This window comes from Sabethes cyaneus, chromosome 2 (genome assembly GCF_943734655.1).
Source record: "Sabethes cyaneus chromosome 2, idSabCyanKW18_F2, whole genome shotgun sequence".
NCBI lineage: Eukaryota > Metazoa > Arthropoda > Insecta > Diptera > Culicidae > Sabethes > Sabethes cyaneus.
In genome coordinates, this window is record NC_071354.1 from 51936769 (window position 1) to 52008857 (window position 72089).

Consider the following 72089-nt stretch of genomic DNA (forward strand, 5'->3'; position numbering starts at 1 on the left):
TTACTTGTTTTATTTCATATTTCTTCATTTCTATTCCGTTCTTCCTCTTTTTCACTTTTTGCCCCATTCTACTCTTTTTGAACCTCGTGTTCCCTTTTTTCTCCCGTATTCTGTTTATTTTTTCTCTTTTCACGATTCTCTCACGTGTGACAGAGCATAATTTTCTGACTTTTTTGGAGTTTTCCACCGTCACTTATTTTTTCTGTTTTACTTGTCTTTGACTCTGTCGCGATCCAATGTAAATCATTTTTTATTAAAAGTGTAGGAAGATGATGATGAGGAAGAATACTAGACTGGATGATATTCCGAAACTTCGATGTGGGGCCGAAACTATATTGCGTAGCTCAATTACTGGGTGGAACTCTAGCCCACACTCTCTCGGTTTGCACCCAAGTGTTTTGACAATTAAACTATCAGTACACGATATCCTACATTAGATAATCTCACATCTAGTTTCGATCATCGCAGTCTAGCACACTTCCTTACCAAACGATCCTTCACCATCACTAAAGGCCATTACAAATATTTTATACAGTTTTTGTCCTTCCGGTGTTGAAGCACTGAAGGGGGGGGGGGGAGGGGGGTTCGAAAATAACAAAGAGATTTTTTAATCGAGTAAAAAAATATGGGTGTTAAGCATTTTTACTTAAGGTTCAAACGAGAAAACCAAAACTATTCTTGCTTTTAATTTCTACGCTATTATTTTCCACGCAAAAATCTACGAAAAATAAACAAAAAGGAAAGAAAAAATTTTTGGTCGATTTTCGAAAATTCCATTTCTGTTTCGTGTTAGAAGTGTTAACTCAACTCGTACACCTTGGCCCTCCGATTTTTCAAGCCAATGTGCAAGGGGGGGAGAGGGTGACAAACACTTTAAAAATAATTTGCAATGGCCTAACTTAAAATTTAAAATGAATATGAGGTGGAAATTGGATTTAAAACTGGATTTGAAATCGGACTTGAAGTTTTACTTGAAAGTATTTAAAATCGGACATGAAATTGGACTTGAAATTCTACTGGAAGTTGAACTGGAAATCAAAGTTGAAATCAAGCTTGGCAATGGACATGGAATTAGGCTTGAAACTGAACTTAAAATAGGAATTGAAATTGTATATAAGTTAAATTTGAATTTATTTGAATTGCACTTGAATTGAATTGAATTTGAACTTTATGCTAAGCTGAAATTGGGAAATTCAAATTCAAGAATTTCAATTCCATGAATGGCATTTTGCACTAGTGAAGCACTTGGTAGAATAAGTTTTCCACGGTCCGGTTTGTTATAAAAATGCTAGCTGTGGAAAAAGAAATCAAAAAGCTCACAGTTAAAATTTGGTTCACACAGAAAAGAAACATCGCGTATAACAGCAACAGTGAGTTTGCACTAAACTCGTCCCTCACTGTGCCATTGTTTTCCGTACTGTATGGCAAACAACGCCGTCTTGTTGAAACCACCTATCGGCCAGATCCAATTGTTGTAATTAGGGTAAGAAAGTTCGTAATTATCGACCGATTATAGCGAGCTACATGGACAATTCGACCTACATGGGCTGTTAATGTAGCTGCTCTCTCTCTCTCTCTCTCTCTCTCTCTCTCTCTCTCTCTCTCTCTCTCTCTCTCTCTCTCTCTTTCTCTGTTGACGTATTCATTCAACCCGAAATTAGTATTGAACACTAAGCGGATCTCCTTCAACTTGACTTAAAATTCACATTATCTATACTGGACCGAGCTGTATTTTGTACTGTTTTAGGTCAAGATTTTTGCGAAAAATCTTCTATGTAGCCGTGTAACACATTTGCAATTTTCTAATCGACAATTCGCAATTTTCGTCAGCACGACGCACATAGGAGTATTTGCCCCAAAAAGCTGGCCAAAATTCTAAATTGCTTCTTTCCAGTCGATATTGATAAAACATGATCAGAAATTAAATATTTCCCAACTCTCCATATGAAGTTAAAGAAATTGCCAACTAATCCCCTGTAAAGTTCAATTCGTATCTTTCTCTTATATTTATAAAAAACCGATTAAGAACATAACCATTTATTAGGTGTTGGGATGTGTGTCAGTATGTATGTGAGCTAGTACAGGTGTATGTGTGATGTAAAAGTGTATGTATGTATGTAAATGTGTAGGTGTGTACGTATACGTATAGAAGCATCACATTCTAGTCTTCTGTTTCATAGTCGCTGCATTTCTCATATTCTTCAGTTTGAAATTGATTTGCCTCCAACATCTTCAACGTTTCGGTCGAAAAAGGTTTGCTTTTTTTTTCTTGGTATCGGCCTTGAGCTACTAAGCAATGGATCCGAATTAAGCAGAAGTCTATTCAAAACATCTCTATTCCATTGTATTCTTGAAAATTTCCTACCAAAGTTTTACAGTATATTGTTTTTTATTAAGAATAATTTAAACATACATACTATGAGAATAAAAGGAATTTAAAATTAACTAAGCCCATCATGTACTTTCTCGAATCACTCTAGAAGTCGATGGCAAACCCAATAGAAGTCAAATCATATACCTTAATGACCAGAGCCGAATAACTTCCGTTAACCTCCGCGAAAGTGGTCAGTTTACTGACCATCGGACGATAGTCATTAATACGGTACATGTACGGTAACCATAATGAGGGTTCTCCGTAACATTGAATAACATCTTTTTCTCTATAAATGACTTTGAACGAGTGTGTGAAATGATTCAAGGCGAGACAAACGCAGACTGTGACTGTTGCCGGCGACCTGCAAATATACCTTTCTTACCCCGTTCGAAAGGTGCCGGTCTTACTCCCAAGGCACGTTTTTTAAGAAGACGATTTTTATACATTTATTAATCATATTTCTACTTAAATCTCACTTATGAAAAACAATGCTAGCTAGAATATATAAAATCTTAAAATTTAGTTTGAAACTTCTTCTGAGAAATAAAGCTTAAAACCTAGGGGAACAAGGGGTAAGAAGGCCCGGCGGGGTAAGAGGGACCACATCGATTTCGTCAAGAAATCCTTAAATTTTCTACAAATACCCCAGTATGTTTTGTTTATTAGCCTATCTAAACACTTTCGAGACAACCTGTGGCACTCGGCCGTATCCAACGTCAAAACTAGGATCAAAATAAACTTTTCGTTCGGAGTGTCTTCATGCGATATAATTTCAGCAGCAACAAATTTTAGGTTTTTCAGCAAAAAAAGCTAAGTATTTTGACGTTTCTCTTACCACTGACTTTAATTGGGCAATTCTTGTTCTGCGTGTGGCGGAAAAAGTATATAAAATAGTACGGATTGAGAGATAAAAGCAAAATAATGTAAATTGTTAGCTAGGGGTAAGACGGGCCATTTTTCACGGGGTAAAAGGGCCATACGTCATAGTGCTCATAATTACCTAAAGTTCTTCTGTTTAGTGTCTTAATAGATTTTAAAAATATTGAATGAAAAAACCAACCTTTTTCCTGTTAAATTGGACTAACTATTTTATTATTCTGGCAGATACGCATTTCGTTTACGACTTGCAGGCTTCATCAGTGTCTTTTTCGAAATAGAGTACACCTGTAATAAAAATTATCCCTGAATCTGAGATCATCCTGTCTAACACAGAGCCTCTCACGTCAAAAGAAGCCAACAGGTGCCATTCGAATAACACAATCAATGTCAATTTGGATCTAACGGAATCAAAATTCGATGATTCCAATTCACTTAACGTTGCCTTCTTTACCTTCACCTAAAGTTAATGGTATTCGAAGAGTAAACGTCCTGCTGACAAATCAACAAAAATAACGCCAAGAAAAGAGTAAATAAAAGCCAGTGGAGTAAAATAACGTCTACTCTTATTTTCTAAATTGAACTAGTAGTAAAGTTCCTACTTTTAGCAGGTGTCTAAATTAAACTATACCTTCTTTTAGCATGTACCTAAACACCCCTTAAGAACTTGTTCTTACTTAGTTAATAATATTGAAATTGTGTTTAAAACTCAAAGAAACCTTCAAATCTGCCACAATCCGCCTTACTCCGCCATGGTCCGTCTTACCCCTTTGGTGGTCCTTCTTACCCCGCCTGGTTGTGAACGAGTAATTATTAGACGTTTCGAAAATTGATGAAAAATCACGGAAAAATAAACTAATTAATTCTTTATATAATTTTTAATGGTAGATAAATGAATGCTTTTCCATGTGTGGAACAAGAAAATGTGAATTTTCGTACACATTTTATGCTAGCAATTTATTCGCTTAGGGGGGCCGTCTTACCCCGTCTTCCCCTACTCGCGAAAAGTTACAACGGGCTGCGCATCAGCGACACTCGCATTTATTTTGTTTATTATTTTGATATTTTACGATTTATAGTAAGCTCGATCTGTTTTAAAACATCTGAAATAATAAATACAAATATGTTGAGTCTTTAATAACACAATTGATTAATGCATTCTAGTAAAACTCTATGCGTGCTTGTCTTATCCCCTGTGCCGGTCTTACCCGCACGACTCCTACCTTAAAATAATTAAATGTCTAAAAAACGACAAAGCGGAGCCATGCGGAAGATTTTTCGATTCCACTATATTCTGTGATGTTTGACCTATCTGATGGTGATTGAAATTTTGCCGGGACATGCTCGGAAGGTTACCAAAACATTGATTAAAGTATTAAGATCTTACCACTATTTTTGGGGCAATTTTCGTAATCACTATTCGTATCGAAGACATTCATTAATTTTATGCAATTATACATGAAAACTATTGAATAACATCCTTCTTTGCTGATAAATACTTACCCATGGTGAATAGACACTATTTCACTCGGATTTTTAGGTTTTTGCACCAACGAGCGGAAGAACGCATTTTAAAAGTGAAAAAATTTACTGCCGAATGGCGTTCTAAATAGGCAGCTTGCTGAGCGAAGAAAAGCATAAATTCAGTTCAAAATCATACTAACGTGACTAGTAGACTATGCTGAGATTACAGATACTACATATAAATAAAAATCATGCATTTCATATTTCGGACTTATGGCCAACTTTTTGGGCCAAATACTCCTATGTGCGACGTGATATTCTCCTCTGCACCTACCCAAGTACTAACACGAGTCGGTATTTTGATATCCATTAAAGCAAAATTCGTATGAAATTTGTTGAATGGTTTGCTCTCTAGGCCGATTTATGACGACCGTAAAATGATCTAAATTTGCCAAACCCATTTTCGCAGATTATACGGAGCAAGATTATTTGCTCGAATACATGTCATATGTGCTTATAATAGCCTATGTTAAACGGTAATAATGCTTAATATGTACTGCCCTTTATTACGTTCGAAAAGCAATGACTATGCGAGAGGACTTTTCATTTGTTGTTATCTCCTACTCAAGCTCACATCTGACTAGGAGTAGGTATTAGCGAGTTCCCCATAAATTGCCATCACACAAACTATGTACTAAACAAGCCCGATGTCAGTACTATTCAGAGCAGGAATTTTGATTATATCTAAAGCCAAAGTTTTAATGTGTGCCTAATGGAGAAAATTTCGCCATTTAAGTGTCCGTCACACCACACCATGCCAGCAGTTTCACCGACGTACTATTAGCTCTACATACAATTTAACAAAACCGGGTTAAGTTAAATAGAATACCGTAGATAACTGTTAGTAAGTGATGAAAATATAGCAAAAATCGTAATAGACATGGGAAATAACATGTCAAGCTGGGCAAACGCAAAACTTTGTTCATCACTAATAAAACACCGGTATTTTCTCAGCTCATAACAAACTTATAAATAAAATGTACAACATTCGTGTCTTCGTCTATTGACCTCAATAAAAAATCCTAGGTAGCTAGGTAGGTACACCCCTCTAAGCAAAACCCATTATCATTTCTGTGATAATCGCAGCAAATGGATGTCGAGCAAGCACGGGAGGCAAAAAAACTTTCGAACAAGTTTTTCAGCATAATGCAAAAGTTATTCCAGTTTTATTGTCGAACCCAACAACCTAACTCGGTCAGCTTTTACCTGCTAGGTTGGCAGATGGTATGCATCATGAATTGCGTGGGGAAAACTAAGAAAGATGCGCTAGGTATATGTACAGAGAGGGTGGTGCGTATGTGCGGTAGCAATAGCCTCTCCTAATGGAGCTTTTTTGCATTCAACAACGCTTCAGTTGTTTTTTGCGAGAAGCTTTTGCATATTGTAAAACACCAAATAATATTTCCTGTTTCGTGAAATATCCATCACTCACCGAATAGCAGACAAGCAAAAACTGGCACATATTTAAATATGGCCATTGTACGACGAGCAGATTTTCCCGCCCATGGGATTCAGCTTAGCCAGTGCCAGACTTCCATTAGCTTTTATGGCGCGAACAGACTGACTGAAGCTGGACTGGCTGGAGCACGTCAGGACAAAGATTTCCCTCTTGCACGGGAAGAAATTCGTTCAGCATGCCGCCGCCGCCGCCGTTGTCCGTGTGTACCGAAAAAGCTGATGATAGCGCAAATTAATACAGCTTCTGGCTTCAGCAGGACCGTGCCTGCCGGTGGCTAGGAACCTGCCACATTGCGAACCGAACTGCCATCTGCCTCCTGTGCAAGAAAATTTGTTCCGCTCTGAATATTTTGATTGCTTAGCATATTTCCAGCGTGTTCAGAGCGAGGTTGTTCAATCGCAATGGTTAACCGATTGAAGAATGTTTTCTTCTTATACGACAGCTATTGTAGAGTGTTTCGAATATTGATGAAAAATTTATAGGGGAAAATATGATTTCGGTTACTCTACTAGCACGAAATACTGATAAACCGTGCACGGATAAGAAGAAATAAATGCTGAATGCGTATTTTTCACTGACTCATTGTCACGAAAAATGGAAAACAGGACTCTATAACACGTTCCGTGTTTGTTAGATCTCAAAGTGGGATGAGAATGAGTGCACTACAAAAGTTAAAAGTTTATTCGAATGAAATAAATAAAATATCACTATGATTCGGTAAAATATCCATCCAATAAATTTCTTTCGGAATCCGTTTGCTTAAACGAGCCATTGTTTCCCAAAGCATCAAAGAACCGAGAATTTTCATCACCAGCATCAATTGTAGCGGTACAAGAACGAACTAAACGCGAATCGATGCTGGATTGATTAAATACATTCCCGAGTCAATACCGTATCCAATTTCTTCCATTTTATGCCTACACTTAGAGCTTCATCTCCAGGCCAAACACTGCTGGAAAAGTTGTCCCTTCTATAGGAAAGGAAACCTTCATTCGACATTCCTTCCTGACAGACTGTTGTTAGATTTCATGCTTCGAGTCGAACGTATCGACTGAATCTGATAATCAGCAGATTTCCTAGGAAAAATGGAACATCAATTGTGTTTGATTAGATTCGATCCCGTTCCCACATGTGATGAAATTGAATCCATCCCAGCAGCGCCAGCGCTGCGCAACTGTAGTTGTTAATAGACGAATTTGAATAAACGACGGCAGCCTAGCTGCCGAAAGACCGTTTACTGGCGGGGACTTTTTCTGATTGAAATAGAATCGTCGGCAGCCTATTCCGGAAAGAATTTTCCTTTGTTCGTTTCCTGTCGGTTCGCATTTTGCAGAATTTCTTTCCTTCTATTTTTGTAAGGTTAAACTTGTTTTGAAGGTTGTATTTCTAGTGCTTAGGAGACATGCTGGTTTGATTAAAACCAAAAACATCAACTAGGTTTCTGTCCCTACTACAACATTTATCAAGAAGTAAATGGTGCAAAACAAAACCGATACTAAAACATTGTGTCACTTGTGGCCAATAACCGAAGAGAGTCCACAAAGTTGTGGATGCCATGCATTTCCAGCAGTAGCATCCGTGCAAACGAGTTTCATTGGTGGGTTAAAATAAAAATATCACGTTTCGCATCAACGCAATTGAAAAAAAAAATGCAATTCGTATGCAGTGATAATTATTATTGCCTTGGAAAATTATCATTTTTAATTATTTAATTGAATTATGATACCTCCGATAGCCTATGTCGTTTGTAAGCTTATTATGAGTTATAAGTATAGAGGAAACAGTTTAGCAGGTATCGTAGCTAGGGGAACATATTCAATTCAAGCTGTGCGGCATAACGCTGGTAAGCCGTGCTTACCAGTTACTATTCCATATCCTATTATGCCGGCTGTCACCGGTAGCACAAGCTTTTCAGAGTATCAAATTTTGACTATTGAACAGATCTTGTCAAAAATGCAGTAGCAAAACGTGCCCACACATCACATCTTTATTGACTTCAAAGCAGCATACGATACAGTCAATCGAGACTAACTATGGCAGATAATGCACGATTTTCCGGACAAACTGACATGCACGCGACTGATTAGACCTACATTCGATCGAGTGATATGTTTCGTGCGCATTTCGGAGTACACTCCGAGACCGGACGATGGTGATTCAATCTCGTAACAGCTACACACCTGACAGCACACAAACCTGACATGTGTAAGGACTTGAGAGAGAATCTAATCACATACGAAAGCGAGGTGGTCGTCAGGTGAAAGCAGTTCTTCTATAATCACCTCAATGGCGAAGTTTCACAAGGAAGCGAAACGGAAGATAATCTAGGAGCAGTGATGGTAAAAACTCAAAATCTCAAAACTCATCAAAAATCAAAATCAACAATGAATCATGTTAACTTGATCCTATGCAGAAAAACTCACGCGTGAGTTTTCTGTTTCCATGGCAAGAAGCACAAAACTCACACATATTTCTTCCGGCTTGATCACATTCTGCTTTGCTTCAACTGCACATATACATACAAGTTCGTTGTTGAACATCATAGGAATTCTCTCGTGCGATATGTAACTGTGAGTGAGCGTGAGAGAATGAATCTCTAAATAAATCGCAAAATTAAACTAAAACACACATTTAAATTACATATTTATCTAATTCTTATTAGGCTTCTTACTTTCCAGTTAACCGTTATGTGTGCAACAGGGTACCCGGGTACCTTTTCAGTTTTAAAATAGTTATAACTCATTCAATTTAAAACATACGTCATTGAAATTTTGCGACATCGTAAAACTCGTTGATCTTAAGTAATTGAGGGTTTTTTGGTGCATATCCATAAAGGGGATTAGCAATGAGAGGCACTTGAATTTTTTTATTACGTAGGAGGGCGACAAGGGTACCCGGGTACCCATGATTTGCTATGTTCATAACTTTGGCTATCTTGAACCGATTTGGATGAAACCAGTGGCATTTGATTCGTACATATATCTAGTTTTGATTAAATAAAGCATTTGGCCATCAAATGACATGTAGTTCCCGGGAATCGGTAATTCCGGAGCAATGTCCGGTAAAACGTGGGAAGCCGCTTGTTTTGAAGGAATATCAGCTTTCAGCAAACCTATTAGCTTTGAACTTGACATTGTGGACCCTTTTTTCATCTTATTATATAAATTGGTGACTTTAAATCGCATTGGCCATTCCAGAATTGGGTTCCTGCAGGGTTACAGATGGCCAGTTGAGTGCCTAACCCAATATTAGGATTGGTTTAGCGGATCTTTTAGATGTTTTGAACTGATATGGCCAGTTTAGTACTGATTAATAATTTTGGAACTGGTTCCAAATGTATAACGGTTGGTTCTACGTTTTGAACTGTTCTGATAATGCTAAGCATTATCTTGAATCCTGCGATATCATCTGGGATCCCGTAGAAACCCTTTTCGAAATAACCAATCAAAATACATCGAAATGTTAAAAATATCACCTACCAAACTAATTCCAAGAACTTTGATACCCATATTGTTAGGTTTTACCTCCAATCCTAGACTGGCCACCCATGACCCCACAGGAACCAACTCCGGAATGGCCAACCTGATTCATCTCGTTATATGAAATAGTTCATTGTATGAATTTTTAGAGTTTTTATGCCCGCTTGATTGATTTTCCTGCAATACAATCAGTTCTCTACCTCACAGCGGACACTCTGTCGGAATTCCGGAATTTTGAGCCCCGTATGTCTTTTAATGGCCAAATGACCAAATAATTCAAAACTAGATAAATTAACGAATCAAATGACACTTATTTTATCAATATCGGTTTAAAATTGTTGATGTTATGACAATATCAATACCCTTGTCGCCCTGCTAAAGGTGTTTTTTTTGTCGCACACATAACGGTTAAGAAAATGTCGATTCCCGCGAAGGAAAAATGTAAATTCCACCAATATATTTGCCATCTTAATTCATGAATGTGTGCGGCATCTTTCGCTGCTGTTGTTTTCTCTGACGGTAGATTCTCTTTCGCTCTCTGGTTCGTTGTATGAAATGCCAGCTGTGGAAGAATAAAGTAAAATGCTCACAGCTGAATTTGGATCACATCGCTGTATAATAGCGAAATCGCGTATAATAGCGAGAGAAATCCATATGTGAGTTAGATGCTTGTTATCAAGGTTGAATTTTCTTGTACTTGAAATCTCATTGAGTTTTTTGCTGTTATGAATTTTTCAACACCGTCTAGGAGTGCCCAAGGAAAATAATAATGTTTGTTTTATGTTTTATGTGCGCTGGGAACTGGGGACGACTAGCGGTGGACTGTAAACACCGAAGGTTTGGCAACGGAATTGGCAATCAAGAGAAAAACTTCACTCTTCAAATTAAGTTCTCAAAAGACCTGGTGGTATTTGCCTTTATTCCGCTCCAAGGAAGTATGATGGAAATGAAAACGCCTGTGATTTTCTTTACACCTTTTCTCCACTGCTGCTATTTACTTTTATTTGATCTTCGCTCTACAATGTTCGAAATTAGACTGACTTTGCTCTCGGTTAAAACCAGCTAACTGGCACCTTTATATCATTTGCTTTGCGTTGACGTGAGCTAACATCAGGCGGACTCAGGAGTCGTGAGCCCCACTGATAGCTGAAGAGCTAACTTGTGTGAAGAGTGACGAATATATGATTTCTAGTTTACGCTAACGCTAACATGTTGGCATCGAAAACATGGCTGCCTGCCTGCTACTTGGTTAAAACGCTCGTATTTATATTAATTGCGTGGCCTCGAGCAACTTCGAGAAGGCTCAGCTATATTTACTGGTGGATGTTTCTAGGATGTTCGATGGCATACGTTGCTAGCGTAGAAGGCAGCGTTGAGATGTTGCTCGAACGTTCTGGAAGGCTTACTGTTGGAAGCGCTCGTCGCGTACAATGCTCCAGCAGCTGATTTCCAATAAGTCAAACGAGAAATCGGGTTACTGAAGACCAACAAAGCCACTCGCAACGACCGCCTACGGGCAGAACTTTATAAACAGGGCCGAGAATTTTTTTTACCGAACACCGCAATTTTTTGACGAAATTAGAACTGCTGAACGTTCGGTAAAAATTTCGGTTATGGATATCAACGTTTTTAGACCTTCAGTAACGTTTGGCATCACTGAAATTTTTACCGAACATTCAGCAGTTCTAATTTCGTCAAAAAATTGCGGTGTTCGGTAAAAAATAAATTTTAGTGTGTGTGCAGATCGTGATGCAGAGTTGGTGCTCTCGGAATTTTTTGACACTTAGCGTCAACAAATGCAATGTGATTGATAACCTTTCATTGCAGGCAGAAACTGATCGTATTTGCTTATTCAATTGCTGAACACTGGCTTGAGTGGGTTTACTAAATTAGAGATTTAAATAGGAGTTACAGGAGGAGTTGACTGCGAACTGACCTTCAAACCTCACTACAAGTATATTCTGACGAAAGCTAACAGGCAACTTGGCTTTATATTTAAAATCTCCGCAGACCCGCTGTGCTTAGGGGCATTGTGTTGCTCGCTAGTCCGATCCAGAGAGAGTTATAGTGCCCATAAATGGAAGACAGTCACATCTGCAAAAAACGTGCACCTACGAAAAACGCTGTTGAAGCCATAACAATTTTTCTTTAATATTGAACCGATTTTGGAAACAAATCGTCCAAATCGTCATAAAATCACTTGAATGTACATAACAGTATACTTTTACAAGCGATTTGTACAAAAGTGACCTAAAATTTGTTTCAAAACTGCTGAAGTTACTGATATGCATTTATTTATGCTTGAATAAGCAAGAATAAACGCATAATAGGGATGGGAAAACTATCATTAACTACTGATAGTTATCAGTAAGCAATAATATCACTAAGTATCAGTAAGGCTTCGCTATTATTGATATTTACTGATATAGTAACTTTGTCCCGTTAGAAAAATTAGTTAGAATAAACTTATTGGTCGGTAGTTGCGTACGATAAACGTAGATGACACAATATATCGTAGTCAACGTCAGTAGCCTAAACCCGGGGTAGCTCGTGCTGATTCAAGCAGTCACCTCCATTTAACTCGAACTTTGGCCACTCGTCGCCAATTTTCCAGTCGTCTCAAAAGTCACAAATCACTTTCGACGTGATCGTGCCATCTTGCACATTGAGCCCCCTGTTCCTGGTGCCAGCGAGGTTGTTGGATACAACTGTTTCCGTCGCACTATCGTCCGGCATTCTTACGACGTGTCTGGCCCATCAACTTTCGCCAAATGTACGATGGGATTCTCTCCAAACAATGCCTGAATCTCCGTCTCCACCACTCTTCGCTTTCAGTTTGTACTCCGCCAAATATCCGCAGTACCCTTTCGTTCGGACACCGCAAGGGCGCGTATATTCTCCATGAGCGACCTTATGAGTCCATAAAGAACTACTGACCTAATAAAACATTTGTGCATTATCAGCTTCGTACGGTAGCGTATGTTTCTTGATAGTAGCGTATAGCGAAGGGCAAAGCAGGCTCGATTTCCTGCTTGAATGCGCCGCTGGGTTTCCATACTAATGTTGTCCGCGGTCACCAGCCATCCAAAATACACGAAACCATCTACCACTTCTGGTTTGTAGCCGTCAAGGGTTACCATCCGTGAGAGGCACGCGTTTGGTTCCTTGGAGCCTCGTTCTTTCATGTATGTAATCTTTGACGTATTTATTATTAATCTGATCTTCCTAGACTACTGCTTTCAACCTGGCGTAGGTTGCCTCCACCATCGCAAGGTTCCTAGCCATGATATCAGTCATCTTGTCACCTTATCTCAACCTTCGCTGCGTCTCGAAGGGTGTGTACCCGAGATGCGCACAAAACACACTACTCGATCGAATAGCTTTGATCAGTAGCGTCAGTTTATCTGGGAAACCGTGTTCATCCAATAAGTGCAATTGCTGGTCATGATCGACTGGTTCGTGTGATGCGTAGGCACGATGTGCTCCCTATCTGCAGGGTGGTAAAAATCTGGTCCGTAGTTGCGCGAGCCTCCATAAAGCCCGCTTGGTAAATTACAAAGTAAATTTACAATGAAGAACGCAGTTATAATATTACAATTTCCTATTTTTTTGCTTCAATGCCCTGATGAGTGAAATTACTGATATTTACTGATAGTTATCAGTAACGTACTGGAATTACTGATAGTTATCAGTAACGATTTTTAATGATAGCTCCCATCCCTGCATTACAGTCACAGCATGCCTTGATCCTTGCGTTGTCGGTGACTCGGTAGTATTTTCAAGACCACGTTTCGTTGTTGTTTTGATAATTCACGTGCTCGTTCAATTCAATTGTTCAAAATGTCCTTTTTGACTCAAATCTCTTCCTGGCCTTTTCCCCTTATTGTAATTTGTTATCTTGAGTTTATAGTGAAGTCGCATGATGGGGGTTGTTTGACTCAGAAGCTGGTCGCTTTCCTGTATGTCCGGAACACTCCCAGAACGTGTCCGAGTATGACCAATGTGATCCTGGACACTATATGTGACAACAAATGAACTATTTCAAACTAGTTTTGCAATTTTGAGTACCGACTTAGAAATGTCACATGTTGTATTTTAGTTAAATTCAGAAACTGATCCCCGTAAAGGTATCTGGAACATTCTGTTTAAATGTGGCCAATGACGTCTTGAACACTTTTTATACAAAAAATTTTTATACAATTTTTATAAAATTGTAATTTTTATACAATAAATACCTAATAATAATAAATCGAAGTCACTAAATAAGCAAACTGATTCAATTTTTTTTAAAACGAACAGTAGCTCTCGATAGCATTAACCACGAAATCGCCATAACCAAATTGTGAAAGCTAAGATTCGGCGGAAGAGTTATCAGTTGGTTACATTCGTAACTCATTGGTCATCGGCTGGTAGTGGCAGTTTTTCTGATAAATTTTCTGCTCTATTTGGTATTCCCCAAGGCAGCCACCTAGGACCGTTGATATTTGTTTTCTATATCAATGAAGTGATTTTTAAACTAAAAGTTCCCCGTTTGCCCTTCGCCGAGAATTTGAAAATCTTCTATCAAATCAGCTCTATCGTTGGTGCCCGTGTGCTTTAGCAATAGTTGGAAACTTGGTAAATGAACAAACCGTATGAAAGTTAACTCGAGCAAATGCACTGTCATCACTTTGTCAAGAAAACAGTAACCTATCGCTTTCGACTACAAGCTCTATTGTCGCTACTCGCATATCATTCCCATTTTCTAAGGAGTTTCCTATAAAAATGGAACTGTTATGCGAATAGCGGCAGTCTACTACTTGATAGAAAACTATCGTTCCAGTAATATTTTCACATGTAATCGGGCAGACTTCTAGAAATCTAGGCTCGACGCCTTCCATAGAGGGATCGTTTTCGGTTACTCTGTTGCGAAAGCCGTTTCCAATTCATAAATTTGGATATTTTACTTGTCCGTCGCAAAGTTGCCCATGCTATTCTCATATTTATTGCTAGAACAGAACACCTTTATTGCTAGAACAGAATGTTCAGCATAGATCAACACTATTCTACTACAAGTACAACTAAGAACTCTGCGATGTTAGAGATTTCTACAGCTTTCCGCAAGCGAACGAATCATGACATGTACAATAGTACCGTTGGGTTTCACCGAATAAAGTTGCAGAACGGTTTGATTTTAATTTATCCATAGAAGTAAATTGATGTAGTTTTAAGATAATTCTAATCAATTCAAAAATTATTAGGGCATAGTACCAGCCTGTTGATAGTATAAATAGATACATTTTTGATCGGAATACAGTGATGACATGAATATACATTAGTATACAATATGATTACAATGTTCTTAATCTTTTTAAAAATGATGCCTGGAATCATTTATTAAAGAGAAAGGCTTTTTTCTAACATCGTTGGTTTGCCAATAATGGTACGGTTCCTACGGTGGAGGAATCGTGACCCACATCGGAGATAATTCCTTTAACATTTAATTACCGTAACGAAAATTTGTACAAACTGGCTTTTTATGTTTGCATGAGAGCAAGGACTGATCTTATATCTACGACTTAAATTTTGTACATTCATAGATGGATGATACCGAAAACCGATAGAATACAATACCTATTTCAGTGGCATGCAGTATTAAGTTTTAGTCTGAAAATTTTAGCAAATCTGGCAGAATGTTTCTACTAATTTTTACAAAGATTTTCTCTATTCCAACTTACCGCTGAAATAAGGAATGTTCATTTCAAGCAAACCATATAACTCAGGTGCATATTAAAGGGCGCATGTTATTCAAGTACCACCACTAAGGGTACACTCTGTCTGTCCACGATAGATGGAAGAAATCCACTAGTATTTTTCTACTGATATATAAGTATCGAATGATTGGGATTTTGGCCGTTCAGTGATTAAATTATAGTAGACGTTCTAATTGTCTTTTACGCTAACGTTTCGATCCGGATTTGGATCTTCATCAGGGCTTCTACGAACGGGTACTTTTATTAGCAGTTGTTGTCTGATTTATAATTAGTTTGGTACTTACAAAGTGTTGATCGTTTTTGTCTGAATTCTTTTAGCCTACAGTGTTGTCTGGTTTTGGATTTTGGTACAATTTGTTTTACTATATAATGTTTGAGTTAATCAGAATTTAGTAACGATTTCTAATTGTGTATACAATATTGTTTAGACTTACTGGTAACTGTCATTTGTTTGCGTTATATTAATTACTATTTTAACCGGTCGTGAATTGTTCTTCCTATATTGGGCACGATACTTTTACTATTGGCTTGATTTTAATTGTGCTACTTTTTATTGGTTTGTATTCGTGATGTTTGTTTGTGTTTGTGCCTGGTCCTGCGTTTCTGTGTTAGTGTTTGCCTGTGTGGTTGTTTTTCTACTATTTTGTTTTAGTGTCTTTAGTATTCCCGTATAACATATGTTGATTCCATCTGTGTCGGTGCGTTTGTTGATGTTGTTCGTAGTCATTATATGACATACTTCCAGTATCGGTAGTCGTGTTGGTTTGTTGCTGTGATCCAGAATTGATGCTTGTTCTAAGTTGAATCGGTGGTTTGTGTTGATGCATGTAGCCAGACAAAGGATAAGCACATATATGCACATCATTCAACAAAAAAGTAACCAACATTTTTCAGCAACTTTTCTTGGCACCTCACAGCAAAAACCCACTGAATTTTTCCGCTACAACGCCCCTGTATCATCACATGAACTGAAACGCTTGAAAGAGGATAGCCACCAGGGAGGGCAGTGCGGTGTGAAATAATGACCCCATTGTGCATTCTGCCTGTGGCAATTTTGTAGAATGTATGTGCGTCTGCATTTCATTTTAGGCTCGATAATGCTTCGATAACACAATGCCTTGACGATATATAATACGATAATAATTGGCTTTTCAATCTCGAAATCCATACCTGAGGGTTGAAAAAAAAATCACCCGGGACTGGAAATATTAATTAAAAAATTTGCCTACGGGAATAGCCTACGGGTTGGAACAAAATGATGGCTCAAGCCAACTGACCACAGTTGGTTTTGTTTTGTACCGGCTTAAGAAGATATTGCTTATGAAAATGGTTTCTTAGTTATTGAACTCAACTTTCGTTGAGCTTCGTCGTGTTAGAGTTATTTTTATACTGAGTAAATATTGATTGATTAAACAACGTCAATCGGATTTGGAACGCGATTGACTAATACGCTGAAGCATTTCCCCTAAGCTCAAGTAAATTCGAAATATATCTGAGCAGCTTATCAGTTATTCCCTAACTTCTTTTGATTGCACCCTACAAGTATGAAGTTGTAAAACTAGCATCCGAAGAACGAAAGTAAATTCATAAAAATTCATCTATGATTTAGACATAACCAAGTTATGATTTTGTTACAAACTATTGTATCAAATTTAATACGAAATTCTTGTGGAATTCAGATCAATTTTTAATAATGCGTGCTACTCGGGACGGTATCAGCCGTGTTATTCGGCTGGCAAGATAAGATGGCTATTCAACCAATTAGGGTATAGTACACCGAATCATACTTGAGCAATGTTCTTGTTTGACAAACCTCGAACATAAGGTGTACGCACATAAATATTAGAAGCAGAAGTTCAGTCTGGGTACTATTTACACTAAGATGTAGTAGCTACATACATCACGAGACCCGCTTTCAGATGGCCGTTCACAAGCTCCAAACAATACACAAACCGCCAAAGGTAGCAATCTCCCACCGTTCGATGATCGCCGTTTGTCTGCTTGTCGCCGGTGGCCTTTGAGATGGGCGTCCCGTGACCACGTTATCTGACATTGTATCGCACCGCGCTGCGTGCCGCCTCGCCGCTGTGCACTCGTACGGGGAACACTTTGAATGAGGCAATTCTTCGTACGAGCGGTAGGTACGTAAATGTCCCCATGATAAGCCCCATTTATCACTGCCAAGTGCCATTTAAAACTGAAAAAAAAGATGATGAAAATGATAAAGCATCACTTGGAGGAGCAGCTGACGAGTGTAATTACTTTGCGAGGTACCCGTTCAGTTTGCTTCGGTAACTCGCAACGGTAGGAGAATACTTGAACTCTAGACGGCTCGATACTTGATAGAATTAGAATTAGTGGGTGAAGTGCCGTAATACCGATTTTTCACCATGGGGGCCATGTTTAGAAGCGAGCAGATGGACCTGGTCCAACTGCTCATCCAACCGGAAGCAGCCTATCCTTCGTTGGCGGAGCTTGGTGAACTTGGAGTTGCTCAGTTCCGTGATGTACGGTCAATTTTCTGACACTTTCTGAAAGGACAACTTTTAAAAATGTACCCTTACTTACAGCTCAACGCGGACGTAAATGTGTTCCAACGAAAATATACCAGCGAAATCCGGCGCTGCGAGGAGATGGAACGGAAGATCATCTACATCCGGAAGGAGCTTAGCAAAGACGAAATCCCCATGCCGGATCTGTCGGAGAATGTTCCAAGAACTCCCAATTCACGGGAAATTATCGATCTGGAGGCAGCTCTGGAGAAAACCGAAAACGAAATCATTGAGCTGTCCGAGAACAGCAACGCTTTGCTGCAGAACATCATGGAGCTCACCGAATTGAAAAGTGTTTTGGAAAAGACACAAGTAAAATGAAAAAAAACGTAGAAGCAATCGTTTGAGTTTTTCAATGATAAATCCACTTTTCACAGGGTTTCTTCACGGAAAAATCCGCCGCTCAAAACCTGGAAGGCACCGGTGGAGATCCGTACAACGAAAACAAACCGCTAGGCTTCGTGGCCGGAGTTATCCCACGTGAGCGCATTATTGGCTTCGAACGAATGCTGTGGCGCGTATCACGTGGTAACGTCTTTCTACGTCAGGCACCGATTGATAAGCCGCTGACGGATCCACGCTCGGTAAGTATAAACTGAGGTGACTAGTGAGGGGAAGTGATGAATGTGAAGCAATTTTGTGTCTTGTGATGCATTTACGTAATGCAATTTATTGAAATGATACCTAACAAAATATTTTGCATTCTTTCATATTGGTATTACGCAAATGAAGGTCATAATAACTTGTTTCGTCGAACTATGTTATAGATACTTCAATCAAAGCTGAAAGAACTATTTTTTATTTTTGTTTCGAAATCTCTAGTGTTTTATGAAAAGCAATTTATTTCTATCGACATATTATTCCAATTTAGTGCAAAAATCTTGACATAAACTTACACATATTAGTTTTAGGCTATTTAGTCTAGTCTGTAAAAATCGTTATCGATCATGAATTATATGATCAATGAAACTTTTTGATATCATAATTATCGTTAACAATTAAATGAAGAGGGACAGGGTTTTCATTATATTCTGAACCAATCCTTTCTTAAAAAAATTAAAGCAGTGCTAACTTATTATTTTACTGAAGGAAGTTCAAACCCAAACTCATTGAAAATTATACTATACTATACTACTAAAAATCATAATCAAAAGATGCGACTTTTTTTACAAAATGAAAAGGGACATGTAATTTCGAAGACATCACCCTTCAACAATTCTATCAATTTACTCTTAGCATTCTTCTGATTATTCTTAGGCCTCGCTTAAACTTGAGTCCTTAGCATTGATAGCGTTTTTAAATCGTTTGTAAATTGTTTGAGTAACGCCACAAATCCATTCTACATAATTGTTGGAAAACAACAACAAAACTGATTTTCTCAAAATTTTGAACTGATTCTAATACTGTTTTTATATGAAGTTCTATAGCAACATCAAGAATGTTCTGTGTAGACTTATATTTTCATCAAAATTGTGATTCGAGTTCAAGCTTTAATGCCCAATAGCTCTTCGGTGTGCTGGAGGCCGACCAAATAAAATAAATCAAGCTGTAATGCTTTGAAGTTGATGAACAATTTAAAAAAAATGGCGTTTCTAACAAACGATTCATTTAGTTTATTCGCATCTATATAGAATTTTATTTTATTTACTTATTGATTTGGACTATTTAACCATCTAAGCAACAGTGTTTCCAGTTATTCGGATAATAATCATTACCACCTGCAGCTCGCATGAACTATGAGATGGCCCACCAAGAGGCTTCATAAAATTAATATAGAATTCTACGTAAAGAAAGAGACCTATGGAACTTCACAATGAAATCATGAACTGAACATTTTAACGCGAACTAATTGGAAAAGGATTAGTTCTACAATAATTTGTCTAACGTCACGCATAAGTATTTCAATTAGTTCGCGTTAATTCGTGAGTTCTAGAAAATAATTTTTAATTATTTTTCAAAATTTTTTTTTTTGTCCCGCATGCTAAGCGGACTTTGTAATCTTGTAACTACGGAAATGTCCCTTACCGGGTATATCTCATAGAAAATTATGCAAAACTATGACATAGTTCATACATTTTTTTGGATCAACCAGATCCGTTTCACATGTTTGTCGAGCTCTTGAAAATTAAAGCAACTTGAATTTTTTTCAAATCCAATAGATTTTGGTGAGCGCGAAATTTAAGTCTCTCTTTCACACTATCTCCTTGTATTTCTCTTCTCTCCTTCTCTCTACTCTACACCGAGTAATCTTTTGTTTCCTTTCACACTTTTTTCTTATTCTCTATCCTCTTTCACTACTATACTACTCAGTCCGTCTTTCCCTTTATTTCCCTCGTTTCTCACTCACATCCCAATATCTGCAACTTTTATATTTTTTTCTTTTTTCTCTTTATATTTTTTTTCTTAACGCGTTCCTATCTGTATTGCTATTTTTCACTCCAGCTTGTTTTTCTTTTCTGTTAACCAGTCATTCGTCCTCTTTTTCTATCCTTTCTTGCTTATCTATTGCTTTAGGTTTTTCAGTCTTTTTTCGCCTATCTTTGCATTAACTTTCTCTTTACTTTCCTATTTGCTTCTCTATTTCTCTTTAACTTTCTTCTCTTTTTTTCCTACCGCCCTTGGTTAGCTCCGGGGTCAGCATGGTATGGCCAGTTGTCGTATGTTCGAGTCTCGACTGGGCGGTACCGCTACAGAGTTAAAAGGATCTTTGCACTAGCTCCGTAATTTTTCTGTACTTTAATAACCGGCTGCGAAGTCTGTCAATAAAGAGGGGTCAAGTTCTGAAGATCGTTTATACCCATGGCTATGCTTTACTCTTTTGTTCTGTTTTTTTACTTAACTCGCACTCCTTTTCTCTCATTCTCAATTCTCTTCTTATACCTTATTTCTTTCCTCTCTTCTTTCCTTTTGTCTCCATCATTATCTCCATTCCTCTCTTTTATCTTTCTTTCATAATTATTTTCTCTTTTCCCTTATTCTTTATCTTCACTCTTTCTTCTTTCTATTTCTTAACTTATCTCTCTCGGATCTTTTTGCCATCTTTCTATCCCATCGTGTTTCCATCTGCTGTTTCTTTCTCTCTCTTTTTATTGTTTTTTTGTTGCTCTCCTTTCTCGTTCTCTTTTCTTCTAATTTTCCTTCCTTGCTTGTCTTCTTCTCTTTTATTTTCGCCTCCTTTTCCTTTTCTGGCATCGTCCAGTCAACGCTGCTGGTCTTACAAGCAAAAGTCAGTAGGATCATTGCATTAGCCCCTGTACTCTAATAACCGGCTGCGGAACCTGTCGATATAGAAGGGTCAAAGCTTAAAGTCGTTTAGACCCAAGGCTCGGCTTTGCTTTGGTACTTTTCCTATTCGTCATGTTCTTCCCTCTCTTCCTATCTTGCTTCTCTTTCCCATTTTACTTTCTTAGCTTTTTCTAAAATCACAGTAAATTCTTCTCCTCTTCGCGTTGAAGATTTCCAAATTTTTCAAACAAATTTGAGTCAAAGATCGGACTCTTCGGAGAACATAAAACTATAAAATTTCATAATACGCACAAGTCTGTTTTATACAGATACATGACGCGTAAAAAAACTGCGTTGATAGTCGTAAAAGTAAACCGTGTTATTTCAAAACTCGACGTAAAAGAAAAATTCACCGCCCTGGTGACAATTCTAAAACCGCTTAGTTTTATTTGAAATTTATAAAGGTTTTATTGCGGTGTTGATCATAACCTCTGGTTTTTTCATGGAGTTGCGTAATATCGAGATGATACAATTCAAAACCTACTTATAGCTAGCCATACAACCATAATAAAACTCTTAATAAAGCAAATTTATTGTGATTGCCTTTATTACCACGTTAAAACTGGTCGTCAGCAGGTTCAAGCAGAACTCATAGAACTCATTTATGTAATTGGGAATGAAAACCACTAAAAGAAAGTAATAAAACTTAAATTGCTGCTTGAGCGAAAAAACAACTATATAAAATTCATAAATCAACGTAAACGTCGTCGTAAAAATAATACGTATTGCTTCAAAAACAGTAAAAATAAACCATATGCAAACGACTTGAGTGTATTTACCTTTTAGCTCAAACCTTTATGGCAATTTCCCGAAAAAGGGAGCCTATGTAACATTTTTGTTGTATACATATGGATGAACATCGACAGACTGCAGCGCTGAATGTGCTGGAAATGTGCCACATTATCACGACCGATCATACGGTAAACAAACGTAGTGATGTTGAAAACTTAAGCTCAACGTATGCAGCAGTGTTACAAAGTGTAAAGCAGAGTAAGAATAAAAACAAAACATCGGGAAATGTCAGATGATTGATGACAGCGAAAGTGACAGCTACTAGTAGACATAACTGAGCACAACGAAAACTTGCACACAATAAAAATTGTGCTCAAGCTTGCATGTAAACTCTTTTATTACAGCAATCCTTTTGTTTTTTCGTTAGTTTTTTCAAAAAGTGCTACGAGTTCGAAGTTTTAGTTTTGAAGTGTGTTTGAAAATTATATTGTAATAGTTTAATGCTTGTAAAATTTGTTCCTAGTTGCTAATATTGTTTCTCTTTTTAAATATTGTTAGGCTAATATGTACATGCGATGATATAGTGACCGTGCAATGATGAACCACTTGACAAAGAAATGGTCCATTCTCGGTAAAAAAGTTTATATTAATTTTGTAAGAACAAATTGAAAAATGTTTTTTTGATTATTTTGATTATTTTAGAGCCTTGATAAAGAATACATATTTTTCGAAACGTTGGTAGAAGAGAAAAACACCGTTTTTTCTGCTTATTTACTGTGACTGCGAAGCCGAAAAAGTTTCCATTAAGTGAATCACCAGTCGGTAAAAGATTGTAGTATACATATTAGCTTATTAAATTATTGTACTGCTAATTCCCGTAGAACAAGGGCTTGATAAGCTATTATACAACAAAAATGTGACTTGAGAAAGAACAGCGGATAAGAAAAAATAACAAAAGAAATGTAATAGAAGAAAAAGAAAAGGGGAAGGAGAGAAGAGAAAAGAGAAAAGAATAAGAGAAGAGGGAGAAAAAAGAGTAATAAGAGGAAAGTGAGGGAGACGAGAGAGAAGAGAGAAAAAATAGAGCAAAGGAGAGAGAAATGATGGAGAAGTCAGTAAAGAGAGAGGAAAGCTAAAGTAAGATAGAGAAATAGATAGGTTATGAAAAGTACAAGTAAGTAGAGCAATATGTAGGCAAAGAAAATATAGAGAGAAAGCAGGAAAAACATCAGTAAGAGAGACAGCCGAAAAATGTTGGAAAAGAAAGAAGAGATTAGCGAACAAAACAAAGTTAGGGAGAAGAAGAATGAAAATGATACACAATGGAATAAGCGACTAATCAAGAGAAGATAACGATTAAATTAAGAGAAAGGAAAAAGTGAGAGTAAGAGATCTGAAGCGAGGAGATAAATGAATGAGGAAAAAAAATAAAGAAAGGTAAACAAGGGCGCAGAAGAAAAGGCAGAAAAAAGAGAAAGAATGGAGATAAGGATAGGAAGATAGATTGAGAGGAACGAGATCAGTTCAAAGAATCTGACTGATCAATTAGACCCTGCTCATAAATAAGTGAAATAAAAAATTTCTGCCTACTTTCCTGAACTGATCAATGTTGCCCCGTTTTATGGTACCGTTTTTTGGTTTGGAATGTTTCAGTATAATAAAATGCATAGCCTTGGGCTTAAATGTCTTTCTAAGACTTGACACTTCTTTATCGGCTGTTAAAGTATAGAACAATTACGGGGCTAGTGCAACGATCCTACTGACTCTATCTAGCAGCACCGCCTAGCCGAGATTCGAACATACCACGACTGGCATGTTAGACCAACATCCTACCTCGAAGGTCGAAGTTAACTGGGTGATTTTTAGTATAATAAATATATTTAACATATTACATATTAAAACAAGGTAGAATCAATTCTTAAAAAGCCTGTGGCTTCATCTACACCAGTGGAAATTAGTGTGGCATAACTAAAGCGAGATCACAAACTTTGAAGAGTTGGTAAATCAATGTTAATTTATTGTGCCTTGCAGCAATTTGACGAGTCCTACCGTCCTACGCAAAGTTATATTTTAATAATAATTATCCTGTATTTACCAATACATTGAAGATATGCTTATCAAACAAGGAGAGGTACGGAGGTGAGGCAATAACTAAAAACTCATAGTTCAATTACAAACGTTTGTGGGACACGCAGACAATAATCACGCTAATAATTTTGCGTGGAAGTCTAAAACGGTGGAATCTCCGTAATAACAATAGTGAATAACACATTTTACTTAGTCAAGTCAAAAGAATTCGATCAGATGTTTTTTTACAAAACTCATATCTAATTTATGCTACTTACTCATTGCAGGGTGATGAGGTGTACAAAATTGTTTTTGTCGCTTTCTTCCAAGGTGAACAGCTGAAGAGCCGTGTCAAGAAGGTCTGCAGCGGGTATGTGAAACATCACCTACAACGGTTGTTAATAGGAAATTCAAAATTCCCTCTAACTATTATTACAGCTACCATGCATCGCTTTATCCCTGCCCGAACGATTACTCCGAACGTTCGGAAATGCTGCAAGGCGTGCGCACTCGCATCGAGGACTTGAACATGGTCATCAACCAGACCAAGGACCAGCGCCAACGCGTGCTGCTAAGCGTTGCCAAAGAGGTTCCGAAGTGGGAAATCATCGCCAAAAAGATTAAGGCCATCTATCATACGTTGAACATGTTCAATGTGGATGTTTCGAAGAAATGTCTATTCGGTGAGGCCTGGGTTCCGACGGCCAATCTGCAGGATGTGAAGAATGCTTTGATCAAGGGTTCATCGGCTGTAGGCAGCACCGTTCCATCGTTTTTGAACGTCATTTCCACAACGGAAAATCCACCAACATTTAATCGCACCAACAAGTTCACCCAAGGATTCCAGAATTTGATCGAATCGTACGGAATTGCTTCCTATCGTGAGTGCAATCCAGGCTTGTACACCATCATCACGTTCCCGTTCCTGTTCGCCATTATGTTTGGTGATTTGGGACACGGAGTTATACTTTTCTTGCTTGGTCTATGGATGGTCGTCTATGAAACCAGCCTAAGCAAAAACAAGGACGAAATCTGGCAGTTATTCTTCGGTGGTCGTTATATTATCCTACTGATGGGATGCTTCTCGATGTACACCGGCTTTGTTTATAACGACATATTCTCCAAAACTATGAACATATTTGGATCTTCGTGGACAATTCACTACAACACTTCAACTGTTATGACAAACAAGGAGTTACAGTTGGATCCTCGTGAATTCTATTCGGAAACTATCTACTGGTACGGATTGGATCCAACGTGGATGCTTGCATCGAACAAAATCATCTTCCTAAACTCGTTCAAGATGAAATTGTCAATCATTTTCGGTGTAGTTCACATGATCTTTGGCGTTTGTATGAGTGTAGTTAACCACATACACTTCCGTAAGCCAATCAACATCCTGCTGGAGTTCCTGCCGCAATTGCTTTTCCTCATTCTGCTCTTCTTGTACATGTGCTTCATGATGTTTTTCAAATGGGTTCAATACACCGCAGTGACCGAAGAAGATCCACTAAAGCCGGGTTGTGCCCCATCCGTGCTGATTATGTTTATTAACATGATGCTCTTCAAGGAACAGGAACCGTTACCTGGCTGCAAAGAATTCATGTTCGATGGTCAGGATACCATTCAAATGGTTTTCATCTTTATATCGTTACTGTGCATTCCTTGGCTGTTGTTGGCTAAACCGTTTTACATTATGGCTACAAGAAAAAAGCATGCCGACGGGAATCATGTGGCTGCCTCCAAGCACGGTGGCCACGATGATGAGCCGATGAGCGAAATCTTCATCCACCAGGCAATTCACACAATAGAGTACATTCTCAGCACCATCTCGCACACTGCATCCTACCTGCGTCTGTGGGCTCTATCGCTGGCTCATGCCCGTAAGTTGAGAATCATTACGGTAAACAGCTTGCCATATTCAAACTTTTTCCCCTTATTGCAGAGCTCTCGGAAGTTTTGTACACAATGGTGTTCCACATTGGACTCAAATCCGATAGTTACACCGGTGCCATCATGATTTGGGTGGTGTTTTGGCCGTGGGCTGTGCTTACCATCGGTATCCTCGTCGGCATGGAAGGTCTGTCGGCCTTCCTGCACACGCTGCGTCTTCACTGGTGATGATTTTGTTGATGGTTTAAAGCGGTAAATTGGTTTTCACTAACAAGCATCATTTGCATTTTCAGGGTGGAGTTCATGTCCAAATTTTACGAAGGCTTGGGATATCCGTTCCAGCCGTTCTCCTTCAAGGCGATGCTGGAAGCAGAGGCAGAGGAAAAATAGTGAATTGCTTTAGCACGGAAAGTGTAAGAATCAGTCGTTTTGCAAAGAATGTTACGAACGTGTAGTAATCATTAGTAAATAATCTGTTGTCTTAGTTCAATTTAGTACTGCATTGTTTTCGCTTCAAAAACACTATAGTTTAAAAATATTGAAAATGAAATAATTTCAAATAGAATTCAAATTACAAACAAACTATTGAACTGTAAAGTTTTGAATCAAAGAATTAGGTACAACGAATCAAATTAATTCGACAATAGCGAAAACCTTATCAGTATCGTATATCAAAATATATTAAATTTGTACTAAAGAATAATAGAATGAAATGTAAATTTGTCAATCTAATTAGAAAGAAACATTTTGACATCAGGATGCAACGGTGCTTCGACATAAGGATTCACGACTAAATGCACACTTTGCGACAGATCCTCCATGACTCCCAGGAATGCAACTTGCGGACTCATCATTCGTTTATAGACTTCTAGGCGGCGTATGATTCAGTTAAGCAAAATGAGCTGTGGTGAATCAAAATCAAGCGTCAGAATAGCGGGTGAGATATAGGATGTGAGTTTATGACGTAGATGGTTTGAAGCAAGGTACTGTTCAACATAGCATTGCCATTGGACAGTGCTAGTCAAAGGGTAAAGCAGCAAAGAAGCCTTTAATCTTTGAGCTGTGAAAGAGGCCTACACGTATCTTAAGGAAACTGCGTGGATAGGCCGTAACATCCACTGTGCCAAAATGAAATATGTGCTAGCCGGTAGAAAGTGTGGTAGCTCTTCGGGTATTGGAATTGCGGTGATGGTATATGGACATACTTTTAAAGTGGTCGAAGAATGTATCTATCTTGGTACGTTAGTGATATGTGACAACGTTGCCATGATGTACATGGTGAGTAGTAATAGTTGTCAGTAAAGTAAATGGTCACAAAATTAAGACTACTTACTTACTTTACTTTAGCAGCCGAGAGCAAGAGCCGGGGTGGCTCTTGCCGTATCAAGCCAATTCGTTGTGCATCTCGTCACACGCAAGTCGGCTTCAACGTGGTCGAGCCATCTAGCACATTGAGGCCCTCGATTCCAGGTGCCGGTGAAGTTCTTCTTGAAGAGGACGGATTTCACTGCACAGTCGTCCGGCATCCTTGCGACGTGGCCGACCCACCGTAATCTCCCAACTTTCGCCAGGTGTACGATAGGAATCTCTCCAAGCAGTGCCTGTAGCTCGTGATTCATACGCCTCCGCCACTCTTCGCTTTCCGTTTGTACTCCGTCAAAAATATTCCGCAACACCTTTTGTTCAAATACGGCTAGTGCACGCATGTCTTTCGTAAGCAAAGTTACTGTCCCAAGTCTCAAGAGGACTACTGATTAGCGTTTTGTACATCGTCAGCTTTGTGCGGTGGTGTATATCCTTTGATCGAAGCGTCTTGCGGAGGGAATAGTAGGCTCGGTTTCCGGCTTGAATGCGTCGTTGGATCTCCTTACTCGTATTATTGTCGGCGACGACCAGAGATCCCAAATATACGAACTCAGCAACCACTTCCAGTTCTTCCAGCCTCTTCGTACCATATATTTGGTTTTCGATGCATTGATTTGTAACCCTATCCTCCTAGCCTCCATTTTTAGTCTGGCGTAGTTTGCCTCCGCCGTCCCAAGGTTTCTAGTAATGATGTCGAGGTCGTCTGTGAAGGCTAGGAGTTGACTTCTATTGCTGAAATTCATTTCTCTCGTTTCGATTCTCACTCGTTAGATCACACCGTCAATAGCGATATTGAATAACATACAGGACAGTCCATCCTCTTGCCGCAACCCTAGGCGCGATTCGAAAGGACTCGAGAGTGTCCCCGAAACGCGGACGTAGCACATCTCTCGCTCCAGAGTAGCTTTGTCAGTAGCTACGTCAGTTTGTCCGGAAAACCGTACTCGTGCATTATCTGCCATAGCTGTTCTCGTTCAACGGTATCGTATGCTGCCCTGAAATCCACGAAAATATGATGCGTGAGCACGTTGTACTCTCGACATTTGTGGAGGATTTGTCGGAGTGTAAAAATTTGATCCGCAGTAACACGGGCTTCCATTACGCCCGCCTGATACAGCACTACGGATTCTCTTGCTATTTGGGATAGATGACGCAACAAAATCTGGGAGAGCACGTTGTAGGCGGCGTTTACCAACGTGATGCCGCGGTAATTGCAGCAATCTAGCCGGTCGCCCTTTTTGTAGATGGGACAGACTACCTTCCATCCACTTCTCCAGTAGTTTCTGCTCCTCCCAAATCCTAGAAATTATTCAATGAAGTGCCGTTGCTAGCGGTTCTTGGCCATTTTTGTAAGGTTTTGCCGGGAGTCGGTCTTTTTCGATGTCTCTATTATTCTTCAGCTGACGAATTTCTCGCCGGATCTCTTCAATATCGGGAGCCAGCACGCTGTCGTCGTTTGTAGGCACTCCGAGGTTAACTTCCATTGCGTCTCTATACGCCTTCTGGCGTTTTTTCCTCTTCAGGATCGTGGTCAACTCATTCCGCGCTCGAAGATACTTGGCCAAATTCTCTCTCGTGGATATGCTTCGAAAGTTGGCTTGTTGGCATTCCCCGTCAAACCAATAATTTCGTGCATTCGAGGTTTCCACTCCTAGCACCGCGGTTACGGCCTCGTTGACGGCCGAGCGTATCATAAACCATCCGTTTTTGAGAGTCGAAGCATCTAACTCCGCAGAGGAAGGCAGAGGTTCATCAAGTACACGCGCGTAGTTTTCGGCAACTGACGCGTCGCGAGGTATAAACCGTCGATAGTTTTGAGCGCACGTGTACTGCTACTAGGTAATGGTCCGAATCTATATCCGCACCCCGTAGGAAGCGTACGTTGGTGATGTTCGATAAAGACCGGCCCTCGATGAGAATATGGTCGATTTTGGTTTGGAAGTTCGTTGGTCGGTGGCTTTGTAGACATCTTTGTGGGGAAAGAATGTGCTTCTGATCACCAAGCCTCGGGAAGCTGCAAAGTTGATGCAAGGTGCGGTTTGTCCCATCTACAAAGGCGTTGCAGGCACTACTTGGAGAAATCTCCATCGTACATCCGGCGGTAGTTGGGAGACTACGGTGGGCCAGCCTCGTCGCAAAGATGCCAGACGACTGTGTAGTGAAATCCATCCTCTTCAAGAATCCCAGGGGCATCAGGAACAGAAGAGCCCAACGCAGTCCCAGTCCCAGTCCCAGTCCCAGTCCCAGTCCCAGTCCCAGTCCCAGTCCCAGTCCCAGTCCCAGTCCCAGTCCCAGTCCCAGTCCCAGTCCCAGTCCCAGTCCCAGTCCCAGTCCCAGTCCCAGTCCCAGTCCCAGTCCCAGTCCCAGTCCCAGTCCCAGTCCCAGTCCCAGTCCCAGTCCCAGTCCCAGTCCCAGTCCCAGTCCCAGTCCCAGTCCCAGTCCCAGTCCCAGTCCCAGTCCCAGTCCCAGTCCCAGTCCCAGTCCCAGTCCCAGTCCCAGTCCCAGTCCCAGTCCCAGTCCCAGTCCCAGTCCCAGTCCCAGTCCCAGTCCCAGTCCCAGTCCCAGTCCCAGTCCCAGTCCCAGTCCCAGTCCCAGTCCCAGTCCCAGTCCCAGTCCCAGTCCCAGTCCCAGTCCCAGTCCCAGTCCCAGTCCCAGTCCCAGTCCCAGTCCCAGTCCCAGTCCCAGTCCCAGTCCCAGTCCCAGTCCCAGTCCCAGTCCCAGTCCCAGTCCCAGTCCCAGTCCCAGTCCCAGTCCCAGTCCCAGTCCCAGTCCCAGTCCCAGTCCCAGTCCCAGTCCCAGTCCCAGTCCCAGTCCCAGTCCCAGTCCCAGTCCCAGTCCCAGTCCCAATCCCAGTCCCAGTCCCAGTCCCAGTCCCAGTCCCAGTCCCAGTCCCAGTCCCAGTCCCAGTCCCAGTCCCAGTCCCAATCCCAGTCCCAGTCTCAGTCCCAGTCCCAGTCCCAGTCCCAGTCCCAGTCCCAGTCCCAGTCCCAGTCCCAGTCCCAGTCCCAGTCCCAGTCCCAGTCCCAGTCCCAGTCCCAGTCCCAGTCCCAGTCCCAGTCCCAGTCCCAGTCCCAGTCCCAGTCCCAGTCCCAGTCCCAGTCCCAGTCCCAGTCCCAGTCCCAGTCCCAGTCCCAGTCCCAGTCCCAGTCCCAGTCCCAGTCCCAGTCCCAGTCCCAGTCCCAGTCCCAGTCCCAGTCCCAGTCCCATCACCCCGGTCAATGCAAACAAAAGATGAAGAAACTAAAAATGAAAATGAAAGAATGATTTGCCGTGTTCGAGCAAAGGTTCCAAATGCGGAAATGTCCGAGTTTTCTGTGTTCAAATTTTAATTCCCTATGTAGCAACGTGAGCTTCAAAATAAATATTTTGAAACAAATTTATAACATAGCGTTTTCAATAAAAAAAATCACAAAAAAAAACATCAAATCTTTGATGCTTTTGCGAACCTTGAGGAAGGGTATTGTCAAACATCCTCGTGGCGGGGCTTTTTCATGCTATGAGGATTTTATATTTATTCAATGAGTTTTGAAAACATTTTCAAATGTTCAATCATATTAAATTATTAATTAAAATAGAATAAAACAGAAAACTTTTTCTTGTCTAATTTAATGGGAAATTATCAAAAGTAAAGTAAATAATAATTTTTCCGCATTTACAGCAAACCTATGCTCTTTAGAACAGCAGATGAAGTTCTACTGGGTTGAGATAACATATTTCCAGCAATCAGTAAAATATTTGCTTGAAAAACAATCAAACGCCAGAAGGAATAAACAGATGTACGCGCAAACAGGAGAACCAGCAGGAGCAGTTGTTCGCCAGCCAGGAACCAACAGTAAGCCCACTAACGGCTCACACAAAAAAGCAGCTAATAAAGTTAATTACAAAACTTTCGCCTCGCTTTGCTGTCAGCTCCCAACGCCATAAATTGTTACTATATACATATATTCGTCTCCTACGTACTGTCTTGCAAGATCAAGCTTATCGGACGTTTGGAAAATTTTCGACCAGGGCTGGATCGGCCTGCCGGAATAATCAAAAGAAAAATTTTGTATTATTTTTCGAATGATTAACTGCTCAATTTTGCTCCTAAATTTGACCTTTTTATAAATAGTGATTTTTTTGCAAAATTTTTCGTGGCAGTTTAAAGTAGTTTGAAAGTGTTCATCCCTGAATGCCAAGTAGCAACGGTCTAGGGAGATGAAAATAAAAGTCTGATTCGCGATTAGGGCGCAAATTTTACGCATAAGTGTAGCTCGTTTAGCACATTAGAGTGGCAGTAAAGAAATAATCGTTGCTCGGGAGCATACTGTGGCTACGAGTCTACCTTGCTTCCCTTAGAACCCTTAGAACCGTAGTTAGATAGTGGTGAATGATAGCAAACAGTAAACGAGGCAAGCATATAGAGCATATTTATGACTACTAACTATCAGTGCAGTAGAAATATAAACCTTTTAGAAGATATCGCTCTGTTTCAGAACGTAACCAATGAATTTAATAGCTGCCCAGGGATATAACTCTTAAGCGATGTGTTGCGAATTTATTGATTGCAGAAACTATAGAATTTATGTTCATAGCTGGTATTAATGATTGAATTAATGGATGTTAGCATAGTAAAGACCGCGTTTGAAAGCAGTCATCAAAAATTCAACGCGCTGTAGTTCAATATCTGTAACGGAGATAGTATTAAATTAAATGTTAAATAATGTTAATCAGTATTTGTTGGAGAGTATTGTATTTCCATCTCAAGTACTTGAAACAATTGTAATTGATAAAGCATAGGAACCTGCAAGTTTGAACAGTATCTAAGCTACAAAGTTTCATTTTTCGGTTTAACATAATAAAAAATCAAAATCATCAAACTGCGTACCACTTGTCAGTATTTGTTATTTTTGATAAAAGATTACGCTATCTATTATCCATCAGCGATAATTGCATCAAAATAGACTCAATAATTGCGAACATAATCGTATCGATGTGTCAATCAAAAGTGATTTAGAAATCGGATAAATATCCTGCTAATAGAAAATTTCGATAAACAAGTTTCCCCGAAGTTATCCCCGTCCTAGGGTGGTGGGTGAGAATCCTGCGCTCACTGGATTAGCCACCTATTGTTTTTTATTCCTCTGCTCTGCTTCAATGTCAAACTGAAATCATCCTGGAAATACTTACCCAATGCCTACGCCACTGATGAAGGCTATTGCTCGTAAACAGTAATCAAAATGTCAGTCAATGTTTTCGATGAGTTGTTTATACGATTTGCACCCAACACAATGTAACCACGCGATTGATTCAATTTCGTTCGGTAACAACTGGCCGGGCCGGCTGGACAATTCCGCTGGTGAACCATATTGCAAAGCAACAAATTGCTGCTCATAAACAAGATGTGCGTTTGCGGGGAAAATTATTCCCTCCTCGCCTGACTGGCCCTCTAACGTTAATACGGTTGCAGCAGCCAGCCAGCGCAGCGTAGCGGCATGTTATTGGTCATTTCGATCCTCGGTGAAACTCAGTTATTCACGACGACGACGGCTCGTTTAGCCGCTTCGGATCGTGGAAGTCAGCAAGCTCGCATCCCGAAAGGCTCACAAGTGTCACGAAATATTCACTTCGTCGCCTATCGAAGCAGATAATCACCGCTTCAATAGATAGACGCCCGCTTTGCCGGCTACCGGACAACTATAGCAATTTATCTAGATTGTTCAGTGGGATTTGTCGATCCGGGACATAATACAACGGCTCACAGGCAAACGCACACACAGGTACGCATCAGCATCAGACTAAAGCAGCGGAATGGGGGCATTTAATACTGGCCACTGAAATGGCCTGATCTCGAGGTTCAACTGAAGACGGGCGTTGGTTCATTCAGAGTGACATGTCGCTAGATTATGTTTGATTAGTTCTGCTTTGTGGGTTCTCTGGCCTACAGTGGCAGTAACGGTCAAGCGAGGCAAAGTGCGGCAAAGTTTGAATTAAGTTTGCTCCACAGGCAGGTGACATGTTTTGTTGGTCGTTCTGCGCCAACCCGCCCGCCCGCTGGGACTCCTTAGGTACATGACTTTGCAAACCTGGGAATTGGAAAGGACATTCGTTTCGAGAAGTCTGCTTGTTGATTTATTGCCTTATCGTAAATGAATAGAAAATTCCCTTTGTTTACGCAGCATATTAGTCAAGTTATACCAGTATAAGCTTCGCTCTAAATTGTCGAACAGCCCTGATTTATAATGTTGGAAATTGATGCTGGCGACATGAGAAATTGAATCAATGTTCAATTCATCAAACATATCCTGAACAAATACAGTTTCGAAATCAGAGCAAGGCTCTGTTCGAATCTAGCCCCACACCCAACTGAGCCTGAACAGAACCTGGTTGCTGGCCGATATCGGGGTCCGTGTCGACCCCGACGTAACTACCGGCCATAACCGTATTCATAAAAACAAATTTATGAATCGACCTGATAGCAAGTGTATTAAATTCCGGCCGTGCTTAGGTTTGTTTGCGAACGGTATGTGCCGCTATCAGGCCATTCGGCTGATTCCTCGGCTGCGCGGTACCGGGGCCATATGAGACAGAGCTTGTTTATTATTTCATCTGGTTTCGGTACTGCAGGTTGTCCCGACAGATTATACCACGGCACAGCACAGGATAATAAGTTTGTCTAATGAAATGACATGTTTTTATCCTGCGAATAATACCGCAAGCTGATAACGCGCAATGTATGGGGCTCTTAATTATTTGACTCAATAGACTGGTGGTAAAAACTGTTTATTTGATTTATTTCTAACGGATGGCTCCGGTGGGTGCTTCGTTTGGCGATTTTAGCCAACAACCGTTGCGTCTCCATAAACGTGGTTTGAAACTTTTACTTCGGGAAAACTAACGAATCTGTTATTTTAAGCGTTAGAGACAAACACAAATAGAGACTTTACTTCCTTATAGAGGATTCGTAATTTGCTGATATTAAAGTTCGAAACGTTGACCTCACCGGTAGCAACAAGTGTTTCATGGTTAGAACAATTTTACCTCAATAAACTTTATGATAAATGAATTTGCGTAATCACATTATTACGCAAGATAGGTTATGTTTGGAGAAAAAGATCACGTGTGGGCGTTGTTTGGATGTTTGCATCCATCGGCTGTGTTTGGCGTACTTTGGACGCCTGTTCCACCAGTTAAGAGATGTCCTCCGTAATCTATTTTTAGTTACAATCCATTAGCGAGAATCAAGTTATACAAATGACGCAGCTTTCACTTTTTCACATATGACAAACTATATTGCCGAGCAACACATAACCAAAAGGAAGATATTCATGTATCCGTTGCGTCTCTTTGAAATGGAATTAGGTAAATATTTTCAAGACTAGGATTCGGCCGAAGCGTTTAGTAAACACTTTTATCTAAAAATGCAGTAATGACTTCGGTCGACATTATCGTTTCTATCTAACGTTCAATATTATCATACGGATTTATGCTAAAGCGTCCCAGATTTTCATGAAATTTTGAACGCGAGTGTAGTTGATAGCTTATTTAAAAAATTTAAAGGTTACCGGTTTACCCAGCAAACTCCAAGAGAAATTTTCCGATTTTCTATGTTATAATAATTATAATTAGTTGGTTTGCCGTCTTAAAACATAGCCTGCTGAGTCTCCAATTTACTCGGTTTTGGGCTACTGCTGCCTGCTCAGTTAGCTTCGAGGTATGATGCTGGTCTATCAAGCCAGTCGTCGTATGTTCGAATCTCGGCTAGGCAGTGTTGCTAGATAGAATTAGTAGGATTTTTACACTAGCCCCGTAACTGTCCTGTACTCTAGCAGCCGGCTGTGAAATCTGTCGATAAAAAAACGTCGAAGCCCAAGGCTTTGCTTTGGGCTACCGCTCTTCAATTCCTTGGACACCTTGTTCTATCCGCCAGATTTCGCTCCATCGGGTCTAACCATTGTGCTCGTTGCGCCCCTGGTCGTCTTGTTCTTACCGGATTTGAAGCAAACGCCATCTTTGCAGAGTAGTTGTTCGGCATTCTTGCAACATGCTCTGCCCATCGTCTCCGTCTAGCTTTAGCCACCTTCTGAATACTGGGTTCGCTATAAAGCTGGCGGCTTCATGGTTCATTCTCCGCCTCCATACTCCGTACTTCTGTACACCGCCAAAGATCGTTCTTTGAACTCGTCTTTCGAAAACTCCGTTCGTTCGCAGGTGCTCTTCGAGTATTGTCCACGTTTTACCCGTAGAGAGAAACCAGTCTAAAGAGAGTCTTGTGCAGAGTACACTTTGTATGGTGATTGTGAAGCCTATGGTAAGCACGACTTCCGCTGACATTACGCCTCCGAACGCATTTACTTTCAACCAAATCTTTTCTGCTTCGCGCTTTAGTCCGGTGAACTGTTCAGCTACCACCACAGATGTCTTGAAGATAATATCCATGTCGACTGGATTTGTTGAAAATCGTGCCCCGCGTGTTGATATCCGCTCTATGTAGTGTGTTACGCCGTATGGAAATCATTGATGGATAAATTTGGTCTAATTAGAGGAAAGTTAAACCCATAGTGCGAATTGCGTGAACGCACCCTCAGGAAAAAGCAAAACGCAATCAAAAAGCTTGCTCTCACTACAAGATACATTGATCTCGCTCATAAAATTGTACACGTCATCTCAGTTAAGATCATTTTCCGGTCGCCCATCCAGTGGGAAAGTCGAACGTGTTCGCTCTAGTGTATGGTGCCTGGTATGGTATATATGGTGGTGTATGGTATGGTATGCACCAAAGTGCCTTAATTCTTGCCTGGTTGTGTGATTCAAAGTCCAATCCGTCAGCATAAAACCGCTGTACGGATTTCGACTAAGTAACAATATAAACCCGCAAAACACCCTTCAAAACCTCCCCTGTCATCATCAGCGCGAAGATACAGCTGCGAGAGGTAATTGTGTTCTAACTAACTAACTAACCTAAAATTTTGAGGCAGAACAAAGGGCATTTGGCGTTCACCCACGAAGTATTACCGGGAACAAGGCATTCGATCGCAAAATTAAAGGTAATCACATACGTCATATCTGACCGGCGATAATGTTATAACGATCCATGCACACACAGATTCCTTCGTCCGTAAAGGGGACAGAGTCCATCAAAACCACAACCTTGTTCAAGTAAACGCTGGGACAAAAGGCCCTCAAGAGAGGTATGAATAGTATTTGTGTAAAATGAGGCACAAAGCTGATGATCGTTTTTTCAGGGCTTTTTATGGGACTTCGCCCTAGTCTACAGTACAGTACAGTGGCCAATCGTGCTCCAAGCCTGGCCGATTTAGTACGTGGCGATCAAGCGAGAACGTTGGCGTGACGGAGAATAGTTTGGTGTAGGCTGCGGTCGATACCGAGTCATCGTGTCCACGCGGGCCGAAGGTGATATTGTGTCGGGTCAGTGCAGTAGTGACGGGCATACCGGAGCTTAAAACGAGCGAGGACGTGGGTCGCACTTAAGTACAGTGCAATTGAACTGTGGTGCACTCGAATTGTGCACATTCGAGTCGGCACTCAACGAATAACATCCTGCAGCAGTGATATGAATTGGCCGTAGTGTAGAGGAGAGTCAAGAAGAATCCTTGAAGAGGATGAAGATTAAGTGAAAGAGAGAAGAAGGTGGAAGAACAATAATAGCAGAGAAGAATATGGAAGAAGAATAGCAGAGAAGAATATGGAAGAAGAATAGCAGAGAAGAATATGGAAGAAGAATAGCAGAGAAGAAGAAGAAAATCAAAGAGAAGACGGGAAGCAAGTGGAAGACATAGAAGGAGACAATTGATTAGGAAGAAGATCAAGAAAGATAGTAGGCAAAAAATGAATAAAATGTGAAAGAGAAAGGTGACGAGAAGAATCGATGTAACGGTGGTCCAATATAGTAGAGTAAGGAGGGGTAAAAGTATGATGCGGGTAAAAGTGCGATTCAATGATTTATCAGTGCGGATTCCGAGTAAATTGACTACATTGGCATGGATGGGTGAGTACTTTGACAGCTTAAATCCATCATAAACATTTGTTGTTTACGAATCATAGTTGCTGAGTTATGGGTAAAAGTTATTTTAGAACGGTTTTGATGTAATATTTCGTTGTACGGCAAATACGATATCAACAGGAGGATATTATTTATTCACAAATTGTAACAGCGTTTTACATCACTCAGATATCTCTCTTGAAATTGCGGTGAGAAGAATTTACAAAATATATGTTGCTTTTCCATAATTTAATCAAACCCCGTCAAGCGCCTAGCGGGGCAAAAGTTCGATTTATTGACGGGGTAAAAGTTCGATTCATGGATCGAGAATCTAACTCATTTTACTGACGGGATGACGACACTATGCAAGTCCTTGCGACTTGTAAGGTACTGCGGGCGACGCTGCTCGTCCGTCAGCGTTATAGCCGCGATTCTCAACGGGGTTGTTCAAGGAAAGGAGTTCTAGTTTTATCACGGAGCGAAAAAATTCGTTTGTTTCAAACGAAATTTTTATAACAACCTAAAAATATTTTTGTTTCGAAACGAAATTCTATTTGAATCAAGAAAATAACAGTTTCGCTTTTCCATAATTTAATCAAACCCCGTCAAGCGCCTAGCGGAGTAAAGGTGCGACTCACGGACGGGGCAAAAATGTATAGCTTATATACAGCTTTTGGCACTATATTACAGATACTAGAAATGGAAGATCTGCAGAAAACTGTGTTCTACAGATGTTGGTCGAAGGAAAACAATGTTTTTCCGCTGATGAAACATAAAACAAACGTTTGGGAAAGTTTCGATCTGTCGGAGGCTGCAATACACCAGCGAAAAATAGGAAAGGTGTAAATTGAGAATATTCCTTACCGAAACATGTTTTGTTAGCTACTGCTGTGCTAATTTCATGGATTCGAGCTTCGCACTTTTGCCCCGCGGTAATCGAACTTTTACCCCGCTAGTGGGGTAAAAGTGCGAATCGGCACTTGTTCAGGAGAATGAAGAATTTATTTTCAATAACACTATTATTCCAGATGATTTATAGTTGAATGTAAAGACATTGAGTTGCTGCATCACTGTAAAATATATTTTGTTATTGTTCTTCTTTATATCTCGCGAAAATTGATGACAACTTCAAACATCGCACTTATGCCCCGCCCTACTCTAATGAGTGAAAAATTATCGTTATTTATGCTTCGTGAATGAGCCAGTAGAACAACATTTCCTTCAGCAACCAATTTATCGGCTGCGCGTTCACTTCATTAAATTTGCGTGCGCTAGCCGGCAAGAAATAAGAGTCTCTCTCAGTGCAACAAGTGGCGTCTCACCCGATGATAGCGGTTGTGAAGCAACCTTAATAAATTATTCTGATTATATTATTATTGTTACTGTAGAAGAAAAGCAAAATAGTAATAAGTGCTGTGTAAAACAGCAGCCATGAGAGACTACCTTGAGGATTCGAATGAACTCGACAATCCACCCGAAGTTCGAACACACCACTGTATACCATCTATCGTAGCTTGAATCAGTTTGACTTGCTTCCCAGGGAAGCTGTTTTCGTCCACAATTTTCCATAGCTCTTTTCGGTCGAAGGTATCATATGCGGCTTTGAAGTCAACGAACGAATGCTACTCTTGTGAAGGATCTGCTGCAGTGTAAACATTTGATCCGTTGTTGACCATCCTTCAACGAAGCCGGCTTGATAAGTTCCCACAAATCGGTTCGCAATTGGTGGTAGTCCACGGTAAATGATTTGGGACTGCACTTTGTAGGCGGCATTGAGTTTCGTCGCATGAGTCATACCAGTACATCCGCTAATTCTTTTCCACGTGCCCAGTGATATACTCTGCTACACTATAGGTAAAAAAAAGCAATGCCTAGCTGCTACATTCCGTTACCGAAACTTGGCCTTCTGTTTTTATACGACAGACTTCGCAGCCAGCTGTTAGAGTGCAGGACAATTGCAGGGCCAGTTGCTACAAACCTATTGACCCTAACAGCCTTTCCCAGCCGAGATTCGAACACTGTAGATCAGGCATGTCTAAAAACTGAATCATACTGCGTGCCGCACTTGAAAACTCCCACGAAATTTACTTGAGTTGGTACGCCGCGACCCGCGTGCTCTGAAAAAGCACACGCGATCCGTTTCAGTACAGTCTCTTAGACAACGGTGTTTAACACATCGGCAACACTCCGGATTGCGTGCATTTATTTCGTAAAAGTTTCTCGGATGTGTGAACTCGTGTTAGTGTTAGGTTTTCGTATTCCACTTTCTACTTCATTTACTCACAAGGCCAATTGGAATAAGTACGAAGCGCCGCGTGTAATGCGTGTTTTTGCAAGCTTGAAAATACTCGCCTGGGAGTGGATACCGATATCAGTTAACACTCGGAAATGTGCTAGCCGAGGGTATTGAAAACTGGGGCTGGAAATATTTCAAACTCAACGTCACCGGTGTAATGCTTCCTACCCAAACTTGAATTCGGTACTCGAGAATGCTCCATACCAGACAGCAGTATAGAGACTTCAAGCAAAATATGTTGCTGAATTGTTGAGTGTTGCGTTGTTAGAGTGGAAAAAATAAAATGGGAGAAAAAAAAAGGAAAATTGATGGGAAAACAAGAGCAAAATATGAAGATAAACTGGGCAGAAAAGGAGAAAAACAGAACAACAAATAAAAAAACGAGACGAAAAGGAGGAAAAAAGGGAGAAAATATGAGAGTATGAAAATTGAGAAACGAGAACGGCAAAGTAAAAAGGAAAACGGAGAGAAAAATGGAAAACAAACGACATAAAATGAAAAACAGAATGTGACATATTTAGAGGGAGAATGGGACCGAAAACGAGACGGAAAAATTGGAAAGGAGTTGATGATACAGAAATCAAAAATAGCGGAATTGGAAAAGAGGAGAAACGGAAATGGAATGTGGAAAAACCGGAAGAAAAAGAAGAAAAGAGGAAAAACAAAACAAACAAACACAAAAAGCTGACGATGTACAAACCCCTTATTATACTGGTACTTCTTTATGAATTGAAGCCATGACGCTGCTCACGGTGGACATACGCGCTCTTGCCGTGTTCGAGCGAAAGGTACTGCGGACGATATTTGACAAAGTACAAACTGAAAGCGGAGAGTGGCAGAGTCGGTACATCTGGCGAATGTCGGTAGGCTACGGTGGACCGGATTTTGACACAACCCCACCGACACACAGTGGGATGGATTCATAAAAAGGCGCACATTAGCTTTTGCGGGGAAACTACTAAATTTCCCGTATTTGTATCTTCATAAAAGATTCTTGGTTTTTGAAGTACTTTTCTGTTATTCCAAAAAAAAAAAATTGCATTAAGGGGGTAAGTCAATAAATAATCAATTTAATATTTTATTTAAAACCTAAAATAAACAATGCATCAGAAAAAGTTGTACAAAATGTTATTTAAGGAGTTTTTGTCGAAGAAAGAAAGCTTCTATCACTTAAGGAAAAGAAGTTATAGTGCTACAAATTAACACAAATGTATTCCCTTAAAACCAGTTTTCCTAATTTATTTTGTTATTTTCATTTCTACGCAGTTTTGATGTTCCACAAAGTTTAACATACTATAAAAATACATCTTTTTGCTGCAAGTAGTGTATCAATGATACTTGAGAAGTGCTAGTAGTCAATCAAAACATGGCCGATCTATGTTTCTATTTGATTTGGTAACCACTAGTAGTGCAGGACTTTATGTTGGAAGAAGGTACTATGTACGACGTGTACGTAGTTGGAGGTGGTAAATTCAATAAGAAACCTCCAACCATCGATTTGTATGTCTCCTCTTGGCTGATCCCTGAGTGTTGAAATGGCGATCTTGACGATCTTGTCATATTTTGGGCAGTGATCGTATTCACGCTTATATTGCTTCTGTGGGATATATTATCTTTTGTTGCGACAATCTGTGAAGTGAACACGATTCTTGCTTAACATTTGAAATAAAAGTAGTCACACTATCGTGAAGGTACCTAATTGATGAAGTGAAAAAGTGGTCAGGTTTAGAAAGCTTATAACAAATTCTTTTCTTAAGGTGAAACGATGTGTGCCATCGATCCGGCCATGTTGGGATTCAGTACCGTTTCACCTTAAGAAATGAATTTGTTATAAGCTTTCTAAACCTGAACACTTTTTCACTTCACCAATTAGATACCTTTAGGTGTGACTACTTTTATTTCAAATGTTATGCAAGAATCGTGTTCACTTCAGAGTTTGACGCAACAAAAGATAATATACTCCACAGGAGCGATGAGATTACACTACTCTAATTGACTGTTTGTTCTGATTGCAAGCCACGGACCAGTTCCCGGTCATCATTTGACGACCGACAATGGTGTGAATCTTGTGATTAATTGGCTATCTTTTTTCGCAAATCGTGCATTGAACTAATCATGTTCAACTGTGCCTGATAAGAACCAGCTATCTTTATCAATTGAAACCTGTTGGACGACACAGAAGTTATTGTCGCAACAACCTCAGAACGCTTCGCCGATTTATGTCATGCTATTATTGGCAATAGTGTCCATCAATTATGTTTGGCAAGTGTACAACTAAATTTAGTTAGCAAGTTAATGAAATCCCCGACAGCGACGCCATGTTCAGAAGCGAACAAATGTCATTGGTTCAGATGCTTATCCAGCCGGAAGTCGCATTTCATTCGATGGCCGAACTGGGTGCTCTGGGAACTGCGCAGTTTCGCGATGTGTGCCACAAGCGATGTTTTCCATAACAAATTTTGCTAGTTACAGTTAAATTTATGTTACTTTCAGTTCAACACGAATATCAATGTGTTCCAGCGAAGATTCAGCGGTGATATCCGACGGTGCGATGAAATGGAACGCATAATCGGCTATATTCGAAGACAGCTTTTGATGGACAAAATCTCTCTACAGGAGGCACCGCCGTACAACGTGAAACTACCGGATCCTCGGGAAATTATTGACCTTGAGGTGCTTCTTGAAAAAACTGAAAGCGAGATTAGGGAGCTGGCAGAGAATTGGCAAGCAATTTTGGAGAACTGCACAGAACTGGTTGAATTGCGAAATGTTCTAGAGAAGATTCAAGTAACAACTTTACGTCATCTTTGATGAAGGTATAATTTGATCAACTTTTAGATATTTTTTGGTGATGGATCAATCAGTCGGTCGGCCTTTGAGGATATCGGAGACGACAGCAGTGATGATGGCGGACCACTGGAATTTGTTGCTGGAGTAATTCCACGTGAACGGATTGCAGGATTTGAGCAAATGCTGTGGCGTGTATCTCTTGGCAACACGGTCGTTCGGCAAGCGCCGATAGAAGAACCTTTCGTAGATCCAGTGTCGGTGAGATGCTCAAATATTTTGACTAGTAATTTCTGCGATAATCTCCCCATTCCAGCGAAATAAAATGCACAAAATTGCTTTCGTTGCATTTTTTCAAGGAGAGCAGCTGAGAAATCGCATCAAAAAAGTCTGCAGCGGGTATGAAAAAGTGTAATCTACAATGCACTTATCATTTCATTATTCATCATTACTTTATTGCCCCAGTTTTCACGCAACCCTGTACTCGGTGGAAAATGGCTTCGAAGAACGCGTACAAATGCTGAAAGAGGTGTCTATTAGGACTGAAAATTTTAACACGATCATCAATCGGACTAAGGATCAGCGTCAGATGGTGCTGCTGGATGTTGCTCAGAAGATTCCGACATGGGATGTGTATATCCGGAATATCAAAGCCATTTACTACACTCTGAATAAGTTCAGCGTCGATGTTTCGAGCAACTTTCTTTTCGCTGAAGCTTGGGTTCCAACAATGAATCTGCAGGATGTTAATGACGCTCTGATCAGAACATCTAGAAGCCTAGGAAGTACGACCGCATCGTATCTGTATGTCGTTGAAAATGACGAAGATCCTCCAACGTATCATCGCACCAACAAATTTACCGTGGGTTTTCAGAATTTGATCGACTCGTATGGAGTGGCATCTTATAGAGAATGCAATCCTGCACTTTACACTGTCGTCACGTTTCCTTTCCTATTTGCAATCATGTTCGGAGACTTAGGTCACGGTATTATTCTGTCCCTTTTTGCCCTTTGGATGGTGCTTTATGAAAACAAATTAAGCGAGATCAATGATGAAATATGGAAGCTGTTTTTTGGAGGACGATATACGATTCTACTGATGGGTTGCTTCTCCATATACACCGGATTCGTGTATAATGACCTATTTTCGAAAACAATTAACCTATTCGGTTCAGCATGGAGTATACATTACAATACGTCCACTGTAATGACAAACGACATGCTTCAGCTTAATCCTGGAGAAGATTATTCCACGACCATCTACCAATTCGGGTTGGACCCAGCTTGGATGCTTGCATTGAACAAAATAATTTTTCAAAATTCATTTAAGATGAAACTGTCCATCATATTCGGTGTCGCTCATATGCTTTTGGGAGTGTGCTTGAGCGCAATCAACCATAAACACTTTCGAAAATCTGTTGACATCCTTTTGGAATGGCTTCCGCAGCTGTTGTTTCTGATTCTTCTCTTCGGATATTTGTGTTTTTTGATGTTCTTCAAATGGATTAAGTATACGGCTGTCACGGACGAAGAATCGTTAAAACCAGGATGCACTCCATCGGTGTTGGTCATGTTCATCGGTATGATGTTGTTTAAGGAACAAAAGCCTCTGGATGGTTGCAAGGAGTTCATGTTCAACGGCCAAGACATCGTTCAAATTGTAATACTCACTTGCTCACTCATGTGTATTCCTTGGCTGATGTTAGCTAAACCGTGTTACATATTCTTTAGAAGAAAACAAACTGGAGTCCCGTCGGAGCAGGAGCCTATGAGTGAAATTTTTATTCATCAAGCAATTCACACGGTTGAGTATGTTCTCGGTACCGTTTCGCATACGGCCTCCTATCTGCGACTGTGGGCCCTGTCGTTGGCCCATTCTCGTAAATATTAATGCATTTTCGTTTGTTCAATGTTACTAAAAATTTTAATGTTGCAGAACTCTCCGAAGTGCTTTACAATAGAGTGTTCCGAGTAGGGTTTCTAATCCCAAATTACGTCGGCGCTGTTGCGATTTGGGCATTATTCCTACCATGGTCAGGACTGACAGTAGGACTTCTTGTCGTTATCGAAGGATTGTCGGCTTTTCTTCACACTTTACGACTTCATTGGTGAGCATCCGTGCTTAATTTGTATTCTGATTTAATTAATATGTTCGTTTTCGTACCGTAGGGTTGAGTTTATGTCTAAGTTCTATCAAGGAGAAGGCCATCCATTCAAACCATTTTCGTTCAAAGCAATCATGGAAGAAGAACAGTATTAGAGATTTTTGTTAGACTGATTTTTGTTAAACTCACTTGGCGTTAATATTCTTAGTTTAAGATAGCAAATAAAAATTATCATTTGGTGGTGTCTTCTATAAAGTTTATAGTATGTAAAGTTAAAGTATGAATATCCTCCTTAATCGAAAACTGTCAAAAGTTAGTCATCGCTTATTATATTGAAAATAAAAAAATAAATTTTTTGTGTTAAGAAATATAGATATAGTTTCTTCGACAAAGTTGTAACTGTTGTAAAAACTACCAACTTTGATGAAGACTTGAAATTTCTATCTTTATCGAGTGCTCAACTATAGGGCATATTCTTTAAAACTTCTTCAAAAATTGGTTTTTCATTCTTAGCTTTTATCAGTTGCATTTTACAAGAATACAATGTTCTAGGCAATTATCGAAACTCTCAAAATACACGTTTCTGCAGAAGACCGCAACTCTCTTGGACCTTTACTTGCTGAGTTATCGCGTATTCATGCTTTAAATTCCATAGCTTCACGAGCCCATGGGGTAAAATGGGGCAAGCGGGTATATAAAATCAGCACTTTATCTTAAAGTTTAACTCGAGTACTATAAACTTGTATGTGTTCCGTTTGTCCCGAACCACCCAAATGAGAGTACGACAAGCATACGTTTTAAATGATTCGCATTCGCTAAAGGCTCGATACACGTCCATTTTTTTGTGTACGTAGATAGACACATGGTTTCTTCGGTAAAGTTATATAAAATATAAAGAAAAACAATTTTGCGAGAGAAATGGCATTTCTATCTCTATCGAGTGCAGAGCCACAGAGCATTTTCCTTGGAAATTCTTTAAAAATAAGTTTTTCATATTTAGCTAATGTTAGTTGCATTTTACAGGAGTATATGGTTCTAGGCGATTATTGAAGGACTCAAAATACACGTTTTTGCAGGAGATTGCAAGTCTCTAGGACCTTTCCTTACAAAGTTATCGCTTATTTAAGCTTTATTTTTTCTCAACTTCTCGAACCAAGAACGATAACTTTGTAAGGAAAGGCCCTAGAGATTTGCAATCTCCTGCAAAAACGTGTATTTTGAGTCCTTCAATAATCGCCTAGAACCCTATATTGTTTTAAAATGCAACCAACATAAGCTAAGTATGAAAATCTAATTTTTAAACAATTTCCAAGCAAAATGCTCTATAGCTCTGCATTCGATAGAGATGGAAATGTCATTTCTTTAGCAAAGTTGTTTGCCTTTATATTTTCCATAACTTTGCAGAAAAAACTAAGTGTCAATCTACTAACACAAAAAAATGGACGTGTATCGTTCCTTTATCGAATGCGAATCATTTAAAACGTATGCTTTCCGTACTCTCATTTGGGTGGTTGGGGACAAGCGGAACCCATACAAGTTTATAGTGCTCGAGTTAAACTTTAAGATGAAGTATTAATTTGATAAATCCGCTTGCCCCATTTTACCCCATAGGCTCGTGAAGCTACGGAAATTTAAAGTTTAAATTTAAAGTAAAGGTCCAAGAGATTTGCGGTCTTCTGCAAAACGTGTGTTTTGTGAGCTTCGATAATTGCTTAAAATATTGTATTTTTGTAAAATGAAACTAACAAAAGCTAAGCATGAAAAACTAATTTTTAAAGAATTTTCAAAGATTATGCCCTATAGTTCAGCGCTCGATAAAGATAGAAATATTATGTCTTCAGCAAAGTTGCTTGTTTTTATAATGTTTACAACTTTGCCGAAGAAACTATGTCTATATTTCCCAACACAAAAAAGTTATTTTTTTATTTTCATTATAGTAAACAATGACCAACTTTTGACAGCTTTAGATTAAGGAGGATATTCATACCAACAAAACTGCTGAAGACCATAAATGATAAAATGTAAGCAAAAGACACTAGGAAAAAATTTCCGATTTTCGCCCTTTTGGACCACTGACTGGGACTGGGACTGGGACTGGGACTGGGACTGGGACTGGGACTGGGACTGGGACTGGGACTGGGATTGGGACTGGGACTGGGACTGGGACTGGGACTGGGACTGGGACTGGGACTGGGACTGGGACTGGGACTGGGACTGGGACTGGGACTGGGACTGGGACTGGGACTGGGACTGGGACTGGGACTGGGACTGGGACTGGGACTGGGACTGGGACTGGGACTGGGACTGGGACTGGGACTGGGACTGGGACTGGGACTGGGACTGGGACTGGGACTGGGACTGGGACTGGGACTGGGACTGGGACTGGGACTGGGACTGGGACTGGGACTGGGACTGGGACTGGGACTGGGACTGGGACTGGGACTGGGACTGGGACTGGGACTGGGACTGGGACTGGGACTGGGACTGGGACTGGGACTGGGACTGGGACTGGGACTGGGACTGGGACTGGGACTGGGACTGGGACTGGGACTGGGACTGGGACTGGGACTGGGACTGGGACTGGGACTGGGACTGGGACTGGGACTGGGACTGGGACTGGGACTGGGACTGGGACTGGGACTGGGACTGGGACTGGGACTGGGACTGGGACTGGGACTGGGACTGGGACTGGGACTGGGACTGGGACTGGGACTGGGACTGGGACTGGGACTGGGACTGGGACTGGGACTGGGACTGGGACTGGGACTGGGACTGGGACTGGGACTGGGACTGGGACTGGGACTGGGACTGGGACTGGGACTGGGACTGGGACTGGGACTGGGACTGGGACTGGGACTGGGACTGGGACTGGGACTGGGACTGGGACTGGGACTGGGACTGGGACTGGGACTGGGACTGGGACTGGGACTGGGACTGGGACTGGGACTGGGACTGGGACTGGGACTGGGACTGGGACTGGGACTGGGACTGGGACTGGGACTGGGACTGGGACTGGGACTGGGACTGGGACTGGGACTGGGACTGGGACTGGGACTGGGACTGGGACTGGGACTGGGACTGGGACTGGGACTGGGACTGGGACTGGGACTGGGACTGGGACTGGGACTGGGACTGGGACTGGGACTGGGACTGGGACTGGGACTGGGACTGGGACTGGGACTGGGACTGGGACTGGGACTGGGACTGGGACTGGGACTGGGACTGGGACTGGGACTGGGACTGGGACTGGGACTGGGACTGGGACTGGGACTGGGACTGGGACTGGGACTGGGACTGGGACTGGGACTGGGACTGGGACTGGGACTGGGACTGGGACTGGGACTGGGACTGGGACTGGGACTGGGACTGGGACTGGGACTGGGACTGGGACTGGGACTGGGACTGGGACTGGGACTGGGACTGGGACTGGGACTGGGACTGGGACTGGGACTGGGACTGGGACTGGGACTGGGACTGGGACTGGGACTGGGACTGGGACTGGGACTGGGACTGGGACTGGGACTGGGACTGGGACTGGGACTGGGACTGGGACTGGGACTGGGACTGGGACTGGGACTGGGACTGGGACTGGGACTGGGACTGGGACTGGGACTGGGACTGGGACTGGGACTGGGACTGGGACTGGGACTGGGACTGGGACTGGGACTGGGACTGGGACTGGGACTGGGACTGGGACTGGGACTGGGACTGGGACTGGGACTGGGACTGGGACTGGGACTGGGACTGGGACTGGGACTGGGACTGGGACTGGGACTGGGACTGGGACTGGGACTCGGACTGGGACTGGGACTGGGACTGGGACTGGGACTAGTATACCATGGCTGGAACTGGGTTTGGAACATCAAGACTGGGATTGAATTTGGGACACTAACATTGGGACTGGGACACAAATGCTATCACTGGGACACCAATACTAAAACTGAGTTTGGGGCACCGAGACTGGGGCTGAGTTTTGGAAACCAAGATTGGGACTGGCACTAGATTTGGGACACGAAGTTTATGACTGTGACTGTGACTGTGACTGGCATTGGGACTGAGCTTGTGACACCAAGATTTGGACTGAGATAAAAAGACTGGGACTGGGTTTGGGACAACAAGACTGGGACAGAGTTTGTTATACCAAGATTGAGACAAGGATACATAGACTGGGACTGGGACACTAAAACTAAAACTGAGTTTGGGTCACCAAGTCTGAGACTGGGTTTGTGACACCAATATTGCGACTGGGACCGGGTAACAAGACTGATACTAAGTCTGGGACACCCAGGCTGGAACTGGATTTGGGGCATCAAGATTGGGACTGGCACACAAAGACTGGAACTGGGACACTAGACTTAGGCGGGGCTTGGGACACCAAGATTGGAATTGGGACACAAAGATTGGGACAGGAACAGCAAGATCCAGTCTAAATTTGGGAAACCAATATTGGAACCGGGACACAAAGACTGTAACTGGGACACCAAAGCTGTAATTGAGTTTGGAACACCAAGACTGGACCTGGTTTTTGAACACCAAAATTAGGACTGGAACTAAAGACTTTGACTGGAATACCAAGACTGGGATTGGGTTTGGAGCACCAAGGTTGTAACTGGGATACAAAGACTGGGCTCGGAAACAAAAACTAGGACAGGGATCGATTCAGCGACAATTCTCGTGCGTCGCAACGCTCCCTATGTATTATTGAATTTTACAATCAAATTAACAAATAAACAACTCTATAACTGAGTTTGGGACACCAAGACCGGGACTAGTTTGGGACACCAAGAATGAGATTGGTTTTAAGACGCCAAGATTGGGACTGAAACACAGAGTCTGGGACTAGGACACCAAGACTGAAACTGAATCTGGTACATCAAAACTGGGATTTGGTTTGGTAAGACTGGGACTGGGATACGAAGACTGGAACTGGGACACCAATTCTGAGACAGATTCACCAAAAACTGGGACACGTTTTCAACATTTTCTAACGATCACAATTATTGCTTTGCATCTGTGAGGCAGAAGGAATGTTCATTTTATAAAGTGGACATTTGTTTTCCAATAATTTAAGGTTAATTCTGAAAGAAAAATTTCTGAAAACTATTTCAGTGTGTATATAAAATGCTCGTTTTTACAACACAACTGATAAATACTAAAATAATTGCATATTTCAAGAGCATGGGCGCTGATTTATTCTGCGTAAGGTCTGCTCCGAGAAGCAATTATTGCGTGAATAAGCGAAAATCGCGAAATATTCAAAAACTGCGGTGTTCAAAGTATTCTTGACTACTATGGAGAAACTTATGCTGTATAGGACTTACCGAAAGCCCGACGCAGGAAGCGACCAGCGGACCAAAATAAGGAGCAGAAAGCACCTTTACCTTTTAACGTGAAATATTAGGCATTCTACGCGATATTGCCGAAATATTAAGCATAAGCATCGGTACTGTGCAAAATATCAAGAAGGGCCATAATATCAGAACAAACAAGAAACGGTGAGTACCTTGTGGTGATTTTGCAAATGGGTGGAAATGGGTGGGTGGATGGACGACGAATTGTACCTTCTTCAAATTTTTAATGCTAAACAAGGGACAAGTGTTTCTGATGACGTATGATACATCAAAACAGAAAAGTTTTGAAAGAAGGTCCTAATTGATTGAAGTTCTTCGTATTTTACAGCGAGCACGATCAAGGCAACGACTTCAGACTGGAGTGCATTGAAAAACGACATCTGCCTATCTACCGAAAGCACACAACTCTTAGATAGTCCATAGTTTTGGCCGAGCCTAGCATTTGTGCACCATGCCGCTGTGACTTTGACACTGCTCAGAACTGAAAAAATTGGTTTTGTTCAAAAATGTCCAAATCTACCCAGCTGTCCAGAGCTGCGGCCCAATCAGAAATACTGGGTCAATTCAAAAGGCATTTCTAGAAGAATGGTAGAGAAGATTACTCCGTTGAAAGTTTCAACAAAACGTGGTCTATAGACCAGTGCGAAAAGTATCAGCGAACGTTGTGCAAAACCTCATGAAAAGTATCGTCAGAAAAGTTAGAGCGTTCTTCAGAAATAAGCAGTAAATCGAAGACTACAGAACTCAAGACAGCCCGATCAGACAAACATAACAAAATTATAACAAATCATGATATTCTGTTATGACGGTATTTCTAACATAATTTGATATAATTTTGGTCTCGTTAGTAGTTAAAATAACAAAAATTCTATCAGAACTTCTTAGCAGCAGTAGCAGAAATGTAACAAAATTTGTTATGTTTTGAACAAAATTTTATCAAAATTTGTTATGATATTTGTAACAGGTTTTGTTATAATTTTGTTAAAATATAACAAAAACTTCTTTGCCTTTATCTGCTATATCGACATTTTATTTCGGCTAAATTGCCAAAAATAGTACAACTATTTATCAGGAACATTCACAAATAGCACGCGCAGAAAAAAACTTTCATATATTTGAAAAATCGTTCCGGCCGCGGCCGGGATTGAACTCACGACACATCGCACAGAATGCAACAGTCTTAACCTCTGTGCTAGAACTACTCTTGAATGAAGGTAGATTAAATGCTTATATGATTTGGCCGATAGCTCATTCGGGGTTGTCAGTTTTTGCTTCGAGCTGTTTATAAATAGAAAATAAGCGTTCAATCCCAAGCCAATCAAGAAGACGAAGAAATTGAATCATGATATGTTGGCCACTTTAATCGTTATGTGTGCGACAAAAAAAAACACCTTTAGCAGTGCGAGAAGGGTTCTCGGGTACCCAAAATTGATATTGTTATACCATCAACAATTTTAAACCGATTTTGATGAAATAGGTGTCATTTGATTCGTTAATTTATCTAGTTTTCAATTATCTGGCCATTTGGCCATTAAAAGACATACGGGGCCCGAAAATCCGGAATTCCGACAGAGTATCCGCTGTGAGGTAGAGAACTGATTGTATTGCAGGAAAATCTGTCATGCGGATATAAAAACTCTAAAAATTCATACAATCAACTATTTCATATAATCAGATGAATCAGGTTGGCCATTCCGGAGTAGGTTCCTGTGGGGTCATGGGTGGCCAGTCTAGGATTTGAGGTAAAACCTAGCAGTATGGGTATCAAAGTTCTTAGAATTAATTCGGTAGGTGATATTTTTTACATTTTGATGTATTTTGATTGGTTATTTCGAAAATGGTTTCTACGGGGTCACAGATGATATCAGAACAGTTCAAAACGTAGAACCATCCGTTATACATTTGGAACCAGTTCCGAAATTATTAATCAGTACTAAACTGGCCATATCAGTTCAAAACATTTAAAAGATCCGTTAAACCAATTCTAATATTGGATTAGGCACCCAACTGGTCATCTGTAACCCTATAGGAACGAATGACAAATAACTACAAATGAGTACTCTTTTTGCTACCAACGGGGTAGCAGCCACATAGCGCCATAAATACAAACGATAGAACTATACTTTCTTCAACAATAATGTAGATAATAATTAGCTCCACAATCGTCCTTTACACACATTTTTTGAATTCGGTTTAGTTGAGGCGTTGTAGTCAAAAGAGCATCCACTGAGCAAAAAAAACCGAGAATAAAGCCTGAATAATGCAATGACTCCTTTGTTTCAGTTTTCGAGTCTGTAAACTTTTCTGTTCATTTTAGCAAGATTCAGCCACAGCAAAGATTAAAAACAACCATGAAATTAATTATTTAAATCATGTGAACAGTTGAAAGCCTAATTAAAAGGTAAATAAATAAATAAATAAATAAATGATGTGTAAAAGAATCTATTCCTCAGTAATTATGCGAACTATTTAGATAATTTTTTTGTTTTGTTGGTAAAGGTTTGGAGAAAATTTTAACTACTTTTAAACTTTGTAAACATACATAAACCGAGAATATGATAAGATTTTATTTTATCTCAGTTATGTTCAGTCCAAACATATAGCATATAGCATTAACTAAAAAAACTGGTTCTCTCATATATGAAATTCTACAATGACATTCAAAAATAACTCTTTAGGTTATTTAAACAAAGACTTCTGTCAATACGTTCTTTAATTTCTAGTAATAAACTGCATGAGGTTCCTCAAGCGCGACTTGACAGGAGCGGCGTGTTACTGCATCGAGTATGTTTCTTAAGGTGCATTTAGATTAGGCAATTTTTTAGCAACATGTAGAATGCGACATGTTGCTAGTTCTTGCTCGCATTAATCGTGGGGAGGACCAACCAGCACCAAATTTAGGATTTTTACATTCTGACCTAAACAAACAATCTGACAAAATTTGGTTCAAATCCGTCAAGGTCGATTACATCTCGGATACTTCGCGTAGAATTACCCTAATACATGACTTTTAGATTTTAAATTTGCAATAATTTGAGAACGACCTAAGAAAAATGTTTATATGATATAATGCGTAGAACTTGATTTTATTTTAGTTTTACAAAAACTTGTCAATTTTCAAAGATTATAAAAATTCCGAAAGAGCTCTTTACCAGATTTTAGAGCATTACTTGCGCTTAAAAAATCTTTAAAAAACACATGTTTTGAGATAATTTACAATTTATGATTTTTATCGCGTATTTGCAAAGCTTTTTCTTTAAGTGTAATTGTTTACTGAAAATACACTTGATTTACTACGAATTTTGCTTTGACGTCATTTTCATAAAATAAATAGTTTTCGAGATAGAATTTTTTGAAAAAAATATTCTAATTTCTAAATACGCTCTTTTTAAAAGTTACTCTTGACGAAAAAATATATTTCATGGAAAATGATTCGGTGCGGGATTGTAATTAGCAAAACTTCATTGCAATCAAAACTAGTCGAGACAAACCGTTTGCAAGCTGGAACAAGCTGAAATTGCTCTGTAACAAAATTATAACAAATTTTGATATAAGAGCAAAACTTGTAATAATTCTGTTAGCCTCATTATTTTGTCTGATCAAAAATATAACAAGTTCTGTTATTTCTATCTAATTGAGATATTTTTTTGTTATATGTTTGTTATAATCATTTACTCGGGAGGGCATTTTGTCAAATCTCGTCGGACAAGATTAGTCTGCCCTCTACGAATGACGGTGGTAACTTTTACGTAGTATATGATGTGCCATCACTCTAGCATCACACGCATGCATACTTGCAGATGGTTGTGATTACTAACACTTATAAGCAGTAGTAAATCCCTTGACATAAGAGATGGCGTTAGTAGTATCGTCGTTTGCTGGGTATATGCAAACCTTCTGCTATTCCCAGTCTTGACAAAAAATACAGCAAAACTTTTTTCAGCAAAATTATAGATAATAACCTGTTTTACAAACGTCCCATCCATAACTTTGTCATATTTGGCCCCGTTAAGACGGTACTGTCAAATGAATCAAAATTGAGTCAAAGTGATCGAACCATCCCTGGTCTTGAGTTCTGTAGTCTTCGAGTAAATATTGTATTTCACATGATTCTATCATAACGTACAATCAGTTTTATAAATACAACTCAAACTAGTACGAAAATAAACAGTTTTTGACGTAGGACTACGTCTTACGGCAAGTTTTGAGATAGGGTGTCATTCCAAAATATCGAAAAATGCGAGCGTCACGAAAATTGAAAGGTTTTGAGCGCTAATAGCTCAGCGGTTTTCCGATCGATTTTCAATATTCTTACACCAATCGATCGGAAAATCTTCTAAGAATTGACCCAAATGAAGAAAAGTATGGATTCTTGATGTTGAACTATTGAAAAATTGAAAATAATGAACCTATGTTTTACCAGAATTCTCGCTTCGTGATTGGTTGGAAGATTCTTTACGATGATCTAAACCTATACCAATTTGATATCTGTGCTTGGGAAGTAAGCCAAAACAAGTGACAAAGTCCCCTCATTTCAACAAGATTTCTTAACACCGCGGTTCAACCTAGACCATTTTGATGTCCTTGCTTGGGAAGTACGCCAGAGAAAGTGACGAAGCCCCCTCGTGCCAACAGATTTCTTACGATTTACGAACGCGATTAAACCTAGTCCAATCTGATGTCTGTGTTAGGGATGTGTGCCAGGAAAAATGACACAAGTTCGTCGTCCCAACAGATCGCAAATTCTTTATTGCGTGACGATTAAACCTCGGCGAATTTGATATCTGTGCTGGAAAAATGTGCTACAGCTGTAGTGTTCGGTTATAATCAGTGTTACCAGGTCGATTGCCCATTTTCCCGCTGCCCAGAGCTTGATTTCCCGCTGAAATCCCGCTGGCCAGGATCAATTTCCCGCTAGAAATCCCGCTGAATCAAGTCATATTATTCTTTCGTTTCTGGTGCAGAATAAAAAAAAAATATTTCAGTAAGGCTTGCATTTGAAATTAGGATGATCTGCTGAAATTGAGAGGTTGCAATTGAATGAACATTATGCCAATTTACTGCACTCATGTTTACAAAGTTTTTGGATTCAGGAAACAGAAAACGAAATATTCTGTTATCCCTTATATAATGACAGTTTACTGCGAAATTTCGCAAGAATTATAAGATTAAGGAGTCTAAGAACACAGGCGAAAATTTCGAAAGATGCTTTTAGCACAAATTCTTTTTCTGTGTCTAGCTATGATAAAAATCATGCAAAATTTCAGCAACGCTGGCAAATGGTTATGGTTTTTGGTGACAAAAGAAGATATGTTTCAATCTTTAGAAGCACCCAAAAATCAAAAATATCTGTAAAGCGCATCGGCTCTTTGTTCTCGCCTTTATTTTGTTTTAGCACCTATTTGTTTTGGTTTTGTTATCATACAAATGGGTATATAGCAAATTATGGGCCCTATTCTGTAAGTCACGTCGAGTGTCACTTTGCTCGAATAGTCGACTTTTGGTATTATGTAAGTCACACGCGACCCAATTTTGTCGAGTAACACGACTAAGTCCATCACCAAAAAGCTAGTGACTAAACGGTTAGCAAATGACGCCAGAGTTAGCTTTGTTTTGATCGTGCATTGAGCCGCTATGTTGCCCGTTCTCCTTACACTCGACACACGACAGTGACTGAGTCGAACCGAGTGGCTCGACGTGACTTACAGAATAGGGCCCTATGATGTATATAGATACATAAGTGTTGTTTTTTTTCCAATTCGTGAATCAGTTGGATTTTGCCATTGACAACGAATTAGTGCAAAAAGGATTGGTTTGGTGGTCTTCTTTTTCAGTAAGTTCTAATGAGTATTTGTCAGAACTATCCCATTCTAGGCAAAAACCACGGAATTTTATAATCAACAGAATATACTGAACCATCTGCCAATGCATGAGCAGACATTAGAATGTCACTAAACGAAGTGTTTTGCTGTCAACCTCTCTTTCAGCACTCTTTTGCCTACCAAATATCGCTAAATCGAGATCCCGCTAAAATCCCGCTGAGTTATTTAAGAAAACCGCTAGATTCCCGCTAGCCGCTGTTTGGTTATTAAGTCCCGCTGTCCGACTTGAAATCCCGCTAAATCTAGCGGGAAAACCGCTGATCTGGCAACGCTGGTTATAATACGGCTCTATATGATGAATACGCATGCTTGCCGTTTCATTAGAAGTGTAGTGAAAAGATGTGCTGTTGAGAAAATAGGATTGAATTAGTAAAATCCCTTCAACGTGGGAAACCATGGATAATAAAAACAATCTCTAATTTTAGTAAGGTAGCAGGAAAGTAATAGTTTGTGTTCTTGATTTTGTTAAATTGTTTTCAAATGCACAATCTTTTGAGAATTGAACGTATGTAATGTTACTACTTTGATAAATGTTACATACAACGCATGTAGCATGTATATATGTTGCATATAGCATGTATACTATAGTTACTATATATATAGTTCGGCGGATACAAAAATCGGGAGCCAAATAAACGTCAAAAGCGGAGCCAAACGTGTTTCAAAATTCGAATTGTGGGACTAATGTTAATAAACACACTTTATTTTAATAGAAATAGTCATTTTCAACACCCACTAGCGATTATTTTCCGTAAAAACCTGCACATTTCTCCATAATTTCAAATTTAATTTCAAAAATCAGAGTTGCCAATTCGCCTGGTTTTCTATCCGCCGAACTATATATATAGTAACTATAATGTATACATGAAGAATCGAATGATTACAAGCATGAATACATGCTACTATCACTACAAAGAGACTTACGTAGTCCTGCGTCACCTATATATGCGGTCGTGTCTTGTGCACAACCCGTCTGATTTTTTTGACGTAGGACTACGTCTTACGGCAAGTTTTGAGATAGGGTGTCATTCCAAAAAATCGAAAAATGCGAGCGTCACGAAAAATGAAAGGTTTTGAGCGCTAATAGTTCAGCGGTTTTCCTATCGATTTTCAATATTCTTACTCCAATCGATCGGAAAATCTTCTAAGAATTGACCCAAATGAAGAAAAAGTATGGATTCTTGATGTTGAACTATTGAAAAATTGAAAATAATGAACCTATGTTTTACCAGAATTCTCGCTTCGTGATTGGTTGGAAGATTCTTTGCGATGATCTAAACCTATACCAATTTGATATCTGTGCTTGGGAAATAAGCCAAAACAAGTGACAAAGTTTCCTCATTTCAACAAGATTTCTTAACACCGCGGTTCCACCTAGACCATTTTGATGTCCTTGCTTGGGAAGTACGCCAGAGAGAGTAACAAAGCCCCCTCATGCCAACAGATTTCTTACGAACGCGTACGCGATTAAACCTAGTCCAATTTGATGTCTGTGTGAGAGAAGTGTGCCAGAAAAAATGGCATAAGTTCGTTGTCCCAACAGATCGCTAATTCTTTACTGCGAGACGATTAAACCTCGGCGAACTTGATATCTGTGTTGGAAAAATGTGCTACAGCTGTAGTGTTCGGTTATAATACGACTCTGTATGAATACGCATGCTTGCCGTTTCATTAGAAGTGTAGTGAAAAGATGTGCTGTTGATAAAATAGGATTGAATTGGTAAAATCCCTTCAACGTGGGAAACCATGGATAATAAAAACAATCTCTAATTTTAGTAAGGTAGCAGGAAAGTAATAGTTTGTGTTCTTGATTTTGTTAAATTGTTTTCAAATGCACAATCTTTTGAGAATTGAACGTATGCAATGTTACTACTTTGATAAATGTTACATACAACGCATGTAGCATGTATATATGTTGCATATAGCATGTATACATGAAGAATCGAATGATTACAAGCATGAATAGAGCAACCAACCTATTTTGGACCCCTTCAGCAGCTGTACATAATTTGGACACTTCCATTTGATTTTGCTGTAAGTGTCCAAATTATGTACAGCTGTTGAGGGGGTCCAAAATACGTTGGTTACCCTACATGTTACTATCACTACAAAGAGACTTACGTAGTCCTGCGTCACCTATATATGCGGTCGTGTCGTGTACACAACCCCTATGATTTTTATTTTTAGTATAATTTGTGTCTAATTTATAAAATTTCCTTACTAACTGTTTACATTCTAAAGAATTGGCCTTGTTCAAACTTTTTCCTACACTGAAAAAAGCTAAAATGTCCATATAACATTTAAACATAATAAACTTACGTGATTTCTTACGATGATTTTTGAACTAATATGGATTACGTTTTTATATAAATAATTTTTAAATAACAAAAACACAATAACAATAACACATACCTTCGTTTATTTTCGCAGCATCGAAATAATTGGAAGAAATCAAAGAATTTAACTTATATACGAAGCACTGTGGACAATTTCTTTCGAATATAGATGTACATCCTAAAATATCGCACGGAAACAAAAAATCAAAACGAAACCATAGTATGAATCAGATCAATAGACACGTGAAAACAGCAAAACATCGATGCACACCCATTTTCACAGACGTACACACGAAAGTGACATAATGCTTACACTGCAAATAAATGCCAACGCTTGCTGTGCTGGTAACAAGGGGGAGACGACTCCAGTTAACACACTGACTGGTTCACCGTGCATGGTTTGGGATCCCCCTGGCCCCGTGCGTGTCCACCAGACCTGCCGGGCCGAACCGTGCGTCGTCATCGTGAGGACCAAACAAAAGATTTTCACCCGTACATTGATTCCGATACTAACAAGAGCTGAATGGGTTTTCGCATTTACCACCCTCCCGTCCACCCCGCCCACCATTGTTCTTTTGTCGACTGTCGCTAATGCCGTCTGCTGCCGGTGCGGTGCTAGGCTAGCTAGAGGCATGTCAATTCAGTTCAGGATTTTTCTGTTTTTTTCGCAGTTTGTACTGTGGTCGTTTCTGTGATGGGCTTTATTTCGGATTCCAACGCGTGCGTATTACTAGAGCTTCGTGGTTTTTGTTTGCTTCAGATGAATGGGGATACAGTCAGACAATGAAACTGGAATCGATTGATTAAAATTAAAGTACCTTCGATAAATTCTGGTCTTTGTTTCCAATTGCGTAGATCGGTTGACCTTCAACGAGCAGAAATCACGTCTGAGTTAACAACATTTACGTTATCACGATTTGTATTTGACGAATTCTGGCTAACCTTTGTTTAGTGTTACAGTTTTTAAAAAGTGTCTCAAAAAATCATGCTAACAGAAAATTATTTCTTCACCTTTCTAGTGCGTAATTAAAATTTTGTATGACACGACTATCTTTTCAAATGAATTTACAAATAGGACAGTTTCACAAATAAAGCGAACCAAAAGCGAAGTTGCGCTGATTGAACCCAATATTTCAGTGAACAAACTTCTAAGACGCTAAATACTGACACAACCTTGCCGGACGCTGCCGCTTCAAAGCATCAGCGCCCTGCTTCGGGGCTCAGCGAATAGCTCCGGTCACAGACCGAGTGTTTTGAGGCTAACTCATAAATATCAAATGAGTGGATAAGCTGCCACACAAAGCCGGCAATCTTCGAGATACGGGAAGTATACCGGCAACGATGGACTTCTCCCTGTACCTATTCTTTCCGACCGAGAAAGTAAGCCACCGACGACGACGACGACGACGACGGACGGTGAAGTTCTATTCTTTTGATGAGGCCTCCCACCGACCGACAGCTCGCAACGGTTACCGAGGAACACACGGTCGGATTGGAGTATATAATCTACACCTACTAAAGCGTAAAACCAAGGAAACTGCTGATGTAGAAAATGGCAACTGAGGCATTAATAATTAAAGGCTGCTAAACAACTTTCAAAGCACGTCGACACCGTTTGTCCGTTTCTGGGTGAGTGTTGAAGCCCTGGAGGAAAATCGGGTCTCTGCCGTGATCACTTTGGCTAACGTTGCCTTTATAGTGCCAATGGGCAAAGAGCTCGAAACAGATAGGTTGGTGTGACAATTGGCGCCTTTGAAAATCGATTATTGGATTAGTTATGCTTCCCGGTTTCAGTTTCCAGTGTCTCCTGGTGAAAAGCGTATGCTTCGAAACCGTTGCACTTCATTTCGCCGATTCCGAGGAACTATTTCTGGTAGGCCGGATTAGAAGGCTATTGTCATTCTCCGATTACTAAGCGAAGTGATGCTCAAGCACTCGGTCATCTATTAGGTTGTATATGTTTAACATCGCCCTTTTCAGTGCCACACGAACTTATGCTAAATAAACATAAATCCTACAAGCACAAAGCGAAACTTTAGCTGTCATCAAGTTCCACTTGAAACGGGAAGAAATCGAACCATCGCTCACAGTCTGAAAACTTTTCCACTTCACTTCACGGACAGATAAGTTGTTGGCCATAGGCAGACAGAGGCGAAAAACGGCTGCAAAAAAAATAACAATCACAGAAACAAACTTTTCCCAAGATGGCTGAAACAAATAGCTAGAATGAAAATAACATCTTTTATTGCCTCTAAGGCATCGGAAGGAGTGTATGAGAGCGAACACGACAGACATCCGGAACGGGACGACGACGCAACGCACTTGCACGCCGCTTTCTGCCACCGAAGTGTAACGTCTAGAAGTGATTTTCTGTTTACTGTGGTGTCAGGCAAAGCTACTCTTATGGTATGGCCTATTTGAACGGTGGTTAGATGTGTCCAAGAAGTGGCTTTTGCGTGCCGCTGCTGCCGTGCTCGGGGATAGAACATCAACGAACTTGTTCGTACCCATTCTGTACATTAGCGTAATCAGATGCTTAAAAATTGATTATACTTCCAAGCTTTTGAAAAATTACGTATGATAATTTTAAGTTAACCTGCAATTTACTTGATCTATTTGCCTTAAACCATATATTCTATCCTATTTACGCCTATGCCTCTGTCAGATTCAGATTTGTGTGTGTGGGCAAGCAAGGAAAAAAACAACATCCACCTCTGAGATTAGCCTGGGAAGAACGCCGATTCATCTGCTGCTGGTGGGCAGCTTGAGCACAACATCGTCTTCATTGGGAATAGTTTTCCCTGATGGCGTGGTGTCAGCATTTAACTTGGACAACAATCTCCGGTCCGGTTGTTTTTCCTTCCTTCTGCGTATGAAGTTGTAATAAAAAAAGGATTCCAACAACGGCGCGGCAGTAAGCAGAAGTGACATCGACAGTTATCCGGCGACGATGTTTGTAAGTGAGATAACGGAGGTGTGAGACTATCAAGTGTACTACTTTGCTATCAATGGAGCATAACATGCATTTTATTACAAAACTACTTCCAGCATGGTCCAATGGAAATATTGGGAAAAAGGGCCAATAGAAATCCACCTAGAAACGATTAAGACGTTATTTCTTCTATGAGCTTTGACATGCTAACTGAAAATTTTGTATCTTAATTTTGTTTATTTGTTTATTTATTTATCCTCAACTGACTCATTATCTTATTGAGGCGAATGGGAAATTTTTTTAAAAAAATTAGAGAATATCAAGTTATTGGGATTTGCTTGGATGATACCCAATATATAAATCGTAGGTAGGGTTTATTTCTAATTCACGTCGTAGTAAGTAAAGCCATTCTAATTTTCACCATTTGTTGGATGGATTTAATGAATACTCCACATCGAAAACCATACTTACTTACTTACTTAGGTGGCTTGCCGTCCTAAGGCAAAGTCTGTTAAACAAAGTTTCTCCATGTAACTCGGTTGAGGGTTACCGCTCTCCAATTCCTCGGACACCGAGTACTGTCCGCCAGATCACGCTTCACCGGATCTAACATTCTTGCTCGCTGCGCTCCTGGTCGTCTTTTTCCTATCGGATTTGAGGCAAACACCATCTTTGCAGGGTAGTTGTCCGGCATTCTTGCAACATGCCCTGCCCATCGTATCCGTCCAGCTTTAGCCACCTTCTGGATACTGGGTTCGCCACAGAGCTGTGCGAGTTCATGGTTCATCCTCCGCCTCCATACTCCGTTCATGTTCTTAACACTCGTCGTTCGAAAACTTCGAGCACTCGCAGGTCCTCCTCGAGCATTGTCCATGTTTCATGCCCGTAGAGAACAACCGGTCTAATAAGCGTCTTGTATAGGGTGCACTTTGTACGGAGACTTAGTCTGCTTGACCGCAATTGTTTGTGGAGCCCATAGCAAGCACGACTTCCGCTGATAATACACCTCCGAATCTCACGGCTGGTATCATTGCCCGCCGTTACCAGTGAGCCAAGGTAGACAAATTCGTCGACTACTCCAAACTCATCGTCGTCGATCAATATACTACTGCCCAAGAAGCGTCGTTCGGCCTCGGTTCCGCTGGCCAGCATGTACTTTGTTTTAGACGTATTTACCTTTAACCCAATCTTTTCTGCTTCGCGCTTTAGTTTGGTGTTCAACCACCACCTCAGATGTTCTGCCGATAATATCTATGTCATCGGCAAAGCAAACGGGTAGACTTTCCGGTCGATGGTATCATATGCGGCTTTGAAGTCAACGAACAAATTATGCGTGCGAACTCTGTATTCACGGCCCTTTTGGAGGATCTGCCTCTGTGTAAATATTTGATCTGTTGTAGACCGACCTTAGACGAAACCGGCTTGATAAGTTCCCACAAATTGGTTTGCAATTGGTGAAATTCGGCGAAAAATAGTTTGGGACAGTATAGTTTGATAGTTCTCACAGTCCAACTTGTCGCCTTTTTTATAGATCGGGCAGATCACCCCATCTTTCTACTAGCTGTTCCATATCCCAAATTCTAACAATTAGCGGGTGCTTAAAACGGCCAGCTTTCTGAAAACCATGCTACGCTCTTCACGCTCTACTGTAGTTCTAGCTTTCTGGATGCGTCTTCTGGCCTTGAAACAACTGGCACGAAGGTTGCTAACTATCTCATTCTACCAGTAAGTTAGCCGCCCGATATTTGTAGGCTCCAGTTTTCGTGGCATGGAAGCATAACATGCCCTTAACAGTGTGTCCGTCTACTGGCGCATTCAACATCAATCTTCCGTTGTCAACCAGAAGCGCTTCAACGAACAAGTTCTTGTTAAAGGCAGTCGTCTTTTACTTCCACTCACTCGTAGTTCCTAGCCTAGCTCTTTGCATTGTGACCAGGGCCGGGCATCGTCGAAACAAATAAATGAAACTGAATTTCTCATACCTTCACTTCATACATGCAGTGACTTGCTTCATTTGTTGAACAGAACGTTTCAAGGAAGCTTCAGTTGAAGTTGGTGGCTGTTTCAATTGACGACGGCAGAAAGTCAGGCACGATTTGTCGACATTGACAAGGTCAACTTTAATATGCGGTGCATTCTAGGAAATGTTACTCAAATTCAATTCAATTGCATTCATATTTGCTGGCCTTCTTCTGAATATTTGATAGAAAAATACAAATGAAAAGTTGAAGCCGATAGCCAAGACGAAGTGAAACCCGTTTCGCTGATGCTGACTGAAGCCAGTATGAAACTGAAGCGGTGCTGCTTCTGTTGAAACTGAAGCTTCACTGCTTCATTGTTGAGTGACGCTATGCAATTGAAGGTGACTTTGTCGGGCCCTGATTGTGACCGGATTCCGCCGACCGATGCTATATTCAATCGCATGATGAGCGCTGTGGGTGTACACTTCACCAACCCTCCAGTTCATGTTCGGCATCATCGATGAACTGCCAAAGGTGACGTCGATGATAGAATCGCGACCGCCCTTATGAAATGTACTATCGATGCCCTCATTGAACAGCACGACTTCCAGCTTAGTTAAGGCTTCCATCAAACTGTATACCCTTTGTCGCCCCGTCCTATTCGTCCAATTAGTATCTCGATCAGCCCGTCCAGCATCTGGTGGAACTGCTCTATGGGCTATCTTGGACGTGTGTAGCAGCTGCATATGAAGATTCCGTTGATTTTGACAATCACGAAACTTTCGTACGAATTCGAAACCACCACTTTGATGGGGAATTTGCCGACTACCTCTATTTCTGCAATTGTTGCTCAACCAGCTGCCCAACACCGTTACCAGATGGAACTAGCAAGAAATTCATATATGAAAACAAAATTATTAATATTAGTCAAAAGTACAATGTTTACTTACTTACTTCGACCAGCAGAGAGCGGGGGTGGCTCTTGCCGTAGCATAGAAGCCTCGGTCCTGGGCTGCCGAGCGTACCAATACACGCAAGTACGTTTGAACCTGGTCAAGTCATTCACGCGGTAGGAAATTACTAACTAATCAAAGAGTCCAGTTTTTTCGAATAAAATTTTGAATGTACCCGCAACTCAAAAGCGAAAGGTTGAATCAATATGATGTAGGAATTCGGATAAGTTGTAGGAAATTCAACGTAGTTATTAGAAATTTCCTAGAAAAAGTGGAGCAACTGGAGTAATATATAAGAAAAAGACGTGTTTAAAATAAAAGATTAAAATAAATCCAACTCTTTCTCCGAATATCTCACAAACGGCTGCATTTAGAAAAATAAATATTACCAATTTTGTTGTAAATGACATAAAGAACTGTTATCTATACCAATAAAAATGGATTTCTGTCTGTCGGTATGTTCCTTATAGAATCGAACACTACTGAACCGATCGGCGTGAAAATTTGCATGCAGGGGTTTTTGGGGTCAGGGAAGGTTCTTTCTATAGTTAGAGACCCCTCCCATCACTAAGAGGGAGGGCTCCCATACAAATGAAACACAAATTTCTGCATAACTGGAGAACTAATCAAGCAAATGGAACCAAATTTGGCATGTGGGGGCTTCAGGAGGCAAACTTTTTTTCTATTGTGAATGATGACCCCTCCCCCTTTAAGGAGTTATATACAGTTGGGAGGCTTAAAAAAGTCGATTTTTCGAGAGTTTTTCTAGAGAAAACCCTTCAACTGATTAGAATGATAGTTTGTATACATCTTACGGTAGCTTTTGGCTGTATTTTACCATATTTTGTTTTTGAAAAAAGTTTTTGAAATAGCTTGTAACGTTGTGCCGAAAAAAATAGGTTTTTTTTGTTTGATAATTTATTTAAAATTTAAAATATGAGATCGATAGTATTTAGCTATAAACCTAACGGTTCATGTCTTGGCTGAGCATGAGAATGCCACCCAAATGGTTTGAGTCCCGGCTACTCCTAGAGGCGGAAAATATATTCCTATGAGTACTAAAAAATACGTTAAAATCTCGCGATTTAGATCGGTAGATTTAAGTAGCCATATTTAAATTAAAACCCGAAATTCAATTGAGAACAATTGAACGGAAAGTCGTTTAAAAGAAAGGGAGCGAGATGGAAGCGGACATTTTCGCAACGGATCTAACTGCGCAGAGACGCACATTTAAGTTCAATTTTTTAGTGAATAGATTCAAAGGAATCGAGCTAGTGCTATTCAAATTTTTTAAAAAAGGTGTGTAAAAGATTAATTGTGTGAATTCGTTCTATTGTTTTGTAATTGTTAACGTGCTATTTTAAAATTTTATAGTTTGGTGGTGCGTAAGCAGAATTTTGACTGGCGTCCGTATTCTTAATACGGTTTATAGCAGAATAAGGTAAATTTTTGTTTTTCCTTTTTTATTATATGATTGTAATTGTATGTACGTTCGGTTTGGACAGCGCTCGTCCAACGGGCGTTTTATTCTGGGTTTCTACGTTCGGCCATTTCTTCGTTTGAGTTCGTGTGCTAATAAAAGGTCCGCCCTGAGGGGTAGCCAAACGGAGGCGTTGGTAAGTTCGCTCAATCCGTTGCGAAATTTTCACGGCGGTCGTCAATTGCCGCTCGTGGTTTCCGACCCAACCATTTACGTTACAACCTTTCGTGGGTCGAAGTCCGAGAGTCGGTCCTCGTTTCGTGCGTCGCCAATTGCGCACCGAGGTACCGAGTCCGAAGCAAGGGTTCATTTCATTCGCGGCGGTCGGCAGCGGAATCTTAGTACGCGAGGGCCGTCAGCGAGTACGTTCAGCCCTTGCGGAAGACTGCCCGGGAATCACGCGACAATTGCGTCGTCGTGAATACTCTCGTTGATACAAGTCGATAGCTATCTGTCCAACCACGCCACCCTCCGCAACTTTAGTTCGACCATTTAGCACACGAACAGACCACACGCCCACGATCTCGAGCAGCGCCGACTGGCAACGTCAAACGCCACTGAAGGTTCGGTGGTCTACCAGGATCGCACCAGGCCGCCGTCGTCGACTACTACAAAACCCTGCGCGCAGGTAGGTGGAAACCCTCCCTGAATAGTGTTGCCTGTGCAAGAGTAATGTGCAATTCGAACGAACAATAAAGCTAGGCTAAAGTTAACTTGAGTTGAAAGTTGTGCACACGAAAATTTGTCTTTTGCTGGTATACCGCCATAATTCCGTTTAGCGGCCATACGAACTATAAATCGCATTCGATAAGTTAACTCTAAACGATAGAATAAACTCACACACCGAAGCTACGTTTTTTTAAATTCAAATAGCGATAAATTCCCTTTGTGTGTTTCCGTTCAGAAATTCGTCCGTTGAGTCTGCAGTTGAGCCGTGCGAGTCGTCCCTGGAGAGTTCTCAAAATAATAGTCGGGCAAACACACGACCGGTGGTCTCCCCTATTCGGGAGTGGCGCAAAAGCCACCGAGTTAACCATAAAACTTTCTCCCGATCTCGTCACGGTTACATTGGCGCCCAACGCAAAAGAAATTTTAGACAAAATTGTCAAGTTTGATTAGAGTTCAATTATAAGCCATATTGAAAAGTGTACAGCCATTTTGATTTTGATAGTTTTTGGAATAACTTGTAAAAATACTACTTTAGTGCACAACGTTAAATCACCAAGCAGTTAAGAATTTCTCGTTTTGAACAAAGTTGTTTTGGGTACGCCCAGCTCGAATCATTTTTCTTTTCTTGTTTCACTTGCGTTTACGCATTGCAAAACATTAACAAATTTTTTAGTATTTATCTTAGTTAATAAGAATATTTTTCAAGTTTTTAGTAGAAAATAAGGAAGGTGAAGGTTAAAATTTCGGGTTTTTTTTTTCTTAGATTTCATTATAGTTTCTGTAGTTTTCACCATTAAAATTATATTTAGGTGAAGGGTTAAGTTTTGATATTTTCATTTGGGTTTATTATTACCAGGAAGAAATAACTTCCCAATTTCAATTAAATTTGTTTCCTTTTAATTATAAAAATTATATTTCTTGAAAATGGCAGAGAGAAATACTTTGCCCACCGTGGACCACCTCAGAGACTACGAAATCGAGTTTGAGTTGCGTCTACGGAATGAAAACGTGGATTCGAGGGAAACCTTGGAGGATAAAAAGAGATTTTTGCGCCGTTTGTTCAGAGATAGCAAACGACCTGAATATTTTCCTAAGCATGGAATTATGGAAGAAGAAAAACTCATAAGTTCGAACGTTAATGAGATCATTGCCGGGCTGGAAAAAAGTTTTGATCGGGCATTGGTGTCGAAGCTCCGACACTATATGACCCGCACTATTACCGCAATCGCGAAGGATGATGAACAGAAGAAAATTAAAGATGGATTATTGGAACGTATAGGGGAAGCGATACAGAGATATGACAATGAGTTAGTTGGTGAAGCGACAGGGGGCACACTAGATGGGCAGGATAAAAATGAGAATGTTAAGTCTGATACGGAAGAACAATCAGACTTAAAAACTACAGCACCAAAAAAGCCGTCCTGGAGAAAAATAGATACTGAGCAAGCAGACTCCAGAAACGAGAAAAATGTTAGTCAGAGAAGAACAGATCCCAGAGGGGCATACAGTAAAAATGATCGCTATGAGGTTAGTGAAGAACAAAGCAGGCAGAGGAAACAGAGAAGAGAGGAAACTAATAGAAGAGACGATAGAACATTAACAACACATGGGAATAGGCATCGCGAGCATGAAATAAATGAAAGATCAAGTGGTCTTGAGTATCGAACCAGGGAAAGGACTCTAGAAAGGGATGTCGAAAGCAACTCAAGCGGTCGGCAAAGACAACCAACAAGAGCTAGAGATTACAGCTTGGGCAGTGAATACGATTCAGAAGACAGTAGAGACGATAGGGAATTTCGGAACCGACAGATTGAAGAGTCCCGTGGCAGAAGGCATAGAGGATATTCGCCAACGTCGGATAGTAGCACTAGTAGAGAAAGAGGACATTATAGGAGATCTAGAGTTGAAAATTGGGATCTAAACTTTTCTGGAGACAGCAGATCAATCCAAGTAGAAGATTTTTTGTATCGTATCAAAAAGCTGGCTCGGCATGAGAGGGTACTAGAGCGAGAGCTTCTAAGGAATATTCACCACCGCCTGAAAGGGGAGGCTTACGATTGGTGGTTTACTCGAGAAGATAGATTCACAAGATGGGGGAAATTTGAGGACGAAATTCGGTTCAGATACGGAAATCCAAATAGAGATAGGGGCATTAGATCACAGATAAGAGACCTTAAGCAAAAAAGAGGGGAAACCTTTGTAGCTTATGTTACGGAAATCGAAAAATTGAACCAATGTTTACAGCGACCGTTTTCTCACGAAACACTGTTCGAATTAATTTGGGAAAACATGCGCCCACACTACCGATCAAAATTATCAATAGTGGATGTAAGAGATTTAGAGCATTTGATAAAGTTAAACCATAGGATCGATGCTAACGATCCAGGATTTTATAGGCCAATAACAAATAACAGAAACGAGATACATCATATCGAGTATCAACATTCTGATAGCGAATATTCAGAGCACGAAGAGGTTAAAATCTCAATGCTCCAGAAAAAACAGCAGGATGTTAACCGTCCGTCGCAACCAAACAAACAAATCCCTTCTCAGCCTCAAAGGCAGCAAAATCAGCAAGCGACAGTACATCCAACAACCTGCTGGAATTGTCAGAAACCAGGACACATCTGGCGAGATTGTAAAGCTCCGAAGCTGGTTTTCTGCTATGCATGCGGAAAATTAGGGAGGACCACCCGAACCTGTGAAAATAAACACTCGTTCGTCGGTCAAAATCGTTCACAAATCTCAAGACAATCAACAAACTAAAAGCGAGATGTTTGCAAGGGAATACAACCATCTCGCCAATGGAAATTATTCCCACTGATGCAAAACCTTCCCCATTGATCTTTGAAATAAGGGTAAATCCCACAGCTTGTCCTCATATTAAGGTAAATATACTGGGTACCGAAACAGTGGCATTACTAGATTCGGGAGCAGGAGTTAGTGTAATCGGATCTTTAGAAATAATTGAAAAACATGGACTAAGAATAATGAAATCAACAGTTAGAATATGTACAGCAGATGATACTGAGTATACCTGCTTGGGTTACGTGAATGTTCCATATAGTCTAGGAAATGAAACCAGAGTAGTTCCAACTCTCATAGTACCACAGATTAAGAAACCTCTGATTTTAGGAATGGATTTCTGGAAAGCATTCCAGATCAGGCCAGTAATTTGGCATGAATATCAAATTCAAGAATTGGATCTAACTTGGACTTCAAATATGAATAATGAATTGTTGATCAATGTTTTGGAAATTGAAGAGGAACCTAGAACGAACAACAATGATTGCGTTAAATTACCCATTCTTGAATCTGGAAAGTGTGAAGATAAGAATGAAAATTATTTTGAAGCTCACCCGGAAGAAGATGAGTCCTTAGATATACCGACTTTAGATTTACCTACCAACCCAGAGCAATCGATAGAACAAATAGAAACGGAACATATATTGACTGGTAAGGAATCTGAAATGTTAAAAAAGGTCCTTCAGAACTTTGATTGTACTAGTGAACAGAACCTAGGCAAGACAACTCTAATTGAACATGAGATTGAACTTGTCGAAGGAACGAAAATGAGAGATCTGGCAATGTACCGATACTCTCCAAAAATTTGGGAAAAGATCGAAGGAGAACTAGAACGCTGGAAAACATTGGACGTAATAGAAGAATGCACTACGGAATTTGCCAGTCCACTGGTACCGGTTAGAAAGTCTAATGGGAAGATCCGAGTATGCCTAGATTCCCGACGAATTAACTCAGTAACGAAAAAGGACGCGTATCCAATGCGTAACATGTCAGAGATCTTCCACAGACTTCAGAGAGCAAAATATTTCAGTATAATAGATCTAAAAGATGCATATTTCCAAATACCCCTCAAAGAAAACTCCCGCAACTACACGGCATTCAGAACGCCTAAAGGCCTGTTCAGATTTAAAGTGGTCCCTTTCGGACTTAAAAACGCACCGTTTACCATGAACAGATTAATGAACCGCGCCATCGGATTCGATCTAGAACCTTTCGTATTTATATACCTGGACGATATAGTTATCGCCACAGAAAGTTTGGACCATCATTTCAAATTGCTTGAGGAAGTGTCCAAACGATTAAAGGTTGCTGGGCTAACCATATCAGTTGAAAAAAGCCGGTTTTGTCGGAAACAGGTACGATATCTTGGATACCTGTTAACTGAAAATGGGTTGTCGATCGACAGTGCCAAACTAGAACCGATCCTGAATTACCCCAGACCAAAAACCATACGAGAAGTGAGGAGATTAATGGGACTGATGGGTTTTTATCAGAAATTCATTAATCATTATAGCCACCTAACAGCTCCGATTACCGATTTATTAAAAAAATCTAAACGATTTAAGTGGACTGAAGAGGCAGAACAGGCCCTTAACGACTTGAAGTCAGTCCTAACCTCCGCACCTGTTCTAGCAAACCCAGATTACTCTCGTGAATTTATAATTGAAACAGATGCTTCTCAAGTGGCTGTTGGAGCCGCTCTGTTACAAGAAACCGATGAAGGGAAACGAATTATTGGGTATTTCAGTAAGAAACTATCAACGGCTCAGAGAAAGTACTCGGCCACAGAAAAAGAATGTCTTGGGGTGCTACTGGCAGTAGAAAACTTTAGACACTACATTGAAGGAACCACCTTCACGGTAATAACCGACGCCAAAAGCATCACGTGGCTATTCTCAATTTCAGCTGCAAATGCCAATTCTCGTTTACTACGTTGGGCATTAAAATTGCAATCTTATGATTTCAAAATACAGTACCGCAAAGGGCACGATAATGTATTAGCTGATTGTTTATCACGCATACAAGCACTTCAGGTTAAAGATCCGGACTATGAACAGCTCATAAATAAAATTCTCCAGAATCCACAGCAATTTGACTCGTTTGTGGTATCGAATAACAAAATTTTTAAACATGTAACTGGAAAAACCAGATTCGCTGATAAAAGGTTTGAATGGAAGTATTATCCGCCAATGGCGGAACGAGATAATTTAATCCATATAACGCATGACCCAGCGCATTTAGGGTTCGACAAGACTTTATGTAAGCTCAAGGAAAAATATTTCTGGCCCAATATGGCAACAGAAACCAAAACGTTTTGCCAAAATTGTTTGACATGCAAAAAAGCAAAGGCATTGAACATAAATCCAACCCCACCGATGGGGTCACAAAAGAAATTCTGTGACCATCCTTGGCAATTCATAACATTAGACTATGTTGGACCCTTCCCAGTTTCAAATAAAGGTAGATACACCTGTCTTTTGGTCATCACTGACGTATTTACAAAATTCGTCCTACTTCAGCCTTTCCGTCAGGCAACTGCTTCATCACTAGTGCAATATCTTGAACAAAACGTATTTCTTCTTTTCGGTGTACCGGAAATGGTGTTATCTGATAATGGCCCCCAATTCACTTCGAAAGATTTCGCAAGCTTACTGCAAAAATATGGAGCAAAACATTGGTTGACCCCTTCCTACCACCCTCAGGTAAATAATACAGAAAGAGTAAACAGGGTCATTACTACCGCTGTTCGAGCAACGCTCAAAGGAAATCATAAAGCTTGGCCTGACAATTTACAACAAATTGCAAATGCAATTCGCAATTCAATCCATGAGTCAACTAAATATACTCCATTTTACCTAACATTCGGTCGTAATATTATAAATAATGGAAAAGAGTATGAAGTCATGCGCGACATTAACACTGCAGGTTATCAACCCTTTGATAATCATATTAAAGAAAAACTGTATGAAGAAGTGCGCAAAAACTTAGCAGAGGCATATCAAAAACAGTCAAAGTATTATAACCTAAGATCTAACAAAAATGCACCTACTTATGCAACGGGAGAAAAAGTTCTCAAAAAGCACACGGTACTTTCAGACAAGTCCAAAGATTACTGTGCTAAACTTCGTCCAAAATTTATCGAAGCAATAGTAACAAAAGTCCTAGGAGACAGTTATGAACTAGCTGATCCT

At 40.4% G+C, this 72089-nt stretch overlaps 2 protein-coding genes across 2 annotated transcripts; both read left to right on the forward strand.

The window, feature by feature from the left end:
- The first annotated feature begins 17770 nt into the window (after positions 1 to 17770).
- LOC128738561 (V-type proton ATPase 116 kDa subunit a 1-like) lies at positions 17771 to 26647 on the forward strand. The gene is made up of 7 exons (XM_053833787.1): positions 17771 to 17972; positions 18036 to 18329; positions 18395 to 18601; positions 24389 to 24471; positions 24540 to 25984; positions 26047 to 26218; positions 26288 to 26647. Exons 1-7 carry the CDS (start codon positions 17856 to 17858, stop codon positions 26382 to 26384), a joined length of 2415 nt encoding a protein of 804 aa, XP_053689762.1. The 5' UTR covers positions 17771 to 17855; the 3' UTR covers positions 26385 to 26647.
- A 15308-nt stretch (positions 26648 to 41955) lies between these two features.
- LOC128735419 (V-type proton ATPase 116 kDa subunit a 1-like) lies at positions 41956 to 44684 on the forward strand. Its single transcript, XM_053829905.1, has 7 exons — positions 41956 to 42063; positions 42131 to 42424; positions 42476 to 42685; positions 42741 to 42823; positions 42890 to 44304; positions 44361 to 44532; positions 44594 to 44684. Exons 1-7 carry the CDS (start codon positions 41956 to 41958, stop codon positions 44682 to 44684), a joined length of 2373 nt encoding a protein of 790 aa, XP_053685880.1.
- Positions 44685 to 72089: the final 27405 nt, after the last annotated feature.

Excerpts from the sequence above, each read along its gene's own strand:
- LOC128738561 (XM_053833787.1), top strand. The coding sequence starts at position 17,856 with ATGGGGGCCATGTTTAGAAGCGAGCAGATGGACCTGGTCCAACTGCTC. Across the intron at positions 17,973-18,035 it reads GAGTTGCTCAGTTCCGTGAT|CTCAACGCGGACGTAAATGT; the intron begins GTACGGTCAATT and ends CCTTACTTACAG. Across the intron at positions 24,472-24,539 it reads GTCAAGAAGGTCTGCAGCGG|CTACCATGCATCGCTTTATC; the intron begins GTATGTGAAACA and ends CTATTATTACAG.
- LOC128735419 (XM_053829905.1), top strand. The coding sequence starts at position 41,956 with ATGTTCAGAAGCGAACAAATGTCATTGGTTCAGATGCTTATCCAGCCG. Across the intron at positions 42,686-42,740 it reads CTTTCGTAGATCCAGTGTCG|CGAAATAAAATGCACAAAAT; the intron begins GTGAGATGCTCA and ends TCCCCATTCCAG. Across the intron at positions 44,533-44,593 it reads CACACTTTACGACTTCATTG|GGTTGAGTTTATGTCTAAGT; the intron begins GTGAGCATCCGT and ends TTCGTACCGTAG.